Here is a 72,089-nt window from a genome sequence, read left to right on the forward strand (position 1 = left end):
AAACTGAACAAGAGATCATGAGACCAAGACCAGCCCCAGTGATGTTTTGAGGCCCATCTTAATTTTTTTTAATTAACTAAATAATAGTATCAAACTTGCGTGACTAAAGGGAAAGTCTGAAACACAAGCAAACATAACCAAGTTGGATAAGAGGTGATCATTGCTAAAGCATTACAATCTGTTGTGTGCTTAGGAGAATGATAACATGTTTGATAACATGTTTGAGATTTGTTAACTTGGGCAATTTTAAAGAACCAGAACAATCACAAGTTAAATATAGGTGTTCAAATAATAAACTTTTACAATATGAGATATCAACCATGTTTGTTTTAACACCAGTAGGTCTCTGGGCTATCTAATGCCAGGTCCTTGTCACCTAAATAATATTGGGTATGAGTTGCATCTCATGATGTAGGTCTTCAGTCAAATCAGATGATAATTGGTTACTCCCATAACCTTTGTACCACCATTGCCTTGGCATATTTTTCCAGAAGAACAGCATTATACATCCAAGAATTTGTGGCTGGAATGGTGTTTATGTTTCTCATTTGGCAACCTAAAGAATACCTTCCTGTATCAAAGACACAGAGTTGAAGGCTCTGAGTCTTTTAAAGCACCACATATGGTGGCACACACCTGTAATCCAAGCATTTGGGAAGTGGAGGCAAAAAGGATCAGAAGTCCAAGGTCATCCCTAGTCAACTCAAGGTTTACCTACAATACGTTGGATACCCAACTCAAAAAAAAAAAAAAAAGATAGGGGAAAGGGGATTCCCAAAATTTTAGTAACTTTCAACAAGGATCTCTCTGATCTCTCTTTCAATTGTTTATTGCTTCAAATAAGTGGCCCCCAAGTCCTGGTGGCTTAACAAAACATCTGCTATTGGTCATGATACTGTGTGGTTTAGTTGGATAATTCTTGGCTTACTCAAGCATCTATATTCAAGTGCTGGATTCCATGGGGGCAGTGAGGACCTTTACTCCAAGGGGTCCACATTGCAGGAGAGCCTGGAGATTGAAAGTTGCTTCTGGGAGATCTCTCACTGTCCAGTGACCCAACTTAAGCTCCTGCCCTTGGCAGCCAAGTCCCCTAAAAGTGTGAAGGTAAAAGCCACAGACAGCTTGAGCCCAAGACTTAGGAACTCCTACATCATAATTTCATAACAGTGTGATTGATCTATGGAGAAACTGGCCACACCCTCTGATGGTAGGAAGCACAGGAATACGAAATCCACCCTGTCTACTTCTCTGCCCCACAGTAGGTGCACTGCCTGTCAGCTCCATGCTAGATCTGCCATACCCCAGGCTGATGAGGTGATTGATTTCAGAGTATTTCCAGTACCACGGCAGAGCCAACTAAGTGTCCTAGATATAGGAAATGTATCTGAACTAAGACGTTCCCCCTGCAGATGCTCCTCACTGACCAGTCTTTACACACTCATCTCTCTGGTATGTGCCATAACAAGTGAAAAAAAAAATAGAAGATTGCCTCAAAGTTCCTAGAAAAAAAAATCCCACTCAGGAATGCACACCTGTGATCTCAGCACTCCAGAGACTACAACAGGAGGATGTCAAGTTTAAGGCCAGCTTGGTCTTCATAGCAAGACGCTCTGCATTTTTTAATGTGTCAAATAATCAATGTGTATGCAAACTAGTTCTGGTCTGTTCCTTATACTCCTGCTGTGTGTACGTCATTTGGCAATGTGAGACAGTAAAGCACAGGAAGCTAACAGCAAAGCAGTATGTTACAATAAAATAGATCGTAAAGAGTCCAGGTTGCCCATGAGAAGAGATCAAATGAGAGGTCACTAAGAATGAAGTAGAAACTCCGGGGTCTTGGCAGGGTCTGGCCAGTAAATTCATACAAACATAAGGACCTGAATGTGGATGCCCAGCATCCAAACGAAGAGTTAAGTGTGGTGGGGCATGCCTGCAGTCTTGAACTTCATGCACCAGAAGAAACACTCACACATTAAAAACACCACATCTGTGTGTCATGTGTGCAAACAAGATACTTTCAAAGACAGAAAACTGGAGAAATAGAGATGAATCCCAAATAAAACCACAAGATAGATAGGCACGGTGGGGTATGCCTTAACCCCAATACTGGTAAAAGTGGGTAGATCTCTAACTTTGAGGCCAGCCCGGTCTACACAGGCAATTCCAGACCAGTTAGGGATACATAGTGAGACCTTGTCAAGAGAGAGAGAGAGAGAGAGAGAGAGAGAGAGAGAGAGAGAGAGAGAGAGAGAGAGAGAGAACAGAGGGAAGAGAAGATAGAAAGAGGGGAGGGGGAAGGGAAAGGAAGGGAAGGGAAGGGAAGGGAAGGGAAGGGAAGGGAAGGGAAGAGAAGGGAAGGGAAGGGAAGGGAAGGGAAGGGAAGGGAAGGGAAGGGAAGGGAAGGGAAGGGAGAGAGGAGGTTAAGAATAGAAGATAATAGCCAAAGAAAGACAGGAACATCTGAGAACATGTGCTACCTTCTCATGAGGTACCCAAAAAATGTGATGGCAGGACTCACAAAGTAACACTTTGTCACTTCCTCAGGGGGTACCCCAGTTCCCCACCTAAAATCACTAGTAAAAGGCTAGGCACCCCACTAAGATCAGGCCTCCTGACTACAGTGGGCCAGAAAACAGCACTCAGTTCCACCCCTGCACATAAACAACAAAGCTGTCCTTGCTCCCAAGGATAGAAGATCTGCAGTCTCCACCTCACCTCAAGCCCAGGAAGACAGTTAGGTGCAGCTTCTTCCTCAGCACACTCTAATCCATTTTCTAAACCAGAGAGGCCTTTCGTTACCATTCCTGCTCCTTCATAGCCACCAGAGGAGGAGTGAAAGACTGAACTCCAGCAGGTTACGTATCAATTGGATTACATCACTGAGTGAGCTCAGATCGCTGATTCACAGAAAGTCTCTCCAGAAGAACTCGGGTGAGGTAAGCAGTACAAAGGGGCTGCTGAGTTATGATGTCAGCAGAACTATGATGTCACCACAAAGCTATGAAGTCAGCAGAACTATGATGTCAACAGAGCTATGAGGTCAGCAGTTCCTGCTGATCAGAGATTCTCATTTTGCTTACATGTTGCTCTTCTTAATTTTTTTTTTTTTTGCCTCTTCATCTCCTCCTGCTCCTCCTCCTTCTGATTATATTAATGAAAGTGATCATATTTCACAGGATCTCTCTATCTATAGCCCACACTGGCCTCTCACTCCAAATCCTCCCGTCTCAGCCGCCCTACTGTGCCCAAGTGTTTTCTGGATAGGTTGTTTTTTGTTGGCTAAGAAGAAAAATACAGAAAGAAAACAGAAACACAAAGTCCACCACCATGTGAACGAAAGGCTCGTGCTCTCTGTGCCCCTGTGCTGTTTGATTACGGGCTCCTCCAGTCAGTCACGATTGTGAGCTGTCTTGTGTGTTTTGTGCTGATATTCACCTTTGTATTAAGGAGCAGACGCCCTGCAAAGGGCCTTGCTGGCCTCCAGCTGAATCAGCTTTGCACTTCACCTAGCACCTCGCCAGCCCAGCAGGGAAAACCCTTGGCACCCTAGTAAAGCCTGTGGTTTCTCCTCTAGATCCTCTCTTTTGCTGACTCCCCTGCTAGAGGCCACTCTTCCTCTTTCTTTCTAGTTGAAGTGACTGACATTTTCACACTTCTTAGATTTTCAAGCCAGATAAAATACAATCTCAAGGGGAAGTTTGCCAAACTAATTCACAGTATTGTAAGTGGAGCTAACAGAGATAGCCGAAGGCCACACCAAGGTTTCTGAGACTCTAGAAACCCTACTGGATGCCGGCCTGTAGAAAATCCTATCGGATTTCTTACATTTCAATTTTTTTATTTTATCATTTTTAACTGTCTGTCTGTGGGCTTGTACACATGAACACAGTGCTCTCAGAAGCCAAAAGATGGTGTTGGATCCCCTGGAGCTGGAGTTACATGCACTTGTGTTTACCTAACCTGGGTACCAGAAATCAAACTTGGGTGCTCTGGAAGTCAGTGCTCTTAACTGCACTGCTGTCTCTCCCGACCTGTCTACAGATTTTTCCCCCTACGTCTTGCTCCCTACTTTAACAACCTTTAAAAGAAAAACTTGTGTGGAATGATTGGTTTTGTTTTGTTTCTGGATAACCAAAAAGAGAAAGAGGCAGAACAGGCTTTTCTTCAAGTGCATGGAATGTCTGATCTCCGAAATAAGCTTGATTCCATATGTATCCTAAGGATAGGGTATTGACAAACCTGGCCTTCTCCAGCAATTTAATACATTTCTGCTGCTGACCAGACAGAGAAATACAGAATATATACCTTCTAAAATCAGAGCAGAAAAGTATACCATTCAGTTAATAATTGCTATTAAAACTACTGATGATCTTTCACACTGAAGATGGCTTAAAATGCCAAAAGGTCAAGCCACAGATGGGTCTAAAATGCTCCTGATTCTGCCATTGCTTCCCAGGATGACTGTCTTTGCTTTCATAAGCCCACGTTTCAGGGTTAGGAGAATGAGTTGACTGGACCTTGTGCATTTGACCTACAAATAGAAAAAAAGATATGAATTGCTCCTAGGAAACACTTTTGTTAAAATATTTAGAGTTTAATGTGATTGAAGGGGGAAAAAAGCTATAAACCATTGGATTTATTATCATCCAACTGGGACCAGTGTCTGTCTGCCAGCTCACAGCTCTGGACACAGTTCAGGCTTCGTGTGCATCCAGAGGAAAAGCCGATGTCTATTAGATATCTGTTAGAATGAGCAGTCAGTCCCACACTGAGAGCGTCTCTGAGCTTCAGGCACCCATTGGCTATAGATGCTTATGTGCTTTGAACACAGACCCCTTCTTTTCAAACCGTGCCCTTTATAGACTTCAAGTCTATGCCTGTGGCCATTGCTGTCTGTTCAGTATTGCCTTTGGGGCTTGTGGCTGAGTCCCAGAAACCGGCTGCTCTTTGTTCTTTGGAGTGCCTGAGGCCTAGGCACTCTAGGTTGGCTAGATAACACTTAAGAAACTTCAGGATCCTGACTGCCACCAAGTTAGTGGCTTCTGAGAGCTAGAAGCGTGTTACAACACCCCAAGGAAGTCAAAGTACCCCACCCCATTCCAAATTTCTGGGTTTCAACTACATGAATTGAAAAAAAAAGACCTCATTAACCTCCACCAAGACTTGAACATAATCCAAAGGCCTCGAGAGCACTATCGTCTCCTATTAGAGTGTATCAGTCCATTGCTGTCAGCATAAAATTTCCTGAAATTAGGCAATACTTAAAAAAGAAAGGAGGGAAGGAAAGAAGGAAGGAAGAAAGGAAACCGTTTCTTCACCAGATGCAGTGGTACCTCTGTAACCCGGTACTTAGAAAATATGATCAAGCTTTTTAAGGTCAATCTCACCATTATAATTGCTTCAAGGCCAGCCTGGGCTATGTAAGATCCTGTTGAAAAAAAAAAAAAAAAAGACTAACTGGATACAGTAGTGCACCCTTTTAATCCCAACACTTAGGCGGCAGAGGCAGGCGGATCTCTGACTTTGAGGTCAGCCAAGAATTCCTAGGGAGACCCTGTCTCAAACAAATGCATAAACAGACAGACTAGTTAAAACTGAACAGTGGTTTCTTTAGGCAGAGTATTCAAGACTCAGTAACTCCATCTGTAGGGCCTCCATCACAGCAAGAGGGGAAGCCAGAGAAAGACTGAGGAGTCAGCATAGTCTCTTGGCTTGTTTTCCTCCTTTCTTCCTTTCTTTCCTGTGTGTGTGTGTGTGTGTGTGTGTGTGTGTGAGTGTGTGTGTGAGTGTGTGTGTGAGTGTGTGTGTGAGTGTGAGAGTGTGTGTGTGTGTGTGAGTGTGTGTGTGTGTGTGTGTGTTGCCAGGAATCAAAGCCTTACCACTGAGCTGCAACTCCAGTCTTGAGACCTACTCATTCATAGGTCTCATAGAAACCAGTTCATAGAAAACTAGTTGGAGTCCCCAGAAAATCACATTAATCATTTCTGAGGTCATGTGACCTCCCTCCCTCCCATTAGGTGCCACCTCCTAAAGACTCCACTACCTCTTACATTACTGCTACATTAGTGACCAAACATGCAACACAGGAACCTTTGGGTGACATTCCACAACCAAACCAGAGCAGTAGTATCTCTCCAGACACACTCCCCCCAAACATCAGTTTCCAAAAGAACTGTCATGGGTCTGCCTGGTGAACTGTAGCATAGTTCAAATGCAGCTAATGTGGACCACGTCTGCTTAATAATAAGAATAAAATGGCATAATGAATTTAAAGTGGTCCACAGTATGATTTATTGGCTCAGAGTATGTTTCGAAATCTAAACAGATATCAACTTGAAACCAGGTTTTGCTACTTACCAAGCTGTGTGGTCTTGAGAAAAAGGTACTCGCTCTGAGCTTTAGTTTTCCAATGACACCTAAGTCATAGGAGTCACATGATAATTAAATGTAGGGCCTACTTATAGCTAGCATATAAGTATTTTAATTGTAAACATGTTTTTCCTTCTTTCTAAAAAAAAAAAAAAGTCTCAAGAATGAGTGAACAGGCTCTCCCTGTGTTTCTTCTAGTGAGTTTCAAGACACCAGTTCCAGAACCACCGTTCATCCCCTGCTTGTCATAAGCTGTTGTCCATGTTTTACCAGCCTTGTTAAGACAGGCTTGTAAACTGGTTACCAGCCTGCTTATTTGGGATTAATAAATCGGGATCTTCACTTTCTGTGCCTTACCAAAGATGGGACTCTCTTCTGAGGACTCCCACTCCATATTTTTTTTACAGTACTAAACTACAGAATGGCATCCTTGTCCCCAAAGTCACCCTTCAAAACAGCAAACAACATTTTTTAGTGTTTTAGTATTTTAGCTGGTTTCTAAGGGTCTGTCACCACAGCTGCTGGTCCTGTGGGGGGTCACAAAAGAAAGAAAAGGAAAGCAAATTGTATGAAACCCACAAATTGACTTAGGCCCACCTTGGGAAAGCCTGGAATCTCTAAACTTTATACTGGTCCTGTTCTCAGCATCTCCCCACCCTCTTCCTGCAGGCACGCATGTACACACACACACACATACACACACACACACACACACTTGGCAAATAAGACCACCTCCTTTTGCTGGGGCAAGGGGTAGCTCTAAAGGTTTCTCCTGACAGCATAGAGAAGTGAGTCACCCCCCAAAACTTATAGACACACAAAGTACTTAATTATTCTACCGTCAACAGGAACAGAACATATCCTACCTTGAATTAAAGAAGCAAAAACATAGGGAAGACTACTTCAGTTGTAGTTAACATCAGGACCGAGGGACCTGTTGTTCCCGGTAACTTTTCCCCTATAGTAGATAAATGACCTCTCGCCTCTCTGAGTTCCCCGCAGACGTCTAACTAGATTCTAAACCCGGAAACTGAGCAAGAGGCCGGTTTCCTGCAAGGCTGCCCACTTGTTCGCAGTGCTGATCCCTTCGCTGCTCCTGCGCATTTTAGGCGCCCAGATCGCCTGCGAAGCGGGTCACATTTTTCTGGTTGCACCCGGCGGCGCTGAAGAAGAGCCTTTTCCCTAGTGAGCTCCGGGAGGCCAATCCTCCGTGCCGGAAGGCGATGCTGCGACAAGGCCACGAGATCAGGCCTGCGCAGGTCTCTGGAAAAGCAACCAGAAGCGACACTCACCAGACCCTGGGCTGCCTCTCATCAGGGGCCAGGGTCTATGCACTCTGTGCTCTGCGCTCCACCTGCCAGGAGACCCTCCCGCAGCCCACCGTCTGGGGAGTTAGTCCACCACCCCAGGACCGAGACTCAGAACCCGTGGTGGAGGTGGAGGGTGGGGGGGTTAGAGGATGGGGGAGACGACAGACTTTTCCGGAACCCTCTCCAGAGAATCCAAAGAGTGCAAAGCCAGGCTGGACCTCATCCGCGGGGTACCCAGTCTGAACCCGCAACATTTCCTGCCCGCAGGTAAGCTGCTAAACCGAAATTCAAGACGCCCCTCCGGCGCTTCCTAGTCAAGCACCGGAGTGTCCTCTGGGCGCCCAGCCACCTGGCCCCGGACGTTACCCTCGGTAGAGAGGAAATCCAGCCCGTGCACTTGCTTCCAGGAGCAGCTAAAGCTCGGACCAGGAAAGGGAGCGTCCGGGCTGGAGCAGGAGAGATCGGCGACTGACAGGAACTCCAGGGTGGAAGGAGCGCCAACAGCCCCAGCCACGGGGCTCTGCACTGACCGCGGGGAGTCCCCACCCGCCCTCGGAAGGCGGAGCCGACCCTCTCCTCCTGGACAAGTTCCCGCCACACCTAGGGGGCGCGGTGAGCAGCCGAGGCGCCCAGGGATCCCTCGAACCCAAGAAAACCCCAGAATTGGGGCAGGAAGCCGCTCCAAGTCCTTTTTCTTAACCAAAACTCCCCTCTGTAACCCTTTCTCTGTATGGCCTTTACTTTGGAAACTCCACGCTGGAACCTATGAGACCCATGAGTTCAGTCCTATCCAAACTGTGAAACTCCTAAAACATGCTTGCTGATACTTTCTTTCTAGAACCTGCCAAGGCCAGGGGAGGAGAAGAGGCTGTCTTAAAACTCTCTCCATTAGGAAGAAGCACTATCTTAACAGTTTGCTGGCAGGTTGTCTGGTCGTGATTGGCGCTAACACGATCTTATCCTTCCTGTCCACAGGTGTAGCGACCCAGTCTTAACCACTCAGAAGAGAGAGGGATAAAGGAGATTCATGGCTCCTACCTCCAGATCTCCCCTCCGCAGCCAACAGTCTTCTCTCACAACCATCCTCTTCCCTGGCTCAAAAAGCACTAATTTCTCTGCAAGTATGCAGACTGTGTACTAAAGCCAAACCTAGATTTTTTTCTTTACGTCTAATACGAACTGGAAAGAACATGAACGCACCTAACTAGGCCACCCGGTTTAATCTGAGGACATTTTCCCCCTGCCGAGACTCCGCCCCACACCACCAACAGGTTTGCAAACTGTTAAAAACCCAAGGGACTGAGCTTAGGACAGGTCATCTTGGGCGCTCAGAGTTGCTAAGTCTGGTGCGTCTGGGGAGGGGATTCTGGTCTTTAGGGATACAGAAGCCAATGGGGTCGTATACCTGATTCGCTGAGGCCAAACACAGGGGCCCTGCTGTCCCACAACCCTGTGAGGACTCCGCCCAGCGCATTCCGTCTATGGTGCCTTCCACCCGCCAGCAAGGGGCTGTTCTCTTAATGAATTACTAATGAGTTAAAATTGGGCAGCAGGCTTAATTAAAGCGTAGAGGCAATGTGTTTACCACATTGTAATTGAACTCATTAGGGCTATGGCTTTTTGTTTTTTAAGCAGCCGCCTTCCTTCTCTGCATCAAATAATCTATGGGAATCGTGTATTAGAGAAGGAAGGGGTACTGAGAAACACTTCGTCAATTCTTTGAATGAAAAAGACAGGGTGTGGATGGAGAGACTACCTCCACTGTGAGGCCCTGGTGGGTCTGGATCCAGACCAGGACTTCCCAAAAAGTGTAAAGGGAAGGCTGATCTGTAGGCGAGACCAGCACCAGGGTAGTCACTTAGGAACCAGGCCAGCGTAGAAAACATCCCTATGTAAGGCTATCTAGTCCTCCTGGGTTCTGTCCATTCCTCCCCGGAGCCCTGAGCTTTACCTGGAAACCCCTGACCCACACTTGCCAATCACCCCCCCCCAAGAGTTTGAAATCCCTAGTGAGAATGATTTAGCATCCCCTTCCCCAAAGTTCCCCATCCCCCTTGATGGGAAGGATTCCCTCGAAGGACTTTAACCTTCCCAGTTGTCCCTCCATCGGTTCCATAGATAATCAATTGATGTTCACGATCAACGCTCCCAAAAGACACAGCCCAGGTCTAACCTCCCCTCGGGTGGTTGTTCTCAAGAACTGGAGAAGAATATACCTGTTAATGAACTGTCTACAGATGGCACAGGAAACCTGCAAGCCTTGAAACAATCTTTCTCGTGAGATCTCAAGTTCAGCCCAGGCTATGTACATCCGGTGTACACTGCTAACCTTTTGCCCTAGGCCTCATTGCAGTTACCCGTCCCTCAACTTCGCCTCCTATGGGTGCTGTTTGAACTACTGAGCAATGAGAGGGTGGGGGGGGGGGTGAAGGACTGTCTGCGCTGTGGCTCTGCCCTACTCTGCCTGACCAACAGGCGGCGTCAGAGTCCCAGGTCTGAGCTGGGAAGTGGGGGTACGGATCTGAGCAAGCTAAACTGAGAAGCTGGGTGCGAGAAGATCGACCCTCACCCCAAACTTACAAACTTGCGGAGAAGGGGAGTAGGAAGAGCTAAGGGGCTACGAGAAGCCGAGAGCAAAGAAAGGGAGGGACCGGACGGGGATCCGGAGGAGCACCAGCCCGCAAGCAGGCACGCAGAGGAGCGCGGGCTGCAGGCGGCGGCGGATCCCGCACGAGGGAAGCGGCGGGCGCCGCTGGAGACGGAGCCGGAGCAGCGGCGGAGCGCCGGGCAGGCGGGAGGACCGAGCGCTGAGGGCTGAAGACTGCGCGGACTGTGCGGACAGGTAAGTGGTCTCATCCTCTGCCCTCGGCCTCCACCCCTTTTGAGAATCAGGAGCTGAAAGGCACTCCAGGAATTTCCGGCCCCAGTGGAATCCCACCGCTGACCCCGACCTCCTCCCTCCCTTCTGGCAGTAAATGCGCACCGGTTCCCAAGTGCCTGCCTCACACCTTTAGCAGGTTTTGTCAAAGTCTCCCATCTTGTCCATTCCCTGCACCACCCTACCTCTTCTCTCCTTCTGACCCAGGAGGTTGAGGTAAATTGTTTCTAATTTGTTGGTAAAAGATTAATTGCAGAGGGTGGGTCGATTTGATTAAGGCAATTAATCTTTGGTTACAGCGTTCCTGGTGTCATGAGGCGGGGATGGGGGGCGGTTGAAGGGAGAGAAGCCAAACAAGACTTTTTAGAAAGGAGCCTCCTGCCAGGGGCCGAATCCAGATCTTACCCCCCCCCCCAACAACACCACCACCCACCCTCTGGTACACCATCCACCCCGCAACCCACAGCCTCAGAACTCAGGCTGGCCGTTTCAGCACCATCAGGTCCGGACAGCGACTCCTGCGGCTAAGCTTCATAACTTCTGGTCCCTGGAGGTTACACAAAGCAGTCCGTGGCCAGAGCGGACCGAGATGAAGAGTATAACACACACACACACACACACACACACACACACACACACACACCTCACCTCATCTCCTTTCCAACTACTGAGTTCTCTTGTGCGGAAATCATGCCAAATGCACCCCAGTCCCAGCCCTCAAAACTACCGTGCGTACAGGAAAGGAACCCCCAACTCCCCTTCGTAAAGTTCCCAAAGCTGGAGTTTTCTCTTTTCCTGAATAATTAATGCTTGTCATAAATAATTGATGAAGGCAGTAGAGAAGAGGGAAGCGGTGAGTGAGAGCCAGAGTGAATAAAGAGAGATCGAAGAGTTTGTTAAAGGACCATTAAAGAAACCTTGCTGGGAACGGCATTCCTCCTTAGATCTCACGGTGCTGTTTCACCCTGGCACAGAGTAGAAGCCGGAGGCAAGGAACCTAGCTGAGTGGGGGTTGGGGGGGGACGGTGATCTAGCCAAATCTGAAACATCCTCTTCTCTGTGCCAAAACCCCAAAAGTGTGGAAGTTCTAAGCTACAGACTAAAGACTCAAGGGTGAACCTGAAATTTGAGCTGTCAGTTCTGCTTGGGGCTTTGGCCAGAACAGATCAATCGCAACTAACTTGTAGATACTTCCCCCAAAGTTCCTTCTACCTCACTCCAGACTTCCCCTTTTCACCCTTCTCAAGTGAGCCAAACCCCTAGAACAACAGTTTCTAGCCTGGTTCTTTTCCATCCGCATCCACCACAGCTTGAAGGGACAGGCCATTTCCGGCTACCCCATGTTTCCTTCTCTCCCTCCAGTGCCAGCATGCTGGCTTCTGACATTTTGCGTCCATACTGGCAAGGGTCTCAATCCTGGACGAAACCTCAAGAAGAAACTGCTAAGTTTGGGCCGGAGGCCTTTGGCTTCTCCGGGAAGCAGTGAACAGCTAGCCACACTGAAAGAAACTCTCCAGGGTCTCTGGACCATGCAGCCAATGTAGTATTTCACTGGGACTCTTTGAGGCCACCCCACAAGCAAAAACTATGTGTCTTACTAATGGAACTTGGCACCAGCATTTGGGACATGTTGTTGTAGATGGGCATTTCCACCACTGGCTATGAAACTCAGACCTGCCAGGACTCCAGGAGCCTCCCTCTGAGTTTGTTCCTCCACTGCTTAAGAGTTTCTATCAAGCCCTTGTCTGAAATGCCCACCTCCTAATCTTTGAGTGAAGATGGAAATTGTTGCAAACCTGCAACCGGTTATATTTCCCATTCACACCAACTCCATTCACCTCTGCAAACCCAGAGCTTACTTTGAAGAACTGGGAGTTCTGAAGGGGTTAGGGAGATGGAGTTGGGAGCTTTCTGGGCCTGTGTATGCACCAGTAGGGACAAAACCTAGAAGGAATATGAAACTAGGCAGAGGATAAGAAGAAATGAGATGCAAGAGGCTAGCCCTAGGGCAGCGGATGGTTTACTTCTCTTATAAAATACAACTCTCCCAAATAGGAAGTTACTGTAAACAAGTATCAATAATGGATGGGTGTCCTGTAATAAAATACTTAGATAATTAGCACAAGTCAAGTGGCTGCATTGTGTTGACCTTCTGGGAATTCTGAGCTGGAGAATTTTGCTCAGAATGCCATTTATGTTCTCGAGAGAAGGTGAGAATGAAGTATTCTCCTTCTATTCTGTTATGATATGGTTTTGCATTTCTGAACCAGAACATAAGTACTTCTGAAATATAACAGAAAACTCTCTTTGGTGAATTCAGAACAGTCATTAACATTCAGTTTTAAGTGAATGTTAACAGTAAATAAAGAAATCTCTTGATTGTAATAGTAGTAACAAAGCAATAATTACCCAGTAGGTGGTCATCAGTAATGATAAATGTGTCATTATTACTGTGTGAGTCTGGGAACTAGCTTTTGGAAACTACTTCAGACTTTTTAGCAGCATGGCTGGTTACAAAGCATTTCCTAGCCTGCAAAAGCCATATAATTTTATACACAATTTAGGTGAAAATAAATTTAAATCTGTATATTACATTTTTAATTTCAAGTTAGTAATTAAAGTTGGTTCATTATATCTCCTCTGAAACCCCCCGTGCTCATCTTCGTGGTTTGTTTGTGCAATTTGTTTCTAAGACACCCAAGGTTACACAGTTCTAAAAGATGGAAAATTTAATTATTTGCCTACATTAAGAGTTTGTCGGTGATATCATAATATGTTCTGGAAAAAAAGTTGAGATGCTATTGCCTTTGGTCTGGGGATATTCCTGAAAATATAACAGCTAGTAAATATTCAGATAGATTATTGAAAGGACTTTTCATGTTCGTGTATTTTCAAGATATTTCTCTTTAACCAAAACAAACAAACAAACAAACAAAAACCTCTTTCAGCCTGAGTGCTTAAAGGTTTCAAAGTTGAGGCATCTTATCCTGAGATTTATCTGATGGATATCATGTCACCTTTTGTTAACACAAAGTTAAAGTTTGCATGCAGAAGAAATGCATGCTGCTTACTGGGCCCCCGGGTAGCACATGGTCCTTTATTAGTATAATGGCAAATGGAATCAAGCTTAGGGGCAAAGCAGTTTTGTTTTTTTTTTTTTTTTTTTTTTTTTTTTTTTTTTTTTCATGTGGGAGGTATTGGGGGAAAGAACAGAAAAAAAAAAAAAAAAAAGAAATCCCTTCATTTCTCCCAGAAAACAAAATCTAATGTTCTGTCTAGCTGTGTCAGCTAGGGAGATGTTAAATGTGTATCTGTGTCATTTTTTTCCTCCAGTGACACATCAACAGACAACCTTTACCCCTCCCCCCACCTCCCCTCCTTTTTCGGAGCTTTAAAAGGTCCTGTTCTGCATCTTCTGTGTCAGTCACATCTTAAACTAGTTCCGGGAAATAAAAGAGCCACTTATAAAATAAAGTAGGCAGGAACCTCATTTCGTATACTTTGTAATAGTTGAAATCTTTATAAAATTAAAGACTCTTCATGGGAATCCACCCAAATGCTTGCCTTGGTTTCCTCTTTCACAATCTCTGCTTCTTGCATCTCTCTCTCTCTCTCTCTCTCTCTCTCTCTCTCTCTCTCTCTCTCTCTCTCTCTCATCTCTCATCTCTCTTTTAGGAATGGAAATGAAAAGAAAGAAGAAAGGCAGGCATCTTGTCTTGTTATTCATTACTCCAGCAGAATCTTTGAGATGCATCTTTGCCGATGAAAGCTCCATGTAGATGCCTATCCTTTTGTTGCAGCAGCCTAGGTTATTCAGGAGCAGAGACAAAAGCCTGAAGTGATGTGATCTAAATGAGCTCCAGGGTTTTCCAGCTGGGACCACCTCCGTTTCAAAGGACCCCCTCCTTCTCTGTGTGCAGAGAGGGGAGTGGAGGGGTGGGTCATGTGTGTATGCATGCTCCCGGAGAGGGAGAACGGAGAGAGGGAAGGGAGGAGAGCCTAGTGCACAGGCTTATTCCCTGGGTCACTCTTCATCTCCGATGCACATTTGCAGGTGTATTCAGGGAGAGCGTGCATCCACAAATCCTTTGAATTTCATCCTGATAAACTAAAATTTGTTAAGTAAACATCACATAGGCTAACTTCATGCTCCAATATGGATTTATTGGCTCCTATAAATGATGTCTTGCTGTATTCATAGGCATGTGAGGACTGTGGGGAAATAAATGTGCATTCTCTGTTTAAAAAAGAAAAGAAAATCCAGCAGTAAATGTCTTAATTGTTCCCGGTCTCTGCAAACTGATAAAGAGCCTTCTCTGCCCTTTACCCAAGTTCAAGTTTTCTTACAACAATGGCTTCCTTTGATAGAGAAAAATCAGGATTTGCTTCTTCTCCCAGAGTTTTTATTTCTTATAAAGATGTGTGCTTGAAACTTAAGAAGAAATAATTAATTCCCATGAAGAATTTAATGATGCAAGTTTGGGGGTGCATTTTCTCTTCCCCATGAAGGTTTGTGTTCTTGCTGCTTTTCATGGGCAGCTGAAGAAAGGAACCTTTTTGATGGACAATGTTCAGAGAAGGCTCAAAGATTGTCTCTGCCCCCAAAAGTTCAAGGGTCTTTATCATGTCTTTGTGATCTCCATCACGAATGAACCTTTGGTTGCCTTATGGTTCTTGTTTTACTTGGCATTACTCTAAATGAGTCGATGGTGTGAAAATCGAGGAGTTTAAGCTGAGCTTGCTGGCCAAGTTGTGGAAAGGATGGCAATTGAGAACTGAGAGCAATTAGCAATTAGTGTTGTTATGGCAATTATCTTTGGTGATTTTTATTATTAATTTCTTTAAAGTAGAATGAAAAAACACTTGTAGGGATTTGGGGCTGCCTGTATATAAAACAAACACTAAAACCTCATATGATGTCACATGAAAATTGAAAGTTTAAGATCCCATCTATTAATTAATTAATATTTTAATTAATTAATTAATTAAGCTATACTGGGGCTGAAAAGATGGTTTGATGTGACTTTGAGAACACATCCACTTGTAGATGACTGGAGTTCAATTCCCAGCACCCACATTGGCTGCCTCACCAAGCCTGTTAACTTCCACTCCAGGGAAATCCAACACCTCTGGCCTCCTCAGCCATCTGCGGTCATGTGCCTGTGTGTGTGTGCATGTGTGTGCATGTTTGTGTGTGTGTGTGTGTGTGTGTGTGTGTGTGTTAAAAAACAAAATAAATATTTTTAAAAATATTTTATCAGTTAAGGGCAAAATATAATTTTAGAGAAGACCTGATATTCCTACGAGTAAATTTGTTTCACCTCTACTCACTAAGTTAAAGCATATTTGATGCCATTTATTATGGAGCCATTTATGCTGTCTAGAACATTGTCTAACAGGTTGAGTTCTTGTTCTCATTCTCCAGGGAAGGGCAGTTTAGAGTACCATGTACTAAATGTGCAAAGCACACCATATGTGTGCATACATAAATAGAATATATATGTATATATATGTATATATATATATATATATATATATATATATATATAATTCTCACTTCAATCCAGTGCACTACCTAACAACCTTCCCATTTTGTAAGTGAGACTTGTGAAATGTAGGTATCTGAGCAAGTTTCTACAGCTGAGAAGTGGTCACAGAAAAATTTGTACCAGCTTCATAGAGTCCCCTATATTTGGTGACTCCATCTGTCCACCAGGCTTGACTTTCCTTGTGAAACTCCTTTTGCACTTCTGGGAGTGACCAGAAAATCATGGCGTTTTGGGGTTTTTTTATTTTTTTGTTTTTTGATTTTTTTGTTTGTTTTTTGTGTTTTTCTTATCTGATACAGAATTATCGTGCCAGGAGAGAGTGAATAGAAAAAGGGCAAAGGGAGTTAGAGGGAGGAATAGCTATCGGGGTGAACCTTTGATATGCAAGTACCACGGGTTCCTCAGCCCCAAGATGAGCATAGGAAAGAGAGGTTAGGAGGGATATGTGGTGTCTCTGGTTGTAATCGAGTTATTATATTAAGGTCTTTATCTTCTAAACGGGGCAGTTATGACAACTTAAAGCTGTGATTTCTACTCCACCTCTTGTCTGCCTCTTAAATGTAATGTGCCCTGCCTCTACCCAAAGCTGAATCTAATGCTCCCATGGCGACCGACTGGGAGAGTTCGTCCAGGATCGGTTATGCCTCGGAGCATCGCATTGCGTCAGCACCGCGGACAGCTCCTCCCTTCTCTCCGCCACCAGGGTGTCCTATTCAGCCCGGGTCGCTGCGGGCTCCGCATCAAACCCCTTTCAAAGTGGAAAACACTGAACTGGCTTGTTTTGGGTTCCCTTCAAACCGTTAACAATATTCTTATCTATAATACTCCATCAGCGGTGGATGGAGTGCTAGCCGTTTGCATGGAGGCCTCGCCTCTCTCCTCTCAAGTTCCGAGGGGGGCCAGCTCGGTTTGTGGTTTTCCTTTTGGTCCAGGCGTCTGGGTTTCTTTACCTGTCCTCAGCCTGGGTGAACCGCAGCCGCCCGGAATGGAGAGGAGAGTGGAAATGCTCTCCTTTGTGCGGTGATAGATCATGCAAACGGGTGACACCAGTTTAACCAATAAAACTATTTGAATCAATTAGCAGGCTGAGGAGAGTCCCGACATGTAAAATGCATGTCCGCTCGAATAGGAAAGCATTGATTAACTCGTCCGAAACAGCAGACTCTTGCCCGGGCCGACTCCTCCCAGGGCCTATCAGGGCCCCAGATGGCCAGGACAAGGACTGGCATAGCCCGGAGGAGCAGCAGTAAGAAAGGGTTTGAAGCAGTGAATAGTAGAGTTGCTCACAGAACCCAGGCCATGCAGGGATTTCAGACAAGATTCTCTGAGAATAGAATCCACTTTGAAAAAAAAAGTTGTGCCTACAACTGGCCTGTCCCACCCCCACCCCCATCACCACCCCCAACCCCATTACCACCCCCACCCCAAGCAGGACATCCAGACTCACTGGGGAAATGTAATACTGGCTCTTCTTATAATAATTTGAATAAAATATTTAGCCTTATACTACACATTTCTCTTTCTAGTGAAACTTTTAAAAGAAAATTATAGTGTCAGGTTTATATTCAGTAAAGCTCCAAAGCACTGTGGTAGGTGGGGGGTTGATGACTGCTGGTGTCCCCCAGGGTGTGGATTCACTGAAGGGACAGAAAGCAAAGACACAACCCGAGGAATTTCTTTTCAAAAGAAGATATTCTGAAGATACCTTTTTTAAGAGTAGGACTCAGCCTCTTTAGTAAGTGGGCTGCATGCTGAAAGTATAAACGTAGGCACCTCCTCCCCACAGCACTGTCCAGGCATTTCCCAGAGGAGCCTCACTAAGAGACAGACTTCTTTCACCCGAAGCCCGTTCTGTGTGTGGCTTTCTGTGGGTCTGGAGCTTTCCTTCCAGCATCCTGGGCTCTAGGGATAGACAGAGCAAGTCTAAACCTGTTTTGTGGGAGCCCTTGACTCCAAAAAGAAGGCAGACAAGGAGGAAGACTCTGGTCAGGCCCTGGAATATTAGAAACAGGCTTAGGGATGGACAGTTGGGCAGGAAGGCTGCCCATGCCTGTCTTCCAGGTGATAAGGTGGGGGAAAAGGAAACGGTACTGTTTAGGCAAACAAAAGAGACAACCCCCAAATCCAAGTTTTTCTTCTTGCAAAAGGGTATCTAGGAACATAGGCAGGAGGAACTGAGCCATTTTCAGCCCTTTAAGACAGGGTCTAATTTTTGCTTTCAGATAAGTACAAATTTATTTCACTGCCAATTGAAACTCCCGCCTTCAACAAATGTCACCATTTCCATGGCCCTGACTATATTCAGGATGCTTTATCTAAAACCCACAAGTCCTGAGCAAAGGCCCGACTTTCTTGGCTCTCCTTCTCTGATAACCTATGGAGAGCTGTTAAGGCTTCTCATTTTTATAATTGTCTTTGTTGTAATGGGGACTGGCTGGGCTTTGGGCTTAATAGAGGCAGCTCTATTTCCACATTATAACTGCCCATCCCTCAGCCAGTCTCACCTGACAGTGGCTGGGCTTCATCTGGGATAGTACTGGAAGGACATACCTTGCTGCTCTTGTCGCAGCAAGTACGCCCCTTAGAACATCCTCTAAACAAACGGCTTCTTACTTTCTGATAAACTGGTCTGCTTTGTCTCTTAAGAGCCAGCCAATTAGGCGATAACATTGCATACTTCATTAATAGCCCAGAGTGTGTCTCTGTTTGGGGAACTATGGAGAAAGATCTCTCTCATCCTACCTGGCTCCTTTTGGGGGAAGGGTCTGCATGCCCTTACAGGAGTCTGTAGAAATTTATTTCTCCAGGGGAATTGGCAATTTGTCCAAGAGCCTCTGTAATAGACCATCCTACTTTTTTCTTGTGCAGACATGGCCTGCATAGTTCTTATAGAATGAGTTAAAGGGGTGTTCTAGCCGTCGCTGATGGATGAATGCACACGGGTACCCACCAGTGTCTTCACCCAGTTGTACCCACAGTTGACCAGCTGGACAAGGCTCAGTGGCTGACTACTTTGCCCTGAAAAGTAAGTGCAAACCTGGGGTGGGTAATCTTTCCCAGTTTCTGCATTGGGAGCCCAACAGAGAAACGTCTCTCGCTTCTCTCCGTCCGCAGTGTTTCAAACAAGTGCTGAAACTAATCTGCTCATCTTGTCTTCGGAGACACAGAGGCTGCTAGTGTGCTTCCTGCTCCGGAGGAACCGTTCCGGAAGGAGGGTGACTTTGGAAAAATAACAAGGGGCTAATACAGGCAGGCAAGACACTTAGTTTGCTGGTATTCAAGAACCTCCCTAGGATTCTCACAAGCGATTTAGCTTTGGATTCTTAAACCAGATCAGGGGATCTAGCCTCATGGCTGCATTTTGTTCCCAGGTTGAGGAGCTGCCCGGTTGCAGTTGGCTGGGTGGTGGCGTTTCGTGCCTGCTGGAAAAGGATCTCTATGTAGCTCCTTCCCACTTTCGTTCTCCCCCTCCCTCCCTGTAACATGCCAGCCCTTTAATGTGGAGTGTCAGGGAGACGGTGACGTCACCCTGCCCGCTGGGTGGCGTCCCCTCCATCGGACACGAGTTCAGAGACAGAGAAAGGCGCTGTCAGACTGCGCTCCACTTGGGGCTCGCTTGCCGCGGGTTTCTGCGCACCCACACTTTCTGTGGTGGTGGGGACACCCCGCCCCAATCCAGGCCCTCATTCGGCCCTCCCCCGCCGGGGTTCGAGCGCCATTAGCTCGCGCCGGTGCTGGGATCTTCGCTCAGCTCCCTGAGTCCCGCCCGCTGGATTCGAGGACCCGCTTGGATGCTTCGCCTCCGAGCGCCCTCGGAAGATGGGCCCGCAGCCTCGCGCCTAAAGACATCAAGGTGTTACCAGGTACTGCCCAAACCCGCAGGTCCTGACCCAGCTGATGGTTAGAGAAACCGAGCTGAGGAATTTCTGCAATAGGTGGAGGGGCGGCGGGCCTTGGAAAAGATGGTATCGGAGTCAGGAGAAGGAGGGTCGTTCGCCTCATGAGGCAGATGGAGAAGTTTGTCAGATTCCTTCTTCCGTTCAACTAACTTTTAATTGTCTCTTTTTTCACCTCTCGAAATATACCCCAACCGAAATCTTATTTTTGTTTTGCTGAAGGAATTTCTGGAAGGGTTTGGGATAAACGTAGGGACACTCAAGAGCAGGCATTTCGGCCAGGTCTTCGGCTCTGAAGGTTGTGGTTCCTAACGCGGAACCAACTCAGCATCCATGGCGCGTGTTTCTAAGAAGTGAGAGAACGAATTCTCCCAGGGTCTCGCCGAAGGAATTCGGTCTTCTCTAAGAGGGAAAAACAAACAAACAAACAAACCTGGAAGGGTCATCTGCACAGCTAGAGTTGGTTGTGTCAAGCTCAGGTATCGCCTTGGTGCCCTAACCCCCAATATGGCCTCTGATCTGTGGTGTGACTGACGCCTAGCTCCTTCCATGGAGTCCAGGTTTCTTTGGCCTTCTTGGAGGTCGAGGCGCGCAAGGTGAGCTGAAGATATCTATAGCAGCAGGTCGGAGGAGGTCACCCCGCTGTCACGGGGACCCAAAGAAGCAACATTCAGTTAACGGGATTGGTTAGTGTAGTCTCTGTGATCTATGTAACAAAATCCAGTTTGTGAACAGGGACGGCCTCTGGTGACTTTCCAGGGCAAAGGACAGCTTTGGCCTAAGCATGGTGTGAGTAGTCGCGGGGAAGACCGGCAGACCTTCGCCTGTGTTCCTGGGGAATGGGCCATTTAACTTGTTTGACTTTGCATTACTGTCGCACAGGTTTCTTTCCTCTGCCTTTTCTATATTTTCAACTTTGTGAAACATTTATCTTTCCACAATTGGGGTGTCCAGCTGGAACCAGGTGGAATCAGGAATTTGATTTCAGTCGGAACCCATACGTCCAGTTCCAGTGCTCCTATTATTGATCTGGAAGTTAAGCTTACTGCGGGGCTCACCCTCAGCATGTATAACAATACCGGCAGAGTTAAGGGTGAAAATGTCATGAAAGTTGACTATGACAAGTGAGACTGAATATGAGTATTTGACATCTGCCAGGTGCGACTCCCAAGAAGTGTTTCTTTGCGCGCTTTTTGGTTTAATGCACTCTCCTGTGTTGACCGTGTACCTTGTATTAAAATGACAAGAGGGGACTTTTGAAAGATGCTTGTGTTTCTAACTTCTTCTTGACCCACCTATCTAGAACTAGAAGTCTTTAGCTCATGCAATGAGTCTTGGAAAATTTGAAAACGACATACTTTATTTTGGAGTAATCATGCATATAGATTTTCCTCACGCCCCCCCCCCAATCTTCAAATTGTCTAATTACAGTAAATAAAATTAACACCTAAAAGCAAGGATGGGAAAGAGGAGATTTCGTTTTGCTTTATGGGCAGTGCCCCTACTCGTAGTAGTGAATCTCCCCCACTGAGGAAACACGGCCACCACAGAAGTCTCTTGTCAAAATATTTGGGTTAATTCTTTTTAACCAAAACCAGTTTTTCTCCCCCAAGCACACCTGAATTCATCTCTCTCTCTCTCTCTCTCTCTCTCTCTCTCTCTCTCTCTCTCTCTCCAACTTCTTCGTGACTTGTACAATCATCCATGATCATAGTCATTGCTTTCGTATTTCTATTTCGTACATATCTTTTTCCAACAATCATTTTACTCCATAAACCCGGGATGTCTTGAGCGTCTTAGGAATTTGCTGAAACAGAGAAACAGACAAATACAGGGACGAGTAGGACACATGACAAATCGTTAAATCCAAGTGGCTGAACTTTCTCAAGGGCGATCTTGAAGGGAATTTTAAATGATGACGTTTGAGATTTGGAGCTTGTGATAATCAGGTCTTAGCCAAGGCAAGCAAGCTATTGTAACTTCCATTGAGTTCTCATCCCACCCCTGATTTAAAACCGGAAAGGTTCAAGCCCACTTTCTCCTTTCCTTTCCAGTCTCCAAGGCAAACCCAGAGCGCTAAGCCCGCTGTTCTTCAGTGGAGGAGATGGCTTCCAGCCCACTGCCAGGGCCCAATGACATCCTGCTCGCATCGCCTTCGAGCGCCTTCCAGCCCGAAGCATTGAGCCAACCGCGGTCGGGCCACGCCAACCTTAAACCCAACCAGGTGGGCCAGGTGATTCTCTATGGCATTCCCATCGTGTCCTTGGTGATCGACGGGCAGGAGCGCCTGTGCCTGGCGCAGATCTCCAACACTCTTCTCAAGAACTTTAGCTACAACGAGATCCACAACCGCCGAGTGGCGCTGGGCATCACCTGCGTGCAGTGCACACCTGTCCAGCTGGAGATCCTGCGGCGGGCTGGTGCCATGCCCATCTCTTCGCGGCGTTGTGGCATGATCACCAAGCGTGAGGCCGAGCGCCTTTGTAAGTCATTCCTAGGCGAAAACCGGCCGCCCAAACTGCCGGACAACTTCGCCTTCGACGTGTCGCACGAGTGTGCCTGGGGCTGCCGCGGCAGCTTCATCCCGGCGCGCTACAACAGCTCTCGCGCCAAGTGCATCAAGTGTAGCTACTGCAACATGTACTTCTCGCCCAACAAGTTCATTTTCCACTCCCACCGCACCCCGGACGCCAAGTACACGCAGCCAGACGCAGCCAACTTCAATTCCTGGCGCCGCCATCTCAAACTCACAGACAAGAGCCCTCAGGACGAGCTAGTCTTCGCCTGGGAGGACGTCAAAGCCATGTTCAACGGTGGCAGCCGCAAGCGCGCACTACCTCAACCCAGCGCGCATCCGGCCTGTCACCCACTCAGTTCTGTCAAGGCTGCTGCGGTGGCGGCCGCGGCCGCAGTGGCCGGGGGCGGGGGGCTGCTGGGCCCGCACCTGCTGGGGGCTCCACCTCCGCCGCCGCCACCACCACCCTTGGCTGAGCTCGCGGGAGCGCCTCATGCCCATCACAAGCGGCCGCGCTTCGACGACGATGATGATTCCCTGCAGGAGGCGGCCGTGGTGGCTGCAGCCAGCCTCTCGGCAGCCGCAGCCAGCCTCTCGGTGGCCGCAGCCACAGGCGGCGCCGGACCGGGCGCAGGTGGCCCCGGGGGTGGCTGCGTGGCCGGCGTGGGCGTCGGTGCCACTGCGGGGGCTGGTGCAGCAGCTGGCACCAAAGGTCCACGCAGCTACCCAGTCATCCCAGTGCCCAGCAAGGGGTCGTTCGGGGGCGTGCTACAGAAGTTCCCGGGCTGCGGGGGCCTCTTCCCGCATCCTTACACCTTTCCGGCCGCGGCCGCCGCCTTTGGCTTGTGCCACAAGAAGGAGGACGCAGGGACCGCGGCCGAGGCCCTGGGGGGAGCGAGCGCGGGGAGCGCAGGTGCGGCGCCCAAGGCCGGGCTGTCCAGTCTCTTCTGGCCTGCGGGGCGCAAGGACGCCTTCTACCCTCCCTTCTGCATGTTCTGGCCACCGCGGACCCCCGGCGGGCTGCCCGTGCCCACCTACCTACAGCCTCCGCCGCAGCCGCCCTCTGCGCTCGGCTGCGCGCTGGGTGACAGCCCAGCCCTGCTACGACAGGCCTTTCTGGACCTGGCCGAGCCGGGCGGTGCAGGTGGCAGCGCCGAGGCAGCGCCCCCGCCGGGCCAGCCTCCCCCTGTGGTGGCCAATGGCCCTGGCTCAGGTCCTCCTGCTACTGGGGGCACCGGAGCACGAGACGCGCTCTTCGAGTCGCCCCCGGGCGGCAGCGGCGGGGACTGCAGCGCCGGGTCCACGCCACCCTCAGAGCCGGGAGTGACGTCCGGGAACGGGGCTACATCCTCCGGAGCCGGTTCTGTGGGCACCCGAGTGCCGGCCCCCCATCACCCGCACCTCCTGGAAGGGCGCAAGGCGGGCAGCGGCGGCTACCACCATTCCAGCGCCTTCCGGCCGGTGGGCGGCAAGGACGACGCAGAGAGCCTGGCCAAGCTGCACGGGGCGTCGGCGGGCGCGCCCCACTCGGCCCCAGCACATCACCATCACCACCATCACCCGCACCACCACCACCACCACCCTCCGCAGCCGCCGTCGCCGCTGCTGCTGCTGCAGCCACAGCCAGATGAGCCGGGGCCGGAGCGCCACCACCCAGCCCCGCCACCCCCACCGCCGCCGCCCCCTCTGGCCCCGCAGCCGCACCACCGAGGCCTTCTGTCCCCCGAGGGCACCAGCTGCAGCTACCCCAGCGAGGACAGCTCTGAAGACGAGGAGGACGAGGAGGAAGAGCAGGAGGTGGATGTGGAGGGCCACAAGCCACTCGAAGGCGAGGAAGAGGAGGATGGTCGAGATCCCGAAGATGAGGAGGAAGAAGACGAGGAGACCCGGGTCCTTCTCGGAGACTCCCTGGTTGGCGGTAGCCGGTTCCTCCAGGGCCGAGGGCTGTCGGAGAAGGGGAGCGGACAAGACCGCACGACGCCCGCCGTGGGTGCTTTTCCTCTAGCCCTGAACTCCTCCAGGCTGCTACAGGAGGATGGGAAGCTGGGGGACCCCGGAGGCTCGGACCTGCCGGCGCCCCCACCCCCACCTCTGGCCCCCCAGAAAGCAAGCAGCAGAGGCAGCAGACCAGGCAGCCCTGTCCACCATCCATCACTGGAGGAAGAGCCCTCATACAAAGATGTAAATATCCCCTTTAGGCTCCTTCAAGCTAATTATTATTATTTAAATGCACCTTTAGGCTGAATCAGTTACATATGCGCAGGAAAGATGAATCACCACATTTCCCCCACAGAAATGAAATATTCAATGTGTTTGGGAGCTTATTTCCTGCCAGGGTCCTCTATAAAAATGTGGTTTTCGGTCCTAAAACCTTTGGCGGCTTCAGACTTCTCTTCACCTCTTAGATTTAACAGACACTATAATCCAAGTCCCTTTAGCCCAGAGTTTACCAGAGAGACACCAAAACTGGTGGAATAATCCTACTCACTATTTCCAAAGAGCTCAGTGTCTTCTCTACCATGGCCTACTTTCTTTTCAAAAGATTGAAAATACGTTGATTTTTGAAAGTTGAATTCCCTTTTATTTTTACTGTTTAAATCAAGCCAGAATGGGGTGTGCATGTGTAAAAGTCTGTGTCTCTCCTAAGTAAGTCAGTACAGAATCTTGTAGCAAGACTTTCCCAAGCCCCATTTCCACTAACTGGAAAGTGCTACCCAGGACCCCTCAGAAACCAAAGTTACAGTTAAACGGCAGTGTTCACTCAAGCTTGCAAAGCAAACATTTTCCAAGGTCTCAGACAGAGGTAAAGCTGTTCTGCTATACTGTAGACCTGACAAATATCACTGTGTTTATTTACAGGGCGAACCTAGCATGCATTTAATTAAGCTATGTTCCCTCTTAAGGCCCAGTGGAGGTATATGGAGGCATATGCACGAATTTAAGAATAAAAGCTATTTAGAGAAGATGATCATCAAAAAAAAAAAAAAAAAAAAAAAATGTCTCCTGAGGCTCTATGGAGTCACTTTTATTGATGCCTCTTCCTGCTGACTATTGACATTAGCATATGGTTTAATCCAGGCATTGATTTGTGTGTGTGTGTGTAATTCTTGTCCACACAGAATCAGAAACCTAAGGAAAACAACCAAGTTATTATATCTACAAAGGATGACAACTTCTCAGGTAAAGCAAAAGTGAGCCACCATTTGTCTTTCTTAGGTGCATCCATTTCTGTGGCTCATTCCAAGCCTCCCTAGCCCCTCCCCCCCCCACAGCCCTCTCTAACCCTTTCCCACCCCCAGCCCTGCATCCACCATTCCTCAGGGTTCTGTTCTGTGCTGGCCTGCTGTTGTCTTAGCATGGTTTATATACAAAGGCAGCAATTCAGTAGTTTCCAAGCAATGGCAAGTTTTTAAATAATTGTACCAATGTCCCCAGGCTCAGGATTGTTCTCTGCATTTCTATGACATCAACTCCCTCAATGTGCACAAGTGTATAATATATACTGTCGTGCTGAGATGTCTTTGCCTTCTTCTCAACCGTCACCAAGGTTTGGGATTCTGAATGGAGCCCTCAGATTGCTTCTCTTTAGCTAGTCGAGCTTAGGCAGCGTAAATCCCATGTTCCTTCCCTCTGTCTTTCTGTTCTGTTGTCAGTCTGGGCACTTGTAGATTTCATGCTCTGTTTTGGTCCTAGATAAGAACAAGGAACACAGCTTTTTCATCACGGACTCTGATTCTTCTGGAGACTTTTGGAGAGAGAGATCAGGTAGGCTGGGAACACACAGGGGGAGTGAACATTCACATAACAGACAGGGTAGATATTCATAATCAAAAGACTGGATATTTAGTATGAGGCTAAAGCTAAGGGGGGAAAAAACCCAACAATTCCCAGTAGATATAACTAAGAAAAACACAAATAGGAAAGCAGTGACATTAATAGCAATAAGATTATTAATTGCTGGGCATATTTCAGAAGAAGATTCAGAAATATATCAGGTTACACAATGAAACAGGCTGCAAAAGCATAAAATGACAATAATTGAAATGTTCTCTTAGAAACCTTCCATTAAAAAGGATCACAGCTTATCGCTTTTAATATCTGTCAGAAAGACATTAAAGGTGTTTTATGACATCTATGCCAACATTTATATTATCTCCATGATAATGATCTCTACACAAAATGTATAATACATTTACAAAAATTACATTATACAAATTAAATGAAACCACCTTTTACTGATTGCTAAATGTCTCCAAGGGGTTTGGGAAAGACGTGATTAGAAGTTTTGATACTAAGTTGTCTATTGCAGTGTCTTAAGGAGAGGGTTTTGTTTCTTGGGAAAAAAAGGAATCTAATTTTCCATTTATGTAATGCAAACTGCCTTGGCTTTGACTATTCACGGTTAATTGACTGTCAAACGAGGTTGTTATCCTGCGGCAATGTCTGCAAATTTGCCTGTCAAATGAGACAGAGAGAGCAAGCTAGGAAGTGAGGGAGAGGGAGAGAGAGTGGTGTGGGGAGCAGAAATAAAGAAAATAGGATCTTGAAGGAATCTTATAGAACTGCAAGACACAATGTATCTTATAGAACTGTAAGCTACAATGTATCTTGTAGAACTGCAAGATACAATGTATCTTATAGAACTGTGGGGTACAATGTGTCTTATAGTCCTTCAAGATACAACTTAAAAGGTCTTTGAATCTTTGTTCTTGTTTTCAGAGAGGAAACCTCTTAATGTTCTAAATGGTAAAAGGCATATTTCTCTTTTAATGAAAAAAAGGTTTTGTGTACATGGAAAGAAACATCTATAATTAGCAGATACTTCCAGATTATTTTATTAATATATTCTATAAATATTGTTCAACATCTAATTTGGTTGACAATACCAAAGAGTTACTAAGAATAATTTAATGCTACTGGTTAGTGGCCATATTAAGTCTGCATACATAATACTGTCGTTTTATATATTCTGGCTTTACCTGTTAGCACATTTTAAATTATTATTATTGGCTCCCAACATTGAAACCTCATACTATTTGAAAAATTTATAAAATTACCTTTTACAACTTTCTTGAAATGTCTAAAATGACAAAATTGTTAAGTGTGGATTTTTTTTCTGTTACAATCTAAAGTCACAAAGGCAAGAATATTTTCCTGGGAACTACCTCCCCCCTAGTGTGATATTCCTCAAAAACGAAGCTTGAAATGAAAAGAATTACTACCAAGGAATTTCTAATTGGTAGCGCGCGCACATACACACACATACGAAACATTTATAATTCTATCTCATTGATTCTGTAATATCTTACCACTTCCCAGACATATCTAGACAGTCGAATACTTTTGTAAATTTGATATGTGTGGAAATTAATAACCACTGGAAACACCATTCATAGGTATGAAACAGTCTTAGTAACATTCCTCAACCCCAGATCAAATGGTATTTAGCATGTACGGTGGTACAGCTAAAAATAGATTTTAAAGTAGCCCAATTTCTTCCATGCCAGGGGACTGCACATGGAGAGTCTATGTGGACTCTGGTGAGTGCAAATTAAGTGTGGCTGTTCCAGCAGCTGAACCGGATAGGAGCCTTGCTAGGTCTGAGATATAGGAGCAGGGAGCACTTGAAGAGTTCCTGCTTCTCTCTATCCAAACAGAGGACACTCAGGAAGAGTTTAATAGCTGCTGTCATATTCTGGTGCTGGTATTAATTACTTATTAAATAATTAATTAATTTGGGGGGATTTTTATTTGGCACATCTTGTATTTTGTATGTAACCTCTCATTTTGTAAGTAGGCTCCATGAAGCCTAGAGGTCTGGTAAAGGGACATAGGTCATGCACTTTATAACAACTTAACCCTTTTGCAGGGCAGGATATGGGCCCTCATTTTCTATTTCCATCTCTTAATTCAGTTTTAACTTAGTGAGTCTTGTTAAAGTTTGTACATTAAGTTGTTTGCATTAGTTGATCTGATTGTTTTGACTGCCTATATTTGGAGGCTTTGACTCTGGAGTTGGCCATTGGTGGTTCTGTGGCACAGATTACAAGACACATGTATTTAATATCACTGCAGATGATCATTTAGAGAATGATTCATGGTAGATAGCACACTTTAGCTACTAAGCACTAATTATTCCAAGTCTGCTTTGCGCAATTCTCCCTCTCTTTTAGGTATGATTTTTTTTATGGAAATAAAAAGGAGTTATATATGCTATAAAAATGTAAAATTGCATAGCTTTCCAAGAGGTAGCAAAAATTTGCATAAAACTATGGGGGATAATTTGATGTTTAAAGTGGTTTGCATAGATTTAATGAGAGGATCCAAGTTCTGCAATCTGAGGTTATTTCTCTTTAGGAAACTCAACTTCTTACGTTGCATGTGAACAGCTTGTATTCATTATTTTTATAAAGTCTGTGAGCTAGAAATTCAGTAAGTGCTAATGGATCAGAGTGTACATGTATTAAGACCTAGTGAGTCCCTTAGAGTTACAGGACCTTCACATTACTCATTTATAATCTCTGGATTTCTTTTTGTAAAAAAAAAAAGAATCCTACCTTCCACCTTCCTTTGCCTTGGATGAAGTTTGAAAGAAGCTTCTGGACTTACCTGAAAGAGTGTTCATGTTCTCACATCCACTCAGACCAGTAAACCCTGACACACCCTCAGAATCTCGAGAATGATACCCAGAGTGGATTGAAAAAAAAAAAAAAAAAAAAAACACTTGATCCATTGTTTAGTTTGCAGATGCAAAATACATATGCTAAAAGGGTATAGGTAAAGGTGCAGACAGGATCCGTGTCCACGTGAGTATTCCGTGGTCAGACAGGATCTATCTATGTCCAGTAGTTACGGTGGTAATAACACCTTGTGTCTACTGTTGATACAGTATTACTCCCATTCTCAGAATAACCAATCTGATACAGAGTCCCAGAGAAGCTTGCTCCATATTGATTTTCCATGCGGCAGTCTCTCCCTCACCTTGTGCAGGGACATATGGAGGTAGCTGGTCACATATTATTGTCTTATACTGAAGGGAGAATGGGGACAATGAATGTGGAATGGTTGGAAACTACAGAACATTCGACGTTCAGGTGGGGGTTGTGGGGTTGATGCTAGAACATGGGGCCACAGGAAGCTCATCTTTGTGATTCCTTTGAGAGAGTACTTCCTTTCCTCTATCGCTTAATCCCTTTTGAGACCGAGTCTCCCTACATTGCCCAGTGTGATCTCAAATTTATGGGCGCAAGCAAGTCACCTGCCTCAGCTTCCTGAGTAGTTGGTACTACTAGTGGGCACCACTGCTCCCGCCTTTATGTGTAAGGTTTAAAGCCTCAGAGTGTTGAGGAGATCGGGGTTTGTGGTACTTAGCACACTATGCCTTCAGCTGTCCCATAGTTGTAAAAAAAAAAAAAAAAAAATTAGCCCCGTGGTCAACAATTGAAATGCAACTGAGAAAAATCAAAGAATGGGCACCTCACCTGTGTTTTTTTATTTTTTTAATTTATTTAATCGTAACCAGATTCTATTCATTTAGCAACATCAAAAACTAAAACAAGCCAAGGAGCTCATGAGCATGTGTGGCTTTGCTGCTGTGGTAGCACCCAGTGCCTCCTCCTCCTCCTCCTCCTCCTCCTCCTCCTCCTCCTCCTCCTCCTCCTCCTCCTCCTCCTCCTCCTCCTCCTCCTGGCAAGATCTCTCTAAATAAGAACTGTTGGCTTTCTGACTACGTGCATCCATGCGCTCCGCTCATTTGCTCTGCGCTTGGCTGAGAACGTCCCCCGAATGCTAAACTCTGCAAGTTCTGAGGTAAAAAGCCCTTTGGTTATGCCAACTAAGAGTGGGAGACAAATTAGCCAGACTGCATCACATGAATGGCTGAAATATGTATGTATGTATGTTTGTTTGTTTGGGGAGGAGGGAGAGAGAGGGAGAGAGAGAGAGAGAGAGAGGCCACACCAATAATCCTAGTACTTAGGAGGCTGAGGCAGGAGGATCACAAATTTCAACCCAGCCCATACTGCATAGTGAGAACTTGCCTCAAAACAAAACCCAAGAAGAAAACACAACACTGTCTGGTGGGGCTTACATAGCTCTGTCCCTTCAGCCCACATTTAGCTCAATCAGGGTTTTTTTTTTTTTTTTTTTTTTAAGACTAACAGTACAATATTTAACTCCTTCACGTAAGCAGAACATGGGAGAATAAAACAAATTTTTTTAACTCCCTGGTAAATCAGATGACTTTTCTTTTTTTGCTTTTATATAAACTTTTAATTCTCACGGTAATCATGAATATAGTTACCAGGATGTTTCCGTGGTCATGTATGAAAACAGACATGTCTGTCCTCTGTGGTAGTTATTGCCTTAACTGGTCCTTAATATAAAGTCTAGATTTCCATGGAGCCGGTGTTCCCTGTTCGGTTCAGCCTCACCTTTATTCCAAGCTTTTGGGCTGATTGATTAGCTATGTGTTGACACTTATAACTGAGGTTCTAAAATCCTGTCTGGAAAAGCACAATAGATTCCGTAGTGTGTATAATTCGAGGGGACCAAACAAGATAGTCTTCAGCAACCAAAATTCCCCAGAAAGCAGCAGAACTTCAAAAGTATGCCAAGCCACATAGAATTACATGGATCGTGGCTTGGTGAGAATATTACCAACCCTAAACTGGAGCTGACAGGATCTCACCTGCAATCCCAGAGTGGCTTCCGCATCTCAGCTTTGAATAACTTCAGTGAAGTTAAGTGATTTGAAATTGAATGCAATGGGGTAGGCTGGGGAGACTGCTCAGAGCTACCTCAGGTCAAGGAAATAAGAGAAAGAGGAGTCACCCGCCTTCCAATCCCTCTCCTGGAAATGCAGCCAGCACCTGCATCTTGTTAGGTGTATAGAACTTTTAAAATCAATTTGATTTCCACAGGTATGATTCTCTAGTGTACTTAATATGCTGTGGATGGATTTCCAAGAATAGGTAAGAAGCAGTTACACTTCTCATGAATATATAGCAGATGAGGCACTCTGATTTATTATTCCATTCGATTTTAGAACATGCTTATGATTAAAAAAAAAAAAGGCAAAAGAAGAGAAATTCTTAAAAGCCATAGTGGGCCTGCGCTTTAATTCTCTCGCTTTAAGGGAACTTTGGATAAGTTTGTATCCAAGTTGGGCTGTCTGTAGAATTCTATAAAACCTCTAATTTATTACGGACATTACTTTCAGATAACACATCTTGAAGTCGCTCAATAAATGCAGAATTAGGTTGTCCCTCTGTTTTAGCCATCTACTTTCTATTTATGAAAACCTTTTCTCGGTGCTAATATATATTTTTTAAAATTTTATATGTAACTCGACGAGATAGAAAACAATGAAAAGCTTTCTATGAAAAAAAATTAGGGCTGTCAAGATGGTAGAAAGAGAAACTAACGTGTGCAAGTTGTTTACCAACCTCCATATGCACATTTCACATTCATGCGTGCCCCCAAACACAAACACGTACATACACAAATAAATAAGTGTAAAAGAAATAAAAATATTGCATAGCGATGACTCAATTCCAAAACTCAAGAGAAACCTCAAATAGACTCCAGAGGTCACTGTTCTTTGAGCCAAGTTCTCACTGTATATAGTTGGGCTGTCCTCAAACTCTTGAGTGTTAGGGTCTATACCCATGTGTAGCCACGCCCAGCTCAAATTTTGGGTCTCAGTCCCGAAGTGTGCCATTGATGGTTTTCATTGAAACCTCCCTGGCATCACAGGCTCCAACCGTTTCTCTTTGTTTTCACTAATGGGGAGGGTGTTCATCCAGCCCGTTCTGTAGCATTCCCTCTTCGGTGACCTTTTTGTCTCTGTTCTTGTTACCTTACGAAAGGGTCAAGCATCACAGAGAAGTGGTTTAGTGTAGATGCAGGACTCTGACCCGCTGACAGAGGAGAAAGTTGTCTGACCTTGCTTCCTATGTCATTGATTTTGTAGTATGGGTTTGTGTAGTTTGCGTGTGTGTATCTATGTCCTCGTACATGTGGGTGCACATGCGTGCATGCGTGTGCAGACTAGACATTAACACTGAACACCTTCCTTAGTCACTGTCTGTCTTATACAAGGAGGCAGGGTCTCATATGAACCACAGCCTGGCTTCTTTAGCAGTGAGTCTTGCTAGCCAATGGGTTCAAGGGATCTCATTTTTGTCTCTGGGATACAGGACATGACATTCATCTGTTTAGGTGGGTGCATGGGGCCCAAACTCCAGTCTTTTTTTGTTCACCTGCTAAGCCATCTCGTTAGCCTCCAGAATTGATTTCGTATGCCTGGATGCAAAGTCCTTTAAAAACCCTGTATGCTGCATGGTGTGCTAAAGTTTTGATTATTCCAGTTGTAGATTAACTTTGACTCAGTCTAATTTGAGCCTCTAAGATACATTATAAGGAAAGGAGAAAAGGTACAGAAAAGGCCTAAGCTAGATCACAAAATTAAGGCCAGTTATCAAAATACAGTGTTTATATGAAGAATCCAACAGGCTTATTTGGTTAGTGCCAGTCTGCCCTGTTAGGATTCAAAGAGGCAAGAGGGTAGGGTCTCCATCCAGCCAGAGAGGCTGTGGCAGTGTGCTTGAAGCAGGGCTCAGCTGCACCTGATTGTGTGAGATGTCTGCTCCCTTGCACCAGAACACACTCAGGATTGCATCAGCCCCCCAGGGCTGTTGAAGCATTTGTCTGTCAGACACAGTCTTTTAAATCTGAGAATACATGGATCTCATATCATATATCGACACTGAACCAAATCAAAATATATGCTAGTCATTTGGAATTGACCTTCTGGGGGATGCATGTTTTTTGGTTTTTTTTTTTTTTGTTGTTGTTGTTTTTGTTTTTGTTTTGTTTTTGTTTTTTTGTTTTTCTTGCACAAGCAAATGTGCCCTCCAAAAGATTGCCACCAAGTGTTCTCTGTAGCAGTGTTGGGAGGAGCTATGAGCTAGCTGTTGAGGTGGCTGCCTGGCAGACCCTGTGAGCACTGCTGTGGTGTGTGGCTCAAGGTAGAATTTGGGGAGAGAGTTAAGCCCAGGAATAGGACACCAAGGAGTGAAGGAGGCCGTTCTGTAAGATCTCTTACTCCTTATTTTAAGACTTGGCATTTGATATTGTGCTCCTGCGTTCTAGGGTCTGTAACCTGAATACTACGGTTGCAGTGTTTAAATCTTATTTATTGAATTCAAAATTCAAAAATCTGCACTTCTTCTTTGAAATTTTCCATACGCCGTATACAATGTTCCTTGACTATCTCCACTCCTCACAGCCCCCTTACAGTATCTCCCATCATATCTGCCCCCCCCCTTTTGTGATTATTTATTTACTCATTGCTATTTTCAACCCAGTGAGTTCAATGGCATCATCCACCTGGGCTTGGGACACCTACCTGTAGCCTCTCCCTTACTCACAGCCATGAACTGCCAATATCAGCTCAGCCAGGGCGTGAACGTGGGATCCTTTCCCTAATCCACACTGAAAATTTTAACTGGCTTGATCTTGCAATGATAATGACAGCTACTGTGACCTTGTGTGTGCAACAGACTTGTCACCTGCAGAAGACAACACTCCTTCTGAGTCCTCCGACTCTCCATATTCTACCCAGCTCCCATTCCTTAGTGTTCTTTGGAACTTGGGTGGAGAGAGTGTTTGTTGATCTATGGGTGTGTTTGAGGCAGGCAGTGCCCCATCCATGGGTGTGTTTGAGGCAGGCAGTGCCCCATCCATGGGTGTGTTTGAGGCAGGCAGTGCCCCATCCGTGGGTGTGTTTGAGGCAGGCAGTGCCCCATCCGTGGGTGTGTTTGAGGCAGGCAGTGCCCCATCCGTGGGTGTGTTTGAGGCAGGCAGTGCCCCATCCGTGGGTGTGTTTGAGGCAGGCAGTGCCCCATCCGTGGGTGAGCACCTACCACCACTTCATCTCAGCACTTTGAGCAGGCCTGAGTCTGCAGTGACCACTATCACTTCAGTAAGAAGTTCTCCACCCGAGGCTGGAAACAGCACACGTCTGTAGACGTGAGCATGAATGTTTAAAAGAGAATTGACGACAGGACGGCCTTGAGAAGTTCTTCCCCTCGAGCCCAACAAGATCCCTGGGCACAGGCTTAGACCATGTTTGCAATACCGAGCTTGAATTCTGGCCTGTGAAGCCGGCCTTGATCCAATAGAGAGCAATCTCTTTATTGTAAAGTCTTGTGACTGCTACTGCACCAGGCACTCCTTGGCCAGCGTGGGCATGGGAGTCCAGTGTGGATAAGACCGCTGATGAAATTTCCCCCTCTCAACTGGGAAAGCTAGATGCCAGGGAGAGTTCTGGTGGCATCTATTTAATTAGCTTCTTTCCCTGTCCTATGACCATGAACAGAAAGAACATGGCATCTCATCTGTTTGTGTGGCTCCTGTCACTGAACCTGGGGACACGAATGTGCCTAACATGTGTGAGGCCCTGGGTTTCATCTCTAGCAAGTAAGGTAGAAATAAATCATCAACATATACAGAAAGATGAACATCTTATAATAAAATTATTACTGTAATAAAATAAATGAATCCTAAAATATGTGACATTTGTACTGGAAGCCATGGCAGATGTATATATTAATTTTTTCTATACTTTAGCCAGAATTTAGACTAAGTGTCTTTACATAAAAACTTTGAAAATCTCAGATGAGAAAAAAAGGTTTATTTTTTTTAATTGGGACATCACAAACCTCCCAGTAGACAGAAAATATAGTTAGCCTGATTTAGTCTGATTATAAAACAAATTGAAATTTACTTTTTCACTTATGAGTTAGGTTTAACTATAAGAATTAGTTTAAAGGTCCTCATGACAATTAAAGATTTACAATAGCAGTGGTTGGTATTTCCTTCCCAAACTAGACTCAATTAGTACTTCAGGCATTTGTGGGATGTATTTGCACCCTCCTTGGGGGTAGGGTGTGTGTTGTTGCTGCCTTCAGAAAGCAAATCTCCTAAGCAGGAAGCAAAGGGGTGATCAGGAAAGGGGTGACCATCGGCACCTGCAGAAACGGAGATTGGGTCATGGAAGGTGTCTTAGTTCTTTGGGATGCTAGAATGTAAACACCTTACAGCTCTGGAAGCTGGGAAGTCCAAGATCAAGATAACTGCAGACTCGATGTCTGATGGGAGCTTCTTGGGAGATGCGTAGGCAGCTGATACAGGACATGATGGAACGATGTCTTGCCCATGGCACTGACCTGGTGCATGGTGTCCCATTCTGATGACCCAATCAACCCCATTGGCTGAACTGCCCCGAAACAGCATCTCAAAGATTGGAGCTTTACTACATAAAGGTTGGAGAGTTTGGAAAGCCCAGTCCACTCCAAGGAGACTTAAATGGTATTTTGGAATGCCATTGGATGTTTCAAATGGAATGGAAAGTGGGGAGAGGGTCAGTGTATCCAAGGCAAACACTACAAGGTAAAGCAGTCCGCAGTGAGAAACACAGGCCTGAACACAGTGGAGGATTTGTGTTGGCAATAAAGACAGATGAGCTGGGGGGCCAAGGCAGCAGGAACCTAGGTCAGAAGACTTGGAAACTCCAAAGGAGCATAGAATAGATTCTGTTCCCTGTGAAGACCAGGGAATCCATCCCAGGTTCCCGAGCAAGAGTATGTCACAATAGTTAGGAGAAAATGATTCATCCTAAGCCTGTAAAGATTATACTAGGGAATTCACTGACCAATTCTTTGTGAGTTTGTGAGTGCTAGTCCCTGTTTGTTTTATGTTTGCTGCTTATGTACGCCAGAATATGGTACCATCTCATATCCGTCCATCTTGTCTGTTTTCTGATGGCTGAGCATGGGCAAAACCAAGGGTGTGATGGGAAATCTCCTAGAACATGAGCCCAGAGAGATTGGGAAAGCAAAAGCATGTGCCCAGGCCTTGGCTTTTGGTTGCATCGAGTTGCCATGAGCTTTGTCCTGCATGGCATTCCACTGCCTCTGCCACTGGGGTCATGGATCACAAAGGTTCCATGAGAAGGTGATGCATCCCTAACACCTTCCCTAAGCAGCAGCTTTACATCTCATCCTTCCACCAGTGTATTTGTACCCATATCACTCATCCCCTTCCTACTCTAAACCACTGTGTTTTCTTCTACCATCTGATGTGTTTGAGGCCAGGCCTCTAAGAAAGACATTCCCCCCTTGCGTAACGTTGTTTCCTGCCTCTAAGCCACCGAGATCTCTAAGTTTCCCCCACTCTCTCTGCTTGTAAATATATTTTTTAAGAAGAGTGTAAGGTGAAGAAAGAAGGTGAGCGTTTTAATTTTGGGATACCTCTAAAGTCATTCGTTCATTCAGAGAAGTGAAACGCATCTAACCTGACGGAGTATTTTATAAAAATTGGAAGCTCATTGTCAACTAAATCACATTTATTTTATCTAGTATTAGACTGCCTTAAAAAAAAAAACCAGATGGAAAACATTAGCGTCAGTAGTGAACAAACATCCAGGCTCCCAGAGGTCATTTTTAACCACCATTAACAATCTGGTTTCCACATATTAGCAGGAACGCAGAAATCGGCAGTCCAGTAAGAGACACATGGAACACAGCTGAGTCAGCTTCTGTGTCCTTATTTACCTGACACTTAAACACTTAAAAGAAGAAAAAAAAAAAAACACAGTGAAGGGGACATTTATATCTTCTAAGCTCTACATTGGCAATTTTCACTCAGAAATTGCAGCCAAAAAATGTCTATTTGTAATAGATACTAAAGCAAAATATGAATAAAACCTCCAGAGCTGACAAAAAGAGCAGTCCATTGTTAATGTCACCCTAGATGTCCCTGCATATGTTTCCATTGATTAGCTATTGTTTTAGGGGTACTCTATGCATATAATGTTAGTACTTGAGAAGGGGAAGGGAACGATAGTGTTATATATCTTAACTCTTAAATGTATTCATCCAATTGAAATGTAAGACAAGATAGACAGTTCTCAAAATATATTAATGAACCAAAAAGTCTGGTCTACAACATGGTTAGAGCATGCTCCCAGAAGCGTTCTCACTTCCCCTTTCTCTGAGTGAGAAAACCTCTCACCACATGTAAGGAAGCTCCGAGGCATGAACCTACCTGCTGTCCCTTCTCTGTCGGGATGCAGTATTGCGGCAGTGGGGAACTTCTGTATTGGTCAGCTGACATGATGCACTGTCTACATATTAATGACTGGGTACCACACTGTCACTTTCCTAGTAGAGGATCAAATTCCTTAGGGGTTCTATTGAGGTCCACCATTGGGATGCCTCACAGGCATTTTCCTTGCTATAAGGAAAAGAAAACCACATTGCCAAGGTCCAGGAGTGTATTGAGACTATAGAGAGAGGTCAAGTTCAAGATGTATCAAAATGATGTCCTGTGAATATGCTTGGCTTGTTAGAGAATGCCCGTGAGTAAGGAGCTTGAGGGGTGAAGGGTAGATTAGGCTCTGCCCCCAGGTATGCATATATTTAAGAATATTTGAATGTATGTATGTTACAGATAAGTCCTTAAAGAGAAGAATGTATATTCATGTGCACCTTTCACAGATATCTGTCAATAATATAGGTTGATGCTTTGGAAAGAGATCCTGTTTCTTTATTTATAGAAATTTTAACTTGGCAGTGAAGTCTCCTAGTATTCAAACAAGTGCCTAGGGGCTATTACACTCCATTTCTTTTTGAGGGAAATGAATAAAGAGCAAGCAGAGAATTGAAGTGATACATTCTGGCTGGAGCCATGATTTAGAATTTATGTCCTCCTGGGGTTCCCTCAGTAACAACAGAAGACACTCTACTGGGGGCTTGTGGTATGCCTATAAGGTGCTGGCTGGATGTAGAAAAGAGACAGGGCCCTTGCCTCCAGCAGTGCCTGGACTAAGGGTGCCATCTCTGGGAACCAGTGTGGGAATCCATAAAACCTCCCAGAGAACCAATACCTGCACTACCTCATCTCTTAAGACAAAAACAGAAGCTTAATCACTCCGTGTGGCTGTCACAGAAACTAACTTGAGGTTTGAAAACACAGTCATTTGGTTAGCTGGATGAATGGGTTAAGCCTTTGGTGTATTTGGGCTCTCCCCTCCTGAAGACAGGATTTACTGTAGATAAATGTATCATTTCATTTGCCACTGTTCCCGTTCACAAGTAGCAAAGCAGGAGGGACAGTCTAACCTTTGTTCTTAATGTAGACAACTGGCTTATTCAGTTTGGTTTGGGTGCTAGGGTTGAAGCAGAGGCCTGGCACTTGCATCACTTGTGCTTAACTCCTGGGCTCCAACCTCTGCTCCCATGGTCATTTTTAGGGGTAGGGGTGAGTTATCATGATGAGTTATTTCAGATGAGAAGTTAAAAAAATCTATCTCTGAGTAATCAAGTATTCACAAACTAACAGATAACTCATTTCACTTCTCTTCTGTGGAGTACATCTCTTTCAGAAGGCCATCAATGGCCCGGAGAGCCTCCAGGTATGACTGTTTCCCTAACACAAGACCTCCTTCCTTTTTGACTGTTACAGATCTTGGGGATACCAAAAGTTTAGGAAACTCATCTCTCTGCCAGTCTGAAGGGCCTTCCAGGGAGAGTGAGCCTCCTCTCGTGAGTGATGCTGCTTTCTAGGGCCAGCCAGATTCCAACCTCATGCTCTAGGGTGCTTCCGTGACTTGAAGGAGTGGTACCCATTCTCAAGAACAGCACTGAGTCCCGTGGGTCCCTAATACCAGCTTATGTTAGATAATAACCTCTTTTTCTCGATGTGAAAAAGAAAATGAAAAACTCGGGAAACGTGGTCTATGTAAGTTAATGTTTTTGCTTTTCTTTTTTTAAGGTGAACACGCACAAGAAACTACTTCACCTCATTCGCTCAAAAAGGATGTAGAAAATATGGGGAAAGGTAAAGACGAGTTTGGAAGCTATGTACTTCTCTTAGCTTAGAGATAATAAGAAGATATTTTTGTTCTGTGCCATATTTTAAGCTTGACAAGCAACATATGAATAATATATGGACCGTTGGGTAGATATAATTGAGATTAATGCATACATATCAATCAATACGTGACACTGTAATATAATACTTTAAAATAATATATTACATTGATTTATATTCATGGATTTCTGCACAAAATCTATCCTATGTCTATGCAAACACTTTTTAAACTGGTAAAATATTTTGTCTTATAATAACAAATTGCCAGATATAACAGTTCTCTAGAGAGTTATTTGTAAAGATTAGTAAAATGGCTTTTCTCTTTCCCCCCCAATAGAGGAACTTCAGAAGGTCTTGTTTGAGCAAATAGACTTACGGAGGCGACTGGAGCAAGAATTCCAAGTGTTAAAAGGAAATACGTCCTTCCCAGTTTTCAGTAAGAAACCCTTTTCCTTCCTTCTGTATGTGATGTTTGTTGGGATCTCTATTGTTAGGTTGGAAAGTGAGTTCAAGCCCGAAGTGGCTAAGTACAAAGCCACACAGCCTTCCCACACTCAGCTGAAGTCACCATAGACATTAATCCCTTATCTGTGCTCCAAGTTAACTCAAAGATAAAATTTCTCACAAGAGCATTTGCTATTTATGTTTTGATATATGAGTATCAGTGTGTGTGCATCTTAAAATATGTATGTAAACATACAATTCAGTATGAAATGAGTTCATATATTAAAATGTGTCCAGATTATTTATTTTAATATACAATAATTCACTGGTATTTATTAGTTTCTGAAGTAAGAAAAACAAAGGGACATGTACCTTTTATTCTTGTACAGCTCTCATTAGCCACCAATGTGGGAGAGATGTATAACTGTGAAGATTGAAGCGATTATCTGATTACCGTAGCTCCCCCTTATCTTGAGGAGAGAAGCAGGCAGCACCCAGCGGATGCAGGGAACTTGCAGGTAGCTTCAAGCCGTCCCTGCACTCCTTCTCCTCTCTACTCACATTGGTACAATAAAGTTTCATCTGAGAAATTAGTAATAACGACCAAGGAGAAAAATAGGACAGATATAAGCATCTACAGTACCATAAATGTTATCTAAAATTTATGAAGTGCATGTTTCTAGAATTTTCCTCTTAATGTTGTTAGCCTACAAAGAAAGCAAAACCCAGAGTGAAGGAACATAATAATAATTAAATCGATTCAGTTTTAATCGTTTTATACCCTTAATCTATCTTAATGTGATATTTCATTCCGATGTGAAGCAGGAAATCAGGTTATCAGTTTGCTCCCAGGGTCGTAGAATTTCAGAAAGACTTCATGGTAGGCATCCATGTAAAACTGCAAAATTCACCTGCCATGTGGGACTGCACAGGAACCAGTGCATCTTGGGAATGTTCCTTAGGCTTCTAGGAGTTTCGTTTTGTTGTACGCTCTTCAGAAAAATGAAAGTGAGAAAGAAAATAGCATGCAAACAATTTTCTTAAGATTTGTTTTTATTTTAAATTGTGTGTAAATGTATGTGTATGTGTGTGGTGTGTGTGTGTGAGTGTGTAAGCTTGTGTGAGTGTGTATGAGTGTTGAGTGTATGTGTGTGAGAGCATGTGTGAGTGTGTATATGTGTGTGTATGAGTGTATATGTGTGTGTGAGCATGTGTGAGTGTGATTGTGAGTGTTTGTGTGAGTGTGTGTATGTCTGTGAGTGTTTGTGTGAATGTGTGTATGTGAGTGTATGTTTGTGTGAGTGTGTGTGTCTATCTGTGTGTGGTTATATACACTTGAATGCAGGTACCAAAGGAAGTCAGAGACGTCAGACATTCCTGGAGCTGGGGTCAATGGGCAGTAGTGAGCTGCCTAGCATGGGTGCTGGGAACCAAACTCTGTTCCTCTGCAAAAGCAGTACACACTCTTACCCACTGAGCCATCTCTCCAACCCCCCCTTTTTTTTAATTTTGCAAATTTAAATTTTTTCTGAGCCACTACTTTAGGATGCTGGCATGCCTCATGTAATCTGGATGTCACAAAACCTGAGCTGCACAAAGCCCCAGCTTTGGGAAGGATGTAACCTGTGGTCTCACAGCAGAGAGAGGAACAAATGACTTGGTCCCACGTATCTAAACTGTTCTGATTGTGGAGCTGAAGGACCGATGTTTTTTGACCTAGCAGAATGGGTTCTGGTCCAGTTAAGGCCCAATGTGCCCTCTCATCCCTGTGAGGCCAGTGTGGTCATAATTTGTTCTATTGGTAACATCTAATTAATAGTCATTTAAGGGATTAAGTAATTCACAGTAATGTGTATACTTATACATTGTCCTTACTCTAACCTAAATCGTGTACAATAAAATAATGTAAGACTGGGCTAGGGCATAACTCAGCCCTGAGTTCAGCCCCACCACCATACAGAAAACAAAAACACTGTAATGAGCAAAACCAGAACCTAGCAGTCATTTTGATCTGAGTTGACCTGAGCTAGCCTGTGACTGTCACACATACAGAGTATTGCAATAAAAAACATTTTCCAGTTTTGGAAATCTGTAACCTGCTCCACCTTCCAAGGAAGTGGGGTACTTATACCAACTTTGAATAATGTTTGGTTTAGATACACCAGAGAGAGAGAGAGAGAGAGAGAGAGCTTCACACAATGAAACCTGTAAACACACGTTGTGGTTTTGTTATCTAAGTAGGACTGTGGTAGGCCAGCATGCAGACTCAGCCTTCCCTGATGGGAAGAGCTAATCTGAGCTCTGGAACGCCATGCCTGAGGAAGGGCAGAAGACTCTAAGAGGTCTGAACAGCTTTTTACAAAGGTGGGCAGACCTTCACAGTCACAGACAAAGAGCTATAGGGTGTGGCCATTGGGAACCCAAGTTCTGAAATCTACCAGACCTGAGCAAGCTTCTCCTCCGTAGTTGCCTGACCTAAAATCTTCCAACTGGAAGGAACCGATAATTCCTGTCTCTCAGGATGAAGGCACAAGGTGACACAGTCCTTGCGTTTAAGTTAGCTATTCGGTAGCTGCCGTCTGTAGTCCGAGGTGGTAATGATGACATAGGGTGAGGAGGGGGAGACTCAGTTCTGAGATACACGGAGGGAGGATCGCTAAAACATGAGGCTGTGGGGCCTTTGTGTGGCTCTGAGGGCTAAGCGGAGTCACAAAAAATGAGTTCTGGACATAGATAATGAGCAGGTGTAATATGAGGGTGAGGAGAAAGGAGGGGGAGAAAATGAACTCGGGGATAAAGAACAGGAGGATAGAGAGGAAAGAATTGAATAAAGAGGGGAAGAGGGGGACGGAGGAGCCAGCCTGCTTCCGGTGGGAAGAAGAGCCCGCGTCCTTAGTAGAAGACAGAAGTCTGGGGTGGGGAGGGCGAGGCCAGCTAAATTCTATCTGTGTCAAAGGGCTCCTCAGAACTAAAATTCATGAGCATTCCTACCTGACCATGCCCGGGTCAGGAGGCGACAGGACCGCAGCACCAGGCAGGTAGGCAGGCTGAGAGCTCCAGGCCTGGCAGCAGCATGCACCCTTGCTAGCAGGAGGCACACTCCCAGCCTCTTTTCCAACTGCGCAGCAGCAGAACGGAAGTTAGGGTACCCACTGCCACTCCTCTTTACTCCAGCTCGCACCACCCCCTAAAACGCCACCTTTAACATCAAGTTCTGCTTCCAAGAATCTTCAGCCCAGCTGACTCAGGCTTATTAAAGTATCTACATTAGCTCTTGCCTGGCGAAAGCCCACACCCGGTACCCTCCGCACATTTTCTCCTCTTCCCTTCTCTGCTCTCTCATTTCTGGTCCCTCTAGCTCTCTTGGCCCTCCCCTGCTCAAGTCCTCCTCCCGGATCGGTGCCACCACTGGGAGGCCCTCCTACACCGACACCCTCTTAGAGTTTATACCTGGGTGTTTGTCTCCGGTGGTCTGTGGGAACTTCCACCCCACCGTGCTGCTGTCCCGTTCCCCAACACTCCTATGTGGCCACTTCCAACATTGGTATACTGTGGGTACGGACTGCGCTTAGGAAGTAGTTGACACACATGTGGATGTCGTATTTGAAATTAACGTTGACCGTGAAGGATGATACCGCATCAGCAAAGGTTGTTGCACGGAGGTGCTCTGCTGCGGGTTTAAAGAGAAACTCGTAGCCTTTCAGAGAAGAGAGTGGACAGCCTAGTCAGTCACATGGGGGTGCATTAACGGACAGAGCATTGTGAATGTTGGGGTTTGTCTAGAGTGCCCTCAATTTAGATTCTCATAAAGTATCACTTTTCGGATGTATTTTCTGGTAACTTATTTCTTAGTTTTCTATTTTTATGTGCATGTTCGTCAGAGATGGACAAATGTGTTTACAGGAGCACATGCACATAGATACATACTGTGGAAGCCAGAAATAGCTGAGATGGGGAGATCATTCCTCAGACAAGCTCTCTCCTTTGAGATGGGGTCTTTCCTGGCCCTCACCAATTATACTAGGCTGGCTGGCAACCTATCGCAAGAGATACTCCTGCCTCTGCCTCCCCGTCACAGGATTGCATATCTGTGAAGCCATGCCTAGCATTTCTAGATGGTTTCTTGGGGCTGAACTCCGGTCACAGGGATTCCGTTTTACACTTGGTTGCTCTTCTTCTTCCTGTCTCTTTTCATGGCCTCACCTGAGCTGAGAGTGGGTGAGAATTCCCAAACACTGACAGTTCAGAGGTCCCCAGAGTTGCTTCAAACAGTGAGGAAAAGGTATTGGTGAGCCCCTTGACTACTGCTCTGTGAATAGAGATTCCATGAGCCGGACGTGCCGGATGGGTGTCCTTACTCAACGTCCCAAGAACGCATGCCGTACACAGTGGCTGTTAGGGAAAGTGTGCTTTCAAAGTATTGTCAGCTGCCATGCTGAGCTGAGCCTTACGCCATGTTGGCTGGCAGGAAGCTCTGCATCACCTTTCTCAGCGGTGAGCTTTCATCTCTGTGCCTTCATCAGTGACTGAATATTGCAAAAATTTAAGAGACCTTTTAATTTTCGAATTGGCAGTCTTTTAATCTCAAAAGTCATACACATACTTATCACAAAAAAAAATTGGACAGATATATAAAGGGAAGAGAGGAAGTCACTAATAATCTTGTTACACAGCCACACACCCCAAAGACAATTAATATGTTAATATTTTAGTCTTTCTACTAAAAATATGTACATCTTTTAAAGAGGAGCCCACTAATTAGCTAATACCAAGTGGCCAGCCCTAAAAACATAGACATGTGAGAAACACAAAATAGGCTCAGCAGGTTGTTTTCCTGTATATATCATTTAATGTACACATCATTTAATAATGCATTTAATATATTAAATATATATTAAAGAAAGTGTATATGTATAGTAAATACTAATAAGAAAAATATACATACTAAGAAAAAAACATTTAAGAATATATTAAAGAATTTTAGGGGGCATGGGCTGTGTGGAAGGAATTAGAGAAGAAATTATATGAATATAGTACACATATATGACATTTTTTAAAGTACTTTTTATTTTAAAGACGTGAAAAATAAGCATGTTGGACAAGTCTTGTCCAGAGTTCCAGACGAGGGTGCCATTGCAGCCTGTGCACGGGATTACTACTGTCTTTGTGTTGTTCCTAAATGAACCGCTCTGTGGAAGGATGTAAACTTGAAAATCTCTTACTAACTTCAAGCCCTTTCCTAGAAAGGACGCACCAGTGAGCATTCCTGTCCTTGGCAACACATGGAGCATCTTTTCTATTTTTTTTTTTCCTTCCCAGGCTGGCACGTTGACCACATTTTGTTTATCAGCCTCTAAATGTCTTGTGAGCCTTATAATATACTCTCCCCACCACTTTCTTTTGATGTGTTACTTTGTTACTGATTTGTAGGAATTTCTTTTTCCCCCATATGGAAGGAAACCCAAGACCTTAAGCAGCTAGGCAAGCATTCGACCCTGAGATACAGTTCCCCCAGGCAGAATCTCCTTAAATAATAAAGTATCAATTATTTGAGTGTAACCAGTATTCCTTAAATTTACCTTTAAATGTTAACTATGGTGTTTTGTGGGAAGTTGAAGGTATACTTGTTTTCATGATGAAATTTTCTGTTTATCTCTAATCAAATCCATCAGTCTTGGATATAATACTACATGCTTGTAATCTCAGCACTGGGGACATAGAAGCAGGAGGTTTAGGAGATCAGAGTCAGCCTCAGCTACATAATGAGCTTGAAGCTAGCCTAAACTGCTAAATTTGGGTTCAAAGAAAATAAAATGAAAGATTCATAAATCCTTTGCTCTTGGCCTTTTTCCAAGATGCTCTTTCCCACTCCAATTTAGAAAAACATTACCCATTTCTCTAACCCATGATGCGCTGCCTCTTAAGGACCCGTATTCACTGCATCACAGCAGAGCGTCGATATGAACTAGGGAATGTGTAGTTTAAATGTTTTGTGAACCTAAATTGCCCTTTGCTTTTCCACCCTACTCCCCGGAACCTTCTAGGATCCAGGCAAGTGCCCCAGCTAGGTCACCAGCTCCTGGCCGCCCTTTATCTTCCCTGACCACCCCTAGGCACTCTGGGCAGATCACTGGATGAACAGAGGAATCCACTGTGAAAAAAGTGGATTCCTTTTCTCTTCTCACAGGGGAGAAAGAAAGGAAAGAAGGAAACATAAAAGGAAGGATAGATGAAGGAAGGAAGGGAAGAAAAAAGGAAGGGAAGAAGGAAGGAAAAGGGAAGGAAGAAAGGAAGGAAGGAAGGAAGGAAGGAAGGAAGGAAGGAAGGAAGGAAGGAAGGACTCTTGTCTGCTAAGCAATATGGAGGTTCTGGGAGCAGGCCATGGGAGAAAGCTTTAATACCAGGGCAGTTTGTGGTAGGCTTTTCTCTAGTTGCCTTGTGCCCAGACTGTGGACTCCGACCTAGTTTAATGCCTCCTGATGTGGAATGGTCGCCAATTCCTTACTCCAACAGTACCTTACTTTTAATTAGTACCAGAGCAAATCAGAAACAGACACTTCTGTTCCCAGCATGGGAAAGCAGAAAGGGCATATGTCCCTGACAAAATCCACTTGCTTTGTCATCAAATCTTAAAATGCTAGAGCAAGAATATTTCTCAGGGGCATCAGTCTCACCGGATTCCTTCTGGGGAAGGCTCAGGGACACAGAACAGGGCACTTACCAATGGCACCAGAGCCCTGACCCCCTGGTTATACTGCTGTGTTTTTCTCAATCTTCTTGCTGTCCTGTGAACTCAGTATATGACTATCTGGAAGACAGGTGTAGTCCAGCTAGTAATACGTGCTGTGGGTGTGTAAGGGATACAGGCAGCTGGCTGGAAGAGCGCAAAAGAAAGATGGCTGATTCTGGCAGGAGAATCAAGGAAAAAGGCTTTTTTACAAGGAAGAAGTATTTGAACTGGGATTTAGGAAAATGAAGGAATTGCTGTAAGAGTAGAGCACAGCAGGAACAAGGGTCCAGAGACAGGAACATGATGTCTGTTTGAAAGCCGGAGAGTGGGTGGATGGCTTGTACTGTTCCTGGACTTTCCCCCTTGCCCTCTCCCAGAGCCTACCAGGTCACCTGCGATGCCCCTTCCTCCTTCCTCCCTAGGATGCTGTTTACCCCTCTGCCCAGGACTGCCCTCCCCACCAACTCCCTCCTCATTGACCCACCCCAGCCCCTCTACTGTAAAGTCTTCCTCGGCACATTTAGAAGTGAAAGTAGGGATGCCTTTCAAACACAAATGATAACGTACACCTTGGGTTTGGAGGAAGGAATCATAACTGTATAAAAAGGTAAATGCCAAGAAAGTGGAAGACCAATTATTTTTATGCCCAGAGACTAAGAATGTGTGACCTTCAAAATGTTGGGAAGCCAATGATTTTTTTTTTCAGGCAGAATTAGGGAAATGGCAGAGATTTTCAGAGGAGGAACTAGAGGTGTGAGGCCCAACAGAAGCCTGCTTAGAAAGAGGCACCAGCACATGGGGGTGACAAGGGAGCTGGTGGGGAGCACAGCAGAGCCACTGCCAGTTAGACTGTAACGGTAAAGAAAGAAGAAAGGACAAATGGTGGGTGGGGTTTTTAGTTTCTCCAAGAGTCTGCCTATCAGCCACAACTGCAGTGTGAATCCATGCTGTTTGTCTTGTTTTTTAAAGGGGAAAAGCCAAGTTATCCAGGACTACACTTTAAAAAACAAGCCCATAGAGAACATGCTAAGCTATGCTATGCTGTGCTGTGCTATAAGTTTTAAAGGCATTTAGAAAAAAATTAAAATAATTAACACATATAATGTCAACACTATTTTGTATTGCGTGTCTCTTAAATTTCCCCTTCCCTCGGATTATGGCCAAGTCTATAGCGTTCATGAGACTAAAGAAGACCAGGACAGGGCTGGCACGGGATGGGAAGGCTTGCTCTTTGGAGAGGAGGGCTGGGGTACAGGGCACTAAGTGGTAAGGGATCTTGGCAAGCATTTTCTTACTCACCCAGAAGGCATCACATGCACAGTGTTCAGCACTCCCTGCAGTTCCCATGGCTTGAGCTGCACCCTTCCTCACTGATAGGTCTGCAGACAGTAGGAACTTTCCAGGCTGTGACTTGCACAGGTAGAGAACATGTCTGCAATGCACACTTCTGGGTGATTCTTACATACCAAGAAACAGACTCGATGGGGCATGAGATACTGAGAAAGAGATGGTATTTACCTCTCAGAATTCCCTGTGTAGTCCAACCAAATTATAGTGTTGAAAAACGTATCTTTAAGTAACTAAATGGTTTACTTACAAATTAAAAGAATCAGACCTGGGACATGTTCTTGTCATCCTTGGGAGGCAGAAATATCAAGGCCAGCCTGGTTAGAGAGCTCTAAACCAGCCAGAGCTACACAGATCTTGTCTTAAAAAGAAAAGGACAAGGAAGGGGGAAGGGGAGGGGGAGGGAAAGGAAAGAGAAAGAGAGAGAAAATGGAAGGGAGGAAGAGGGGAGGCGAGGAGGGAAGAGGGGGAGGAGAGAACTGAAGCCTAAAAGGGTCAGGAGACTATAGGATGCTGTCAGCCATATTTTTCAAATGTAGTCATTCTTCAGTATCCATTGGGATTAACTCCAGGAACCTCTGCACATAACAAAATTTCATGAATGTGCCAGTTTTCATTCAACCCACGTAAATCTTCCCACATACTTTGGACTCCAACTAACACACCATGGGCTACAACCCCCACATGGTGTCACATAAGTGAATGTGGGGGTCCTGCAAACTGGGGCAACAGTAAAAGTTTCTGAACATTAAATAACCAAAAGTTCTTTGGAAACCAAAGGCATAGTGAATGAAGCTGTTGGGGCAGCACACATCATACAACCGTATTTCCCCGCTGACCACTGGCTTGCTGAAGAAGTCGTGCAGAGCCAAGAAATGCTACAGGCGCTCTGTGGCTTATGAACTGTGTGTTTTGAACTTCATAATTAACACGCACACACACACACACAAACACACACACACACACACACAACGTTTTGTGCCCTTTAAACATAATGATTTAGTTCCAGAAAATAATTTTTAATTATTTAGTTTTATATGCCAAGTGCCAACGGAGGGCGGAGGAAGATACAGGACCCTGAATTACACAGTTGTGAGCCCCTATGAGAATGCCCAGGGGCCTCTAGAAGAATAACTAGTCTTCTTGTGACATCTCTCAAGAACCCAGAACACAGATTTTTTTTATATCTCCCTACCATCATTCTTTAGCAAATCAGAATCAATTTAGCCGGCCGTGGTGGTGCACACCTTTAATCCCATCACTTAGGAGGTAGAGGCAGGGGGATACCTGTGAGTTCAAGGCCAGCCTGCTCTACAAAGCAGGTCCATGACACCCTGGGCTATTACACAGAGAAACCCTGTCTCTAAAAGGAAAAAAAAAATCAATTTAATTTATCTTTTGACTATATGGTGTTAGAATGCTCCTTTGTTTGTTTGTTTGTTTGATTGATTGCTGTTTGTGCTTCTGACTTGCATTTTCCTAAAAGAATCAATAAAAAAATTTGGTTTTGGATTAGGATAGAATTTTTAATAATTTTTGAAATGGCCCTAAGCATACTTCTGCCATTTTGTGGTACACGTCTATGCAAAACCACATTCTCCGTATTGAGAGTTACAAGATCAGAATGTCCATCAACTCGGACAAATGCTAAAGATACCCTGTAGTATCCCATAGTCTGCCAATGCTTAACTCTTCACATAAAGTTAAATTAGCCATAGCCACCTGAGGTGCTAGAGAACCATTTTCAAACAAACTCCTTCATGATTTATATATCAAGCAATGTTTGTCTCGTATGCCTATTTTTATACCCACATACCTGGGTCACACAAATGATGAAACACATTCCTGAGTGGAAACGGTTTCAGAAGCTCTGCTCTCAGCCGATGTCTCTATCTCTGATACAGACAGATGCTGTGTGGGCAGAAGGTACTCCATTTTGTTTATTACAGGTTCGAGGTCATGTTGTTGATGTTCTAAGGTTGGCTCAATCCTCATAACTGAAGTCTAGGATTCGGAGGGCCAAATGTGCACTAAACCTGGATTTTTGCATCTTCATTAGTTTCCTTCTGTTTCTCTCTTTTCCAGATAACTTTCAGGATCAGATGAAAAGGGAACTGGCTTACCGGGAAGAGATGGTGCAGCAGTTACAAATCGTAAGGCACATTTCTGTTTATAAATGCATGCAGCATCCCTGATTTGTTTTTAGAGCCCTCAATGAGTACCACAGTGGTTTGCAGGCAGTCCTTGGGTCCACTTACCTCTCAGCTGGTTGAGATGCTAATTACCAAGGGATTTACGTAGGCTCAGAGCAAACAGATGTGTCAGTGTGTTTCTTCTAACTGTAACTACCTCCCATGTGTTAATACACAGATGTGTGCATTGTCTCTGTGGGCAAACTAGAGGTACTCAGCATTCTTCCCCTGCATAAATTCGCAGGCACCATGCAGAGATGAGATGGGAATTCACAGAAGGGCCACTAACTCCTGCCCTCTGCACCCCTCACCAGCCGGGGGCCCTCGCTGGTCAATAGAGCAGAGTATACACACAATTAACCAATTACAGGCGCTCGAGGGTTGATGAAAAGAAGCAAATCATTTCCATAGGAAACAGTCTTCTCTATCCTAGTCTCAAAGTGGTTCCTTTAAATGGAAGTAGCAGTCAGGAGGACACAGAGAGACAGAGGACCTTGTTTTGGAGGGTTTGCTTTCCGAAAGCTTCACCTCGCACAGATGCGTGTGGTATAAGCCCTAGGTTTTTAAATTGGCCCCCCAAGCTTCGTCATTTTTTAAAGAGCAAACAATAGGGAAAATAATTTGTACTTGGTATTCCTGAGATTTATTTTAAAAACGTCTGGATAAAGATTTATGCCGACTTTTGGAAGCACGGTTGTCATAATTTGGGCCATTTGATATTGTTTTTAGTGGATCTGTTTCTACTCTCAGACCACTGAGCATGTCTCAAGTGTCTTTCTCGTCTTAAGAGCCAACTATGCGGTTCTATCGGGATTGTTTGAGAGAGACGGTTGCTCACTTTTTCTTTGTATGGAAGAAGGAGGCACGCCCATGCTCACAGAGATTCCTGAGTGTGGCTAAAGCAGGCTTAGGTTCATTACATCTTCTGCTTGGGGGAGTCTCAGCTAAAAATGGAATTTATAAGAACTGTGACATTCTCACTGTGGCTCCTCTGGTCTCGGGTGCTCATTAATGACCCCAGGATTGGAAAACTTTTATTTTGCTCAGAGCGTTGTTCTTGTGGGTTTAGGTTGTTGTTAGTGGTAGTGGTGTCTTTGGTGGTGGTGGTGTTGCTGGTGGTGTGTGTGTTGTTTTTGTTTATACTTGAATTCACTGGGAAGCTGAGGATATTCTTAATTAATCGATAAGACATTGCATACAAAGAGTGAAAACAAACTTCTCAGCCTTTTTCTGCTGTAAGAGCTAAAAACCCCTCAAAGTGAATACCTATTGTTTCTCCCTCAAGAAAGAGAATAAATACAGGCACGGGGCAGAATGTTAAGACCTGACTTAATTAACATAAAGTGTCTCTTTTTCTGGTTTTTAAAACGGAAATTGTTGTTCAAGAAACAAAGAAGAATTGGGATTTCCAGATGACCACAAATAGAGCTAGACTTCCTATAGGAAAGGAGTTGGGCGTTCATTTCAGGGCAGCTTTTAAAGCTAGTTGCTTAATTTTAATGTCTTAATTTCCTTTGACAGTTTCTTCAGTGACAGGGGAAGAACGGTGTATCCGTACAATAGCAGGCACTGACGCTAGAAGAGAAAATGTCTTGGGTCTTTCTAGATGCATGAAAGACACAAGCTGGTCTTACTAAACACAGCGAGTGTTATTACGTCATGCCCCACTAGGTAGTAAAGTGCTCCTGGGGTGATTGAAACCTTTGGAGAGCTAAGACACAACCCCCCAACACACGTGTGCTCCTGTGTGCGTGCACACACACACACACACACACACACCTTTTTAGGTACAGTATAATTCCTGTATAGACACACAGGCAAACAACATAAAAATTAATAAAACAAACATGGCTTGTTTTTCCTTCTTCCTCTCTTTTGAGTCCCCTACAATAAGATACCTGGGGCTATCTCCAGAACCCAGTCCCGTGTATAGCCTTCAACACTTGAAACAAACATTTTTCTGCACCAGTCACCCCAAGCCCTCCCCCACCCCATGCAATACACCCATTCTTTTTCATTCCTTCTCAGTTTTTCCCTGGCCAGTCTTGATGTCCCCAGGTGTTCTCTCATATCATTGAAAGAAGGCACACTAGTAAATTACAGAGGGGTTCTGTGCTAATATGTCCCTGCAACTAGCAGACAGGCTGTAAGGTCTACCAACTTGGACTCAGCGTTCATCCCCCGAGTTTCAGTTCTCTCCAAAAGGAGCCTCTGTAAGGAAATATTATAATCCAAAGTCACATGAAGAATAAACATGAATGCACCTAAAAACCATGTGATGGATCACCAGTATCAGTGACCAGCAGAATAGCATGGCCCATCTCAAAATTATGTCTGCAGTAGTGGAACCAAATGAGCCTGGAAGCAGAGTTGATTTGGGGCAGGAAAGACCCACTTTAGAATTCTTCTACCTACTTTAGAAACAACACAACAGGCTCGATGTTGTTTGCACATTAACTTATCAGGTTCCTTATTCGGCTGTATGTATCGGTAAAACAGCTGAGGGAATGTCTTCAGAGAATCTCTGAAGATCATCAAGGAGTGATATAGTCCCACACTTTGATTTGCTCTCCCGGTTTTAGTCGATGATCTCTCTGTCCATAAATATGGTGGCAAACTTTGCCTCCTGATAACAAAGTCAGCCTCTGTGGCCATTTGGCATTCAAAGTCTACATGCCGTAGAATCACAGAATACCCGCTCCTTTCTTCAGATGAGGTAAAGCCTAGCCTATCTTGTAATCCTGGAGAATTAAAAATATATTAGAACCATCATGTTTGGGTAATGGTTCCTGTACATGCACAGCACATTTCTTCTGCATTGTTACACGGTGTTCCATTTCAAACACTTCCATGGGAAGCATCTTGGGTATAATTGCCATAAAAAAGAAAATTATGAATTTCTTTGCTTCCTACGTTTTCAGATCCTCTGTTGACTGTAATTTCTGTTCCTTCTTATTCCAGTTTGTTTAATACAAGCCTGTAATGGATATAGACAGTCAAGTGATGGGGTCTCCTTGCGCACTTACAAATGAATGTGATACTGGTGTTCAAGCACATGCAAAATTAACTTACTTAACATTTACAAATGGCCACAAGCTAACTCTTAAAATCATACTTAAAATTTGAATTCTCTGCTGCTTGTGTGAAAAAATGAAATCTGTCCTCCCTGACATCCCTGACCTGAGTTTTCAAATGCTTCAAGTATTTTCTTCATGAAGCTAGATTTATTTCTACAAAAGAGCAGGCATTTCTCTACTAAAAAACCAAATGCAAAACTCTTAAAATTTAGCAAGTTTGTGAAAACGTTCAGTGTTTAGCATAATAAAAGGCAGGATCTCCAGGAGAAAATGTTCAATTTTTAAAAGTAAAACACATTGTCCATTAGGGTTGGAAAGAAAGTGAAAATGATCTACTCAGTACAAAACCTTTTAATTGAAATAGACTTAAGCCCAGAAAATGTAATAATTTATAGCAAGAACTTGGTGAGATTTCTTTCTAATTGTTAATTTGGCAATTATTCTTTTAAAAGTGCATTTATATAAGCAATTCCTGTAGGTTTGCCTAAGGTAAGCTCTTCAAACCCAGAGTTCTTCATGAATACTGTCAACTACCAGAGCAGCCCATCAATCCAGGGCTAGACGCAGACTTGGCCCCTGAACCTGTCTGACGTTACTGCATGGCTTAGAGATGCAGCACATGTGCCAGTCTTGCAGTGCCCTCTGCTGTTGTTCTAGAGAGCTGCAGTCACAGGCAGCTGGGGAAACGGAAGTACCCCACTAAAAGCCTTCAGTTAAAATAACATTCAAGCAATAAATTTAGTACTGATGTTTCATTTGTGGTGAACTTGTAAAACCAGCTCCCCACCTCCCTGTGGTGGGAACACAGTAGCTCTTTGATGAGGAACTGTAAGCATTTCAGAGCCAGCTCCTGAGTGAGGACACAGTCTCTTGGTGACAACCATCTTTCCTCAGATTTTGTCCAGTATTCCTTGGGAGGAGAACTTGACCAAATTGCCATAAAGACAGATAGAACTGTTCCTGTCTTCTATTTTTGCCAAAAGATTCCCAGAGGCATGAAGCAGCTTTGCCTTTGTGGTTAAGTGTACGTGTTAAGGAGGTCCCTGTGAGACTTTAGGCTTGATGAAAATCTGAACCTCCATAAAAGCTTCCATAAGACTCTATAGTACAGACAGACTTTGACCACCATGCATCTTTTTCCACTAGTGATCAAGTGCCCTGTGTCTTAACAATGACTTGTGGGGTATTCTGTTCATCCTTCTAGCTCTGAGATATTGACTCACCCGAGTGTCTGAACTCAAACCAAACTGTCCTTTGGCACAAACTAGAAAGATATCTTTTTTGGTGAGATACCAATGCTTTTGACCTCTTGGGGTCAATTGGATAAGATGTACCTTATATAATATTGCAAAGTTTTCTATCCAAACCTCGTGATTTCCACACTGATAAAAATGAAAAGAAAGCTTTCATGAGTCCTATAGTAGGCTTCCATGGGACTAAGTAGCTTAAACAGATCCTCTAAAATATGAAGCTCCCAAGTCAAGAATGTTTGCTGACATCTGTAAATCCAGTATTGTGTTCTATGGAGTCTTAGAAACTATCAGTTGAACAGGTACCATTGCCTAATAATTCATAGAGGAGAAAAAGCTCCCGACTGTAATTCTAATATACCATCAATCATCAATAGTCCAATTTCAGAGATGTAAAAATATTCAGGGGAAAGTGTGTCTCAGACTCCGTAAACTAGTATAGTTTTAAGGAACAAGTGGGCCATGTGATAATCTTTATTTGCCATTTATGATTCAGGGCCAGAAGCACTTGCTCTTTGTCCTTGCATTGCCTGGCTTTCGATTTATCCTTGTTCCGAAGAAGCAGACACGGAACCCCTGCATTTATATGAGGACAACATTCTGTGGCCATTTAAGTTCTAACCTGGAGTTCTGAGACTCTGATGCTGTTATTTAGAGATGGTCCCCTCTTTTCTAGCCAGAGAAAAGTGAGCAAGGGAGGGGCAGAAGGAGAGGGAAGAGAAGTGAAAGGGAGAGACTTGGCTGACAGCAGCGTCATTCCTGTCGTTTTCTCTGGGTTAGCATGTGCCTCACTCCCTTTGGTGAGTGGTCCAGGATGCTATAAACTTCTCTCCTGCACTGTTTGGTGCACAACATGCCCTACAAAGTCCTGTAGCATCTATTCATTTAAATACCCTTTGTAAACAGGAAAATGGACCGAGCACATCTTACTGTTAACCTATCTCACTCAGAGGTTTATATCAGATCTTGCTATCCTAAATAATAAAATTCTGTTCAAGACTCTCCTATTACACAGCTTACAAGAGAGGTCACCCATCCTCTTTGGTATTTACAGCCTGCACCAATATGGAAAACCTCCATTCAAGGGAAGAAGTGACTAGCACAGGCCCCCAGCCCACATTCTACAGTATGAGATCGGAATGCTGGCCACTTTATGCTGTTGTGTGCTTTGCTAATTTCAGCACTGCTGCTTGCACCTTATCAGATGTGTTTGTTTTAAAATTTCGAGGTGCTTATCTTTTTATCTTCTTCTCGTCCAGTGGAACACTGATTCAAGTGACCAGTTTTATGGCAAAATGGCTCAGCTTTATCTTAGACACCGCATGCACTGTCTTCTCACAGTCTCTTTGCATTAATAAAGGGTCGCCTGTGGACCACTGAGTGAATGGAGAGAACAAAGCCAACAGCCAGTAAAAGGCTGGGGGTGACATTAATGAAATATTAAAATATGCCACAGCCAAGCACAGTGGTGCACACACAAAATTCTAGTACTTGGGAGGCTGAGGCAGGATAATCACAAGTTTAGTTCAGCCTGAGCTATAAAGAAAAGAAGGGAGCTGAAGGGATGGCTCAGTGGTTGGGATCTATGCCCTCTTCTGGTGTGTCTGAAGACAGCTACAGTGTACTTATACATATATAAAATAAATAAGTCTTCTTTAAATAAAAAAGAAAAGAAGGAAAAAAGATGAGGGAGGGAGGGAGAAAAAGAAGGAGAAAAAGAAGTATTATCTAGGTGAAGAAAAGTGATTGTATTTTCCCCTTGCTATTGTATGTAATAGTCATCTTTTGTGTTACATTCTAAAAGACTGAGTATTGAGGCTGGAGGAACGGCTCAGCTGTTGAGCTCACTGGCTGCTCTTTAAGGACCCAGGTTCAATTCCCCGCACCCACATGGTAGCTTACAGTAGTCCCAGGGACTCTGACACCCCCATCTACCTTCCATAGCACTGCATGAAGCGGATGTGAACACACACAGGCAGGCAAAACGATCATGCACACAAAATAAAAATAAATAAAATATCAAACGAGGGCTAGATATTTGTTTCCTCAAATGTAACATAGATGCAAATTTAGAGTCCTAAATTTAACCTCATAATGATGCAGGCAGGTAACACAATGGCGGAGTTGCTTGACCGGGGTCAGTATAAAAGCAAATGTAAATAATGTATGTGGCTGTTTGGATTTTCTAATGAAAAGTCGCATATCAAATGTGATAGGCTTCCATTCACAACCCAGTATTCAGACTCAACTGTCAAGTCCCTCCAGATACAATGAACCACGTCTCCCATTCAGTGCAGTTATTTCTAGCTCTTCTTATCAGTAATTGAGAATTTACCCACAGTAATAATTTATGTTCAGTCTTCTTTGTGATCCACAATGATCGCATGTTTCATAAAGAAAACACTCTAATTAAGCTGATTACCTTGAACTCATTTCTAATCACATTCATCTTTTGTGACATTGGACCTATTTCAACATTGTATCTCACTTGTCAAATACTAATAATACCATTCTATTAATATCTTTTAAAAAGAAAAGGCCTCACATTAACCTCAATGATTATCTGTAGCGACAATCCGGTTGGTCTCGGCCTGTACGAGCTTGTCTGATGCTGTACCCCAGCAGCTTCACAGTGCTGAGCAGGGGGAGCTCTCTTCTCTGCAAGACAGATGCACTGGCATTGTTATGGGGGTGAAGTGTCTCCACTAAGCATCTGTATCCAGCTTGACGCCCTGCTTGTTTCTGTCTTACAGATCCCCTACGCAGCAAGCTTGATCAGGAAAGAAAAGCTTGGCGCCCATCTCAGCAAAAGTTAAGAGGTGAGCTTGTCAGCAGAGACGGGTTTGCTCAATGACCCTTCCTGCCAGTGCTGGGGTGTTCATTTTCCAGGTGTTTGTGATACCCCAAGGGATTGAGAAAGTTGTATCCAGCATTCAAGTCAACATACCAGATGTGTTTCTCATCCCAGGCTCTGACTTCTTGAATGAATGACTTCCTAGAAATGATGTGGCAAACTCCTAAATGTAAAATCATCTCTATCCAGTCTTTAGAAACAATAAGCATTTTATTCTGACATTTCTTTCTCTGGGGGGCCTATCTACCCCTCTGAAACAATAGCAGTGTGCCGTCTCAAACCGATGTTGCCCAACGTCTCCCCAAGTCTGAGTCTTGGTGAGTCACTACCCATGGTGACTTGAATTGAGGGGTAATATAGACTAGGAAGACTTTCTGTCCAGGGAATAGTGAGCCAGCCTCCCCTAAACCAAAATAGTTCTCTCAAAAGAAACCAGCTTCAAGGTTGCATTCCTGGCAACAATTTAAAGGGCAAAAATCTAAACGTAAGGGAAAGCAAGCAATAAGAATTCTCTGATTACAGTCAAGGCATGCCTACCAGTTTTAGAAACAGCCTTTGGAACCTTTTGAAGAAGACACACTTGTTAATTAGTTACCTAGAACACGATTGTTTCTATGAAACTAGGTTAGGATGACCTAAAGGTCAAAATTTCTGAATCAGGGCAAGTCCAAGATGTGCGCACGTGCACGTGTGTGTGTGTGTGTGTGTGTGTGTGTGTGTGTGTGTGTGTGTTCACGTGCGCATGTATGTGCCTGGTTTGTATATAAATATGCAGGAACACCCATCTATGCAAAATGTGGAGGCCTGAAGTCATTGCTGGCTGTCTTCCTATATTGCTCCCCATCTTATTTTTTGATTCAGTACCTTCTCTGAAACCGGAAGTCACCCTTTCAGCTAGACTAGGGGCAGCAAGCTACCATGATCCACCCGTCTCCACCCATCCCCTCACCCCAGCGCCTGAGTTACAGATATGGGACACCAGACCCAGGTTTTCTATGGGTACCGAGGATTCCAGCTCAGGTCTTTGTGTTTTCACAGCAAGGACTTCACCTGTCGAGCGGTCTTCTAAGGCTCAGGGTAGCATTTCCTCCTGCTCATGGGCAAGTGGCGCGTTTTGTCCAATCCCTTCCGAAGCTGTTAGACATCCCTCCTCTGAATCGAGTTTCTGACTTACTAGATTCTATTTGGGAGGGAAAGCCTTACAAAGGAGGTTCATTATTCTTTCTCTTGCCCGAGCCTCTCTTCTGCACATTGTATCTACCATGCAGTCTCTTATCAGGAGTACATTTCAGTATTTGATAATGATAATGTCACATTCCTTCTGTCCCTTCAAGTTCTGTAAAATACCCCTATGCTGACTCTTCATTTTTTACACCGGGAAATGAAACACAGAGAGGAGAGTATATGACATTTTATGACTGTGTTACCGAGCCAAGAAGAGGTGCCAAGGCACACAACCTTAGACACAGTGCTGTCAACTCCATCCTGGACATCTTGTTCTCAGCCCGAGATTAAAGTGACAGTATCCCACACTAGCTCCATAAAGTTAAACTCAGAGGTCCGTGTGAGTTTGGCTCTCAACTGAAATATTTTTACTAAGTCCGATGTTGACTTGTTGATTTTTTTTTTCTCCACATTATGGTAGAGTCATTTGGTACTAGTAAAGCGAATGAGAATTTTTTTTATGGAGTTCAGATTTCATCTTAAATCAGGATATCAAGGTAATCAAGCCAAGAACAACCCCAATGAGTGTTAATCAGTATTGGAAGTGCCAAGCTATTTCCTTCACATCACAGAAAAAAATATTAGCATGAGTGTTTAAAAATAATCTTTGTATACCTCTCATTTTTGGCAAAGCCTGCAAATTAGGACGCCAAATAAATGGCAAAGCCTGCAGTCAAAATGGAGTCAGTATTTACAAGATAAGTTTGCTTTTAGGTTCCAAGAATTTGATGGTTGTCTTGCCTTGGTCCCAGGAAATTTCTCCCATGTCCTGCCCCCAAGAGGAGTTAATTTTGCATATTTATGAGCTTCACATAAAAGATATTGTATTGAATGTTTGACTCAGTACTTGTGAGATTCAGCCATTAGAGGGTGGCTTGATACATGGGCAAGAACCTCAATGAGTCTTTCTTTCCCTCCCATCCCATCTTCCCTGCTCGTCTCAAAAGCTGTTCTTGCACCTACACAGTGACACTCACAATCGTGAAATCTCTGGCAGTGTCAGAGCACATGGATGTGCCACGCTGGAGAGAGAGATTGATTTATGCTTGGTAACTAATGCTTCCCCCGTGCTGATTTTGTTTCCATTCTTGCAGACAACAGGGATTTCTCTAAGTAGACCCTGGTGCTTTGGGAAGATTAGCGGTTACTTAACTGCTTAGCTAACCTAGCCAAGCAGAGAATCACGACCATGCTGTTAGAGATGGTCTCAGACTTTGTAGAACCAGGGAGGAGTTTCCCCAAGAGAGATGACAAGATAAAAATCATTACACCAAGGGAGAGAGGCAGTTCTGTCTTCCTGAGTGACCACAGGTTTCCAAATTAGGGTCTGATGCATTCACATCTTATGCAAGAGTGACCCTTAAGGTAGCGTTCATGCCACCCAGTGGATGCCAATATAAATATTAAGGGGAGGAAGCTTTTCAAAGCCACAGGCATCCATTTAATAAGCTCAGCAACTACTGCCACATATCACTGCTCCACAAATCTTCTTTGGCCCTCTGTTAGAACATGAGAGATTCCATGGTGTGTCAAATTAAAGCATCTACCCAGGCCAGCACAATAACTGTGATTCCACCAGAAGAGCCAAGTTAGTCATATTAACATCAGCCTCACAGTTAGGGCATATGCCCTGAACACTCTTAACTCACTCTTAATATATTCATTATCAGTGGATTTATTTAAAGCCTTCCTTCAACCTAGTCACAGTCCCCTTTGGGGCAATGAATTCTATTTGTTTAGAAACCAGCTGTGTAGAGGGTAGTTTAGTTTATTTATCTCTAAAGCGTCTACTAAAACAAGCCCCATTAGATGAGACGTTGTTCTGCTTGGCTAGTCTGTTGTATTGCGAGCTCAGGAAAGCAACGAGGAGTTAAGAAACATGTCCAAGGGTTACAAGTGGATACTTACCTGGGCCATTCTTAACATTTCCTATTTTACGTGTGCGTGTGCTCAAGAGTGTATCATGTATGTATGGGCACCATATGTGTGCAGAAGTTTACAGAGGTCAAAAGTGTCATCCTGGAATTGGAGTTACAGATGGTTGTGAGCCTTCTCACTGCTGGAAAGTGAACCCTGTCCTCTGGAAGAGCAGTTAGGGCTACTGAGCCCATCTCTCTGGCCGATTGTTTGTTTGTTTGTTTGTTTGTTTTTCTGGGCCCATTTTTAACTTCAGAATCATTTCTGGTATTCTTCTTTATCTGTAACTATTGCTCTGACCAGCTCCTGTCTAGACACCTCAGTATAACCTGCCTGCAGTATCTACCCCAAATAGAAAATGTTACAATGTCAACATTGATCTAATTATCACTGTTTTTTTTAAATTACCTTCATACTTTTGCAAGTGTCATTCACCTAACTGGCTAAAACACCCATGTCTTTACCAGGAAATAGTTAAATTGTTTTACATAGTGGGAAATGCACCATAGGATGGCTTATTCACAGGGCACACTGCTCTGTAAGCTGTAACAGTATCTACCGTTAGCTTAGTAGTAACTGTGCCAGAAGCAGATGGATTTTGCTCTGTTACCTTTGTGGTTTACAGCTCTGTAAGGTAGATGTTGTAAGGCAGACCCAGTCTGTCAGGTAGATCCAATTTCAGGCCCATTTCACAGATTCAAACACTGAAGCTTAGGGAGGTCACACAGCTGGCAACTGATTCCAAGGCCAGGATTCCCTGTCCTCGTCTCTTTGACTTCCTTGGATACCAGAGCTGCTGAGGAGCAGACAGGATTCTAAATACCGTACAGTGTAATCCCACGCAATGGCTTTGCTGTTATCTATACATTGGAAAAGGGCTACATCTCTTTCTGTTCTGCAGCCCTGAGGATCACTCTTGTGTTGGTGTAAAAATTAAAATGGATCGGTGGCTATTGGTTCCCGCACGTTCTCACTCCACGCAGGCCACAGAGCCAGATCCGAGGACCCCAGCAGCTTCTCTGCCATGCCGCTAGAGCCGCCCTCTCCCAGCTGTCTCTCTGTCAGCCGGGAACTTTGCTCTCATTCCCCACAGCCCGGTAAAATCATGACTCAATAATCAATCATTTACCAATCAGATTTATATGTTAAATTTATAACCTACAATACATCCACACAATAAGTTTATAACCAGTTGACCAAGATATAAGACACCCACCCAGATAAGACAAATCAACCTATAGAAACCCTTTAAAAATATTCATATCTACCTATCACCAATTAAGACCGCCTGGATCTAGATCCTCCTTCTCCAGATCCATCTTGATTCTTCTTCCTCTTCTCTCCAGCCTTGCAACAACCTTGTCCCCGCTCCACTCTCTACTGTCCGATCATGTATCACCTTGACATCAACCTACACTCTCAGTTCTTCCTCCTACTCTGAAAGGCTGCTTTTGGCTTTTTGATTTTATTCAATTTTGAATTATGCAGGCTGGGGGCAGAATGCCCAAGAGTACAGGTGCCTACGGGACCCAGGGGAAGGTGTCAGAGCAGAACTGGAGTCACAAGCAGGTGTAATCAAGCAAGCATGGCCGCTGTAATCAAACTCCAGTCCTCCACAAGACGGTGCATGTTTACCACTAAGCTGTCTCTCCAGCCCCTGGAGCTACTTTTATTAAAACCAAATCACGAGCACGTGCAACCGAGGCACAGAAGATGACCCACCTATTCTGTGCCCATGTTTGTGTTCTTTATATCTCTAACTGCTACTGGAGACACTTCTAGGGGGTTTGAAAATGTGATGTTGAGAATATCTACCTCTCTGCTAACTTCCTGGTATTTTCAATTTGCTTGTAAAAAAAAGAAAGAAAGAAGAAAAAACTTTAAAAAATGAGAAAAAAAATTGCAGAAGGATGTTGAGGGGACATTGCTGAATGCTCTGCCTTCCTTTATGGCTAGTCAGATGGTAGAGGACAAAGGGCTTCCTAGAACCTGTACTGAGAACAGCCATGGTCCCCACTGTCCTCAGCACCTTATGTCACCTGTCTTATTTAATCCTGAATCACCCACTGAGATACAGCCAGAGGCTTCTCCATCCCTCATGATGAGCAGAGACATGAGCGCACTATCTGCTGTGTGACCTGAAACTCTGAACTTTATCTGTGCTTCTCTGATCTCTGACCTGACGCTGTGGCCTGCCTCGTCTCTTGTCACTGGTTGTGAATGTGCCGATCTGATGCTTATGTTGATTTTGAATTACAGATCCTTTAGGCTTTCCCTACAGCTCCACTGCTATCATAAGACAAGACAATAACATAAATAATCAAAATAGAACGTCTTAAAGCATCCAACCAAAACCAGCCAGCGAGGGAGCACGGGTTGCGGCGTCTGTTCTTTCATGGCCTGCTGGTTTAATTCTTGCCCAACGACAAACTGGAGTCTCTAAATCCAATCAAATGCCTTTCCTGTGAAGCAGGCAAAGCCAAGCAGAACTAACAGTTCTAGTTTGTTTCGAAACCAGCACAGATGCCTAATCTAACATAGCCTACAAATATGTACAAAGATAACTAAGCGTGCTTACCTTTAAAAACTGTATCCAGGGCTGCAAAGTGCTTGCTTCACTAACGTAAGGGCCTGGGCTTGATTGCCTATCAATCATACAGCTGTGTGTTTCTGAAATCCCAGCACTGGTAGAGCAGAGGCGGGGGTATCCTCAGAGCTTGCTGGCCATCCAGCCTAGCCAAATCAGAGACCCCAGGTTCAGTGAGAGACCCTGCCTCAAAAAATAGAGTGGAGAGTGATGTAGGAAGGCACCAACATCAACCTGTGATTTCCACATAAATACTCATAGACATGCATGTAATCCTGTGAGCACACGTGCGTGCTCACACACACACACACACACACACACACACACACACACACACACACACTTAGTTGAAATGTATTGAAACTGTAATAGAAATATCTCCTCCATCACTTTAGATGTTCTTGTTATCTGGTCGTGTTAAGCTTAGGTTGTCATGTGCTTTTGTTTTATCCCAGGCGACAGACCCACTTACTCCTGTTCTGTAAGATACAACCTACCACTGAGCACTTCGGATCTGCAGGAAAAAAAAAAAAAAAAGGACTGCAAACTGAAAGGGCTTGGGCGTCAGAACCAGGTTGAAGAGAAGCCAAGGACAAGTGACCTCACGGCAGCATGGGCACCCATGTAATATAGACTTCGGCGGCCATTCATGAGGAGGGGGGAGGGGGGAGCCAACCAGAGCGGTCAATGCTTCTCACATCTTTTGGTGGAACCAAAGTTTGAATATTTGTGTTTTTAAAGCATAGCTGATCCCAGAGTGTAGGAAGACATTGCTGAGTGAGAAGTGTCCTCATGGTCTCTGCAGCGCCGGACGATTGTCCCTTGCTTTTCCAGAAGTGAGTCATAGTGGAAAAAATACAAAAGAACAACCCTGGGAACAGGGACTTATGTTTAGACGAACCTGCTTTTCATAGCAAGCTGGGTGGACACACATGGCCCCTTCCTCTCTGGTACTTTGCCTGCTGTATGAAGATTGTATTCCTCTGGAAATATTTTACAGTTTAATATTGAGTGTAATTAAGAATATAATCATGTTATCAAAAATGGTATTTAACTCTGTTGTAGTTTCTTTAACATTCATGTGGATAAAAAGTCTATAATAAAAAAAAACTATGAAGTAATAGATGTGCTCATGTAGTTAAGTGCATATTTGCTTGGGGGTATCTCAGAAACGAATGCATTCTAGAGTTATTTTGGCATAAAGTATTTTAATAAATTATTTTTTTGAAAACAGATTTCCTTCACAGATGGTTATTAAAGGTTAGGCTAGCCTTTGGTCCCCTCAGCATCTGGGGACCAATCCATGACCTTAGAATCTTTCCAGTTCCTGTCAGGTCTTCTGACAGACTTGGTGATAGGGTTAAGCATCGTGGCTTCCTCTTCACTGTGATGTCAAATCCAAATCCATATAATAGTTTTATGCCAAAAAAAAAAAAATGCCTTTTGGATGCAATAAACAGAAGAGGCAAAATGTGACCCTTTGCAGAAATAATTTCTAAGGTAGTTCTGGGTCCACCATAAGTGACTTCCTAGCTTGAATTAGCCAAAGGCTATCCTAACTGAAGATACTTCCCACTCTTGGCATTTCTTAGCAGACTTTAAATATTTAAATGGCATCATGATGGGGCTGTGGGAACAACAGTTACTGCTCTAGCAAAGGACACAAATGTAGCTCCCAACACCTAATATCCACTGATTGCCTGTCCAGCCCCTTTACACACACAAAGAAAATGAGTTTTTTTAAGCATATATTTATGATTTTTAATACGCTTACACACCAGCTCTCTTATCACACACTATCTTCCCAACTCCCTCCTGGTAGATAAATGTTCTTATCTGTGCTGAAAAAAAAAGTGTCAGTTTTCTGAAGTTGTAACAAACACCTAAAACACATGGACTTACAAAAAATAAAAAAAGCTAGAGCTGAAGAAATGCCTCAGAGGCTACAACGCTTGGTCTTCTTGCAGAGGATCTGGAGTCGGATCTCAGCACCCATGACAGGTGGTTCATGGTCTGCACTTCCAGTTCCAGGGTATATGGTGCCCTCTTCTGCCCTCGTTGGGCACTGCACTATGGTGCACACATATTCAGGCATACACACATACAATTAAAAAAAAAAAAAACTTAAAGGAGAATTGGGAGATGTCTCAGTGGGTAAAGCACTTGCCTCAGAGATAATGAAGAAATAAAGTTGAATCTCCAGAACCCACATGAAACCTGGATTGATAGCATGTGCCTGTAACCCCAGTGCTCCTAAGATGAACAGGAGGCAGAGGCAGGAGAATCGTTAAGTGTTCATGGACTAGCTAGCCTGGTCTATGCAGCATGGATGAGACCCTATCTCAGACCAATGCTGGAGGTTTTTTTTTTAACAGCTACATATAGACTGTGGCATGCACAAGTCTGCATTCATACGTGGGAACATCTCTCTCTCTCTCTCTCTCTCTCTCTCTCTCTCTCTCTCTCTCTCACACACACACACACACACACACACACACACACACACACACACGGGGGTGTTGAAAACTGAAGAATAAAGCACACCATGATGGAAGTGTATAGAATCGCCAGGATGCCAAGAGACAAAAAGTAGAGAGGCCCAAGTTTCCAAATTCACTCAAAGGTACAGTTCTAATGACCTCACTTCCTCCCACAAGGCACTGCTTTCCAAGGTTTCCGGCCACCACGGCCAAGTGACACCACAGGCTAGTGACCAAAGAGCCAACCATAGCACACATGAAGTCAGAAGCAGCGTATTTATTTCTTCCTTAGCTCCTGAAGAGTGATAGGCCACGTGAAAATAAGACCCCTGCAGGCTCCTGAGGGAAAGAATGAAGCTGCTACCATAAAGAATGTTCTGGGCTGGAAAGATGGCTCAGCGGTTACATTCCAGAGGTCCTGAGTTCAATTCGCAGCAACCACATGGTGGCTCACAACCTTCTGTAATGAGATCCGTTGTCCTCTTCTGGTGTGTCTGAAGAGAGCGACAGTGTGCACGCACACATGAATTAAATTAATAAAACTTTTTTTAAAAAGAATAGAATAGAATAGAATAGAATAGAATAGAATAGAATAGAATAGAATAGAATAGAATGTTCCCTCAGGGATGACTCTGGGCAGGAAAGAACCCAAGGTAAACATCATTCTTTTGTTTCTAATTGTAGCTTCTGATGTCTCAGTCATTGTTGCACAAATACCAGCAAATGGTTATAAAATAAAGGGAAACTCTGGATGATGAGCAATTATCCTTGCTCCCCCCCAGCACAGCCCCAGAGCCTCATCTCTTATGGTATTTTTAGCTAAGTTTCTTTTCCCTTTAAGCACTAGAGCCCAACGGTCCTCCATTCGAGCATAAAGCAACTCAGCAGAACCCGAGGGCCTTCGTAAAAAAATAGCAGGAAGGAATCCATCATGTGCTACGAAACATGGAGTTTACCCGACACAGCTCCTCACAAAGAGAAGCTCATCCTCAGTGTGGTCAGTAGTGTGTGGTGCCTTTAAGCCAGAACAAAAAGACTTTCTTGCTATGACCGGATATGCCTGGATTGTCTGAGCTGCCTCGTAGAAGAAGCCGACAGGACATCTATCTGCATCGCTGGAGGGGGGTGGGGGTCTGTTTGGGAGGACAAATAAGAAGCCTTGGCTCTCCAAAATGACAGCAGAAGAATGTCACACTTTTCTCTTTCGCTACTTTACCTTCTCATCATCCGAGGTCAACCCAGATGCCAGCCAATGAAGAAGACACAGATGATACAAATCGTGTCCTCTATTTTAATGCCCAATTAAAAGATTAGATCAAAAGAAGACTGTTACAAAGCAAAGTCTTCAGCCCAACTCATAAGGCATCTCCTGTTAACCTGCTGCTGCCAGACCTCAGGATGCCCGAACAATTGCTCTTCAGTCTGCTGCAGGCAAGGAGAGAGGGCTTCACACCCTGTGTTCCTTACATGGAGCAGAGCTGTAGAAAACAGAGAGAATTCTAAGGGACATGATCAACCAGAGAAGAGTTCTGTCCCTAAGAATTAAAGACCGCTTTGGTGTAGAAGACTGGTAAAATGGTTACTTTGTCAATTTGATACAATCTAGAATCACCTGGGAAGTTACAATGAGGGATTTTTCTAGGTCAGTTTGGGCTGTAATCGAATCAATGAGGATTGCCTTGGTTCTGTTCTTTGAAGTGGGAAAATCCAAGGCCCACTATGGGCAGCACCATGCTCTGGGTTTGAGTCCTAGACCGTATAAACGAGAAACGGTGAACTGAGTGTAGGCGTGCGTGCGTTCATTCTCTGCTCCGGATTGTGTGTATGATGTGACTAGCCACTCAAATTCCTTCCTCTACTTTTCCACGATGAGGAACTGCAACCTGGAACTGTAAGCTTACGAAATTCTTTTCTTCTGTAAGCTGGTTTCTGTCAGGGTATTTTATCACAGTAACAGAAATGTGACTAGGACAGTCAGGGAAAAGGAAATGGATATATGTGACCATGTCATGTAGGGGGTTGTCCAGCTGACTTCAGGCCCAATGACAACTCCGTTGTCCCTTTCTACTGCATGCCCAAGATCTGATCACTTCATCGGGATTTTTGTAGCCAACTCCAATAAACCCTCTTTCCATTATACCCTATTTTATAAGATGTGTTACTGTGATTTGAGTATGAAATGTCCCCCATTGGGAGGGACTGGCTTTGAAGTTTTACAGCCTGACTCCACTTCCTGTTCTTGCCCTGCTTTCTCACTATGAAGCCAGCCTCTCTTTCCACAGTGGACTCTATCTATCTCTGGAACTGTAAGACAAAATAAACTTTCTCCTCTAAGCCATTTTGGTGGGGAGGGGTGTCTCGGTGTTCTAGCATAGCAACAGAAAAGGAACTGATACTCTGTGTGTGTTTGTGTGGGGGGTGGAGAGATAGGGGAGAGAGGGAGAGAGATGGGGGAAGGAGGGAGAGAGAGAGAGAGAGAGAGAGAGAGAGAGAGAGAGAGAGAATGAAAGTTATGCACACACACCAAGGTGCACATGCAGAGGCCAGAGAGACAACTCTAGAGTAGGACCTCTCTTTCTACCATGCCGTGGGCCCTGGGGTTTGAACACAGGTCATCAGGCTTATACAGCAAGCACTTTGCACACTGAGCCATCTTGTTAGACCCCTTTACCTTCTTTCTTGAACTCTGTAATGTGAACGAAGCCATGGCAACCATTTGAGGCAACGTGGTGATTTTGAAGCTGAAAACAATACACTAGCAGGACACAGAAAGGTAACCGAAGCTTAAGTCCTCCGCAACTACTGAGTCACCATTCCAGCTCTGGGCTTCCTGTTTCCAGATGTTTTTAATATCAGAAATAAATAAGGAAAATGAGGTTACATTCACTTCATATTAGAAGAGTATTACCAGACATTCTCCCCAGTTATAATTTTTAAAAGTCGTCTAACCTTACCACACAGCTTTAAAATTGTAGAAAATTAGCATGCTGGTTTTTTTTTTTTTTTTTTTTTTTTTTTTTGTCCATTCAAATGAGCATAGTCCTTCTGATAATTCCAATGGAGATAGGCTTACCTAGCTCAGGGTAATTCTTCATGCTCAGCTCCCTTCTGGAACTGCCTCCAGAGCCAGGCTACGAGGAGGTCACCTGCAGTGCCTTGATAGTCCTTGTATTTCTCTAAGAGTCCTTATTCTGCCAGATCATGTCTCTTCTTCCCAAGGTTCACTCTAATTTTAAAATGTTTTAACCAATCAGATGTGTGCCTCTCAAACTGCAGAGCTTTGCTGATACTGTAGATTTTAAAATGAAAGTGTTGAGGCAGTCATCGAAGGGAAAGTGTTAAGTGGGTTTCACTCACTTGCAGGTCCTCTGAACCACAGGATGGTTATTGAAGCCTGTCTGCCCAGTGCTGCACTTGCTTCTGGGTTTTGAGATCATCCTGAGTTGGCTGTGTGGGTGACTGTTTTGAAGGATAAGATATTAAACCAGACACAGAAATTCTGGAGAGACATTTGAAAAAAAAAAATCACAAAATCTGAGTCATGTCCTGCACATGTGTTTTGTACTAGATATTCTAATTTTGAAGGGAAATGGCGACAAACAGTTTGAAAATTATTAATCTGAATGTAATGTTTTAGCAGTTCCAATGCACCAGCCTTATGAATGAGAAGAATAACTGAACATCGATTGTCTGAAAGTACTAGTCGCATTTAAAGCTATCTACATCGACTAATAAAGTTCACTTCCAAGTCCCCACGTCTAGTTTTGCAGATATGTAAAGGCTTAAACATGTAGAAGAAAAATTAATCTCCATTTGAAAAATAAAGTTATGAATGATGAGGTGGGTCTTTATTTCTGTATGGCTACCCATGTAAGCAGGGTAGATGAGTCAGGAGGAGTCTGGACCGTGTCCTCAACATTCAGTTTTCTAGATGGTGTTCCTATGAGCTGCTGCAGAATGAGCTAATCAGGACTCCCAAGGGTTGTAACTATGTCTCCCATGACAGCACTCTACTGGATGCATGTGAGGTTGGTTTTGAAGATAGTTTATCCCAAATAAAAAAAACTTATACTAGAACCCAAGAAAGAAAAAGAAAGAAAGGAAGGAAGGAAGGAAGGAAGGAAGGAAGGAAGGAAGGAAGGAAGGAAGAAGAAAGGAAGGAAGGAAGAAAAGAGAGAAAGAAGGAAATAAAGAAGAGAATTGTATCTAACCATGAATATTTTTGGTTTTCTGATTACAAGCCATTTATTCAGTTTAGGGCCTCAGCTCAGCCCTCAGTAGGACCTGCTTGCAAGATAACATTCTCGAGGATATTGTTCATGCTGTGTATCTCATCCGCGAACTTATCGCCTGCCCTTTGCTTTGAGTATAAAGGTTATATAGTTGCAGAGTAAAACCCAAATCCAGTTGTTTTCATGACGCGCTTTCTTGTCGTCTTCTATGGCGCTGAGCCTGATCATAGCATTCTTGGCATTTCTCATTGCAAGTAGGAAGATTAATATAGGGAATGGTGGAACTGTTCTTGACGGGCTTAGCCCTTAGGAACACTGGTGCTCTTCCAGAGGCCCCAGGTTTTATTCACTGCACAAACATCACGGCTCATGACTTTAAATCCAGTTTGAGAGGATCCAGCGCCCTCTCATGGCCTGTGCGGGCACTGCACTTACACGCTGCACACAGTCATACAGGCAATAACATCTATTTAAAACAATAGAGGCCAGAGAAGGACTGAATGTGGTCAGAAACTGAAGTGGAGAGGTATGCTTTGCAATGTCTCCACAAGTTCAAGGTGGCACAAGCAATGACGTTGGCCAGTTCCAACAAGGCTAGAGCTCCATGGGACAGGCAAATCCGTGAGCAGGAGATTGGCAATCATCAGGAGATTGGCAATCTTCATTCGCAATAATGGAGCCCTGCTGCTCGTGTGACATTCGTGGCAGATTCCAGCCTCTGCATAAAAAGGGCAATGAGAAAAAGCCAGGGTGGCAAGAAACAAGCCTCACATGCTGAGGGCTTCTCCAAGACCGCAGAGTAGTTAGGAGGTGTTTGGGAACCAAGCCACAGCCCTGGGATGCCTAAATTCGAGCTAGGAACAGCAATGCATGCCTGGGGAAAGGATGTGAGACTCTCTTCCATACCTGGGCCTGGGTTCATTCGTGTCTGAACACAAGTGCAGTGTTAAGAAAAACATCAGAGAAGACTGAGAGACCGGTGCTTACAAAACACCTCTCCAAAGACGACCACCTTTTTCTTGTTTAGGACTAATACACACGAAATTTAGGAGTGGCACTCTCACATTCTCCACAGTGAGTATCCCCCTGACTTCACACCACGGCAAGACCTTCCCTAAAAGCAATGCCTGGAGTTTGCAGATGTTAAAACTCCTTCCTCCCCTCCAACTTTTACATTATCTATACATTATCTACCGAGGACAGCAGCTTCCTGGATGGCTGTTAATGATAGCTTTCGTTATTATATTTTAGACCATTTAGCAAAGTTTATTGATTTATACTTCCTTGCAATTAGTTGTAGTGATTAAAATAGCTTTTACAGCCCTCTAGAGATTGACTTTTTCAAAGGCTCAACATCTTAAATACTGCTTGCATTTAGCTCTCACCATCACTGGTGAGGCTGCGATTTTAAATGCACTTGTTTTCTCATCTCTCTGCGCAAACAACGGGACCATCCAATTACTTGGCAGCCAATCAGAGTAACAGTGGCCAACATCAGTCGGGCTTTTACTGTAAGCTGAACACTGTGCTGAATGTCTTGATCTATTAATTTATGTAATTCCCTCAACAAGCCTACAAAGTGGGGTCTATCGAGTTGAACCTTGGGGTTAAGATATTAAGTGACTAAATAACAAAGCAAGAATTTAAACCTCGGACCAGTGCGACTTTGCTAGTGCTCACCGCAAAGTGAGCCAAGCTGCTCTTTATCTGCATGTGTGTGCCAGAAGTCCTAAGGATGGCTCTTTTTTTTAATTGGATATATTTTATTTACATTTCAAATGTTATCCTCTTTCCTGGATTCCCCTCCATACCACCTATCCGATTCCCCCTCCCCCTGTTTCCATAAGTGTGTTCACCCACCCACCCACCCCCTCTCAACTCCCCACCTGACATTCCCCTACATCGAGCCTTGGCGGGACCAAGGGCTTCTCCTCCCATTGATGCCCAACAAGGCCATCCTCTGCTACATGTGCAGCTGGAGCCATGGGTCCATCCATGTACATTGAAGGATGCCTATTTCCTCCTAACTGAAGCAATCCCTCCTGAGGGGAGGCTCCTTAAGACTCTGAAGGCAAACAAAATGTGCAAGTCTCAGAAAGGAAACAAATAAGGGCTTCGAAGCATCTAAATTAACATTCACAAGATGCTTCTCCAAGCTATAAAAGCAGGAACTGTGGAAAGACGACTCTCCAACAAGTTGAGCTGGCAGGAAACTCCAGAGAGGCAGCTTTCATGAGCCCCCCCACCCCCCACCCCCGCCATTCTTGGATGCAGCTGCACCACCTCTGCCCAGAGTCATC

At 44.5% G+C, this 72,089-nt stretch overlaps 1 protein-coding gene across 1 annotated transcript; it reads left to right on the plus strand.

Moving 5' to 3' along the window:
- Positions 1 to 22,106: 22,106 nt before the first annotated feature.
- SKOR2 (SKI family transcriptional corepressor 2) lies at positions 22,107 to 57,311 on the plus strand (the record flags this gene model as incomplete). The annotated part of the gene is made up of 7 exons (XM_080919989.1): positions 22,107 to 24,698; positions 25,637 to 25,697; positions 26,211 to 26,282; positions 39,357 to 39,422; positions 39,793 to 39,891; positions 50,062 to 50,129; positions 57,249 to 57,311. 7 exons carry the CDS (start codon positions 22,107 to 22,109, stop codon positions 57,309 to 57,311), a joined length of 3,021 nt encoding a protein of 1,006 aa, XP_080776115.1.
- Positions 57,312 to 72,089: the final 14,778 nt, after the last annotated feature.

This window comes from Micromys minutus (genome assembly GCF_963924665.1).
Source record: "Micromys minutus genome assembly, chromosome: 8".
Classification (NCBI taxonomy): Eukaryota; Metazoa; Chordata; class Mammalia; order Rodentia; family Muridae; genus Micromys; species Micromys minutus.